The sequence below is a fragment of the Camellia sinensis genome, chromosome 8 (assembly GCF_055761805.1).
Source record: "Camellia sinensis isolate YWXY chromosome 8, ASM5576180v1, whole genome shotgun sequence".
In the NCBI taxonomy this organism is placed as follows: Eukaryota; Viridiplantae; Streptophyta; class Magnoliopsida; order Ericales; family Theaceae; genus Camellia; species Camellia sinensis.
The window spans coordinates 35,845,186-35,917,274 of record NC_138968.1 but is presented as its reverse complement, the minus strand read 5'-3'; the positions used below and the strand labels follow the sequence as shown (position 1 = coordinate 35,917,274).

At 34.1% G+C, this 72,089-nt stretch overlaps 1 protein-coding gene across 1 annotated transcript; it reads left to right on the top strand.

The window, feature by feature from the left end:
* Positions 1 to 19,528: 19,528 nt before the first annotated feature.
* On the top strand, positions 19,529 to 37,828 carry LOC114303410 (E3 ubiquitin protein ligase RIN2). Its single transcript, XM_028248556.2, has 13 exons — positions 19,529 to 19,702; positions 21,694 to 22,127; positions 24,897 to 24,974; positions 26,582 to 26,668; positions 26,761 to 26,882; positions 32,362 to 32,458; positions 32,591 to 32,696; positions 33,561 to 33,718; positions 33,832 to 33,969; positions 34,056 to 34,123; positions 34,217 to 34,447; positions 35,505 to 35,865; positions 37,387 to 37,828. Exons 2-13 carry the CDS (start codon positions 21,888 to 21,890, stop codon positions 37,441 to 37,443), a joined length of 1,743 nt encoding a protein of 580 aa, XP_028104357.2. The 5' UTR covers positions 19,529 to 19,702; positions 21,694 to 21,887; the 3' UTR covers positions 37,444 to 37,828.
* Positions 37,829 to 72,089: the final 34,261 nt, after the last annotated feature.

Genomic DNA, 72,089 nt, shown 5'->3' with positions numbered 1-72,089 from the left:
TTTGGTCATTGAATAGAGAGTTTTGGCTACTAAAATTTTTTAGTCGCCGAATGAAAAATAAAAATTTATTTTCAGACTTTTGGCGGCCAAAAATTTGGTCGCCAAAAATTTATTTTCAGTGACTAAAAAATGTTTAGTCGCTATATAGGTAGTTTTGGCTGCTAAAATTTTTTTGTTGCCGAATAAAAAATACAACCAAAAGTTTGGTTGTCAAAATTTTATTTTTAGTTACTAAAAAATATTTTAGTCACCAAAGAATTAAAATATTTGGAGGGAAAATTTTGAATTTTTGAGGGATTTATAAAATTAATTGGCGACCAAAATATTTAGTCGCCAAATTACTACTTTTAGCGACTAAAACAATTTTAGTCGGCAACAGTATATAATTTAGGCTAAAATAATATTTATTAGTCAAATTTTTCGCACCCTTTTTCGCGACCAAAATAATATTTAGTCGCCAAATGGCATGAAATTATTTACTCATTATACAAATTTCCTAACAAAGAAATCATTTAGTCGTGGAAGCTCAAAATTTTATAGAGGGAATAATTTTAGATTCACGCCTCTGTCTCACACTTTTACTCTCTCTGTGTATACACCACAGCCACAGAACCTTTCTCTCAGCAAACCTCATCACCAAAAATCAATAAACCTCACGACGATCAAACCTCACGATTGCGCATCATCAGCACCGTCGGTCCCCGTACACTACAAATCAGCACCGCCACTGCCGCTAATAGGTTCGCTCTCTCACTCCCTTTCACTCTGTTGCTCTCTCTCTCTCTCTCTCTCTCTCTCTCTCTCTCTCTCTCTCTCTCTCTCTCTACCCCTTCTTCTATTTTCCTAATTGTGAACTCTTGCTCTAGGGTTGTTTATTCTACCCATTCAGTTTAATTTTGTCTTCATTTCTGAAATGGGTTTGTTTGAAGTGGTTTCATTACTAAAGTTTTATGGGTTTAATGTTGTAAATAGGTTTGATTTTAGGGTTTGATACATTTCCCCCTATTTTTCCTTTCTCTCTCATTAGTTTCAAAGCCTTAATCCATTGTATGTAATCTCATGTATTCAAAAATAGAAATTATCAAATAAAAGTGTTATTAGTGGCAAGGTATGAGGCTGAGATCTGATCCCTTTTCGAAGGTTCTAGGGAAGTAATTTTCTTGAATTTAATTTTCTAAAGGTCGTTGTTTGCTGACATTTATAAATAAAAAGCATATTGTACATTTGTTGGAGGTTAAAAAATGTGCACACTTCTGTATATATATATATTTTTTTTTGTAATTTTCTTCACTAATGAAGATTCATCTGGTAATAATGGCAGAAGGTTATTTTTGTGGATTTGAATTTATAACATTTTTTGATGCTCAACAAGGTTTTTGTCATTTTTCTTGTTTTAACAGATTTTTCTTTCTGGATGATTTGACTAGATTTGAGATCACATATACTTTGGAAGTAAATTTTTATTTTTATAGCTTTTTCTCGTTCTCAAATGGAACTGTATGGAACACTGAGGTGGTAAGATGCAAATTGTTTGAAATACACAGTTGGCTGATAGTTTTGAGATGTACTTTGGCCTTTTCGAGTAACCACAATTTTGATACATGATGAAACCTGCGGGTCAATAGGATTATCCCAAGTCAAATCACAGCTGAACAAGTTTGCTCGACCAATTCTCTAGGCAACTAGTCATAATTTTCTACAGAATTTAATTTCATTGTAGATAGAAGTTTCTAGGCATCTCTAAATACTATAAAAACAAAGTTAGTTCTTCATAGGATCGTAATTGGCCTTGTTACAACCAAAGTTTATTAGAGATTAATTATACGTTATGAACGGGAAAAAAAAATGAATGGTTTTTAAGTTGAACACGTTGACATATTGTAACAGCTTTTGTGATTCTGTATTTGTAAAAGTTTTTGGTTCTCTTTTTGGAAGAAAGAGGAGTGAGTTGACTATTTTCCTTCAAGAATAGGGATAAGAGTGGGCTATTGATTTCCCACTAAAGCTACCATCTCAGTTTGCTGAGAACCTTATTTGGACAACAAGTTCTTCCACATTTACTTAATGAGAAAGTGAGGGTTCAGTTGATTAGGATGGGATTTTTTATGTAGTCGTCCAAAAGGAATGGTTTCTCCTATCAATTCTTGGCTAAAATGAGTTTTACTCTTTCAAATACATTAGTAGTTCAACTATTCATTATCATTACCATGCATGTGTCACCTGAATGTGTGCAATGCATGTATACAATTTTGAATCATTACTCTTGGTTAAATTGTGAATTTCTGGTCATTACAATGGCAAGTAATGACTAGATATTATCATCTACGATTTTTCTAGGGCTGGGGAACTCAATTGAAGTAAGTTATAACTTGAAAGCAAAGTTAATATGATGGTGTGAGACAAAGTTTGTTCAACATTATATGAAGTATTTTCTCCTTTTCTCACAAATAAATTTTTGGTTTTTGCTTCTTGGCTTTGATGTTATTTTTTTCTTAATTATTTCAATTATTATTTTGCAGCTTCCAGAGCCATTCAGTTTCATTTTCAAATGGTTTGTTGCATTGCCACTCATATTGTGGTTAGCTCTATCAATTACAAACTTCTTTATGAAAGACTTTTTGATCTTGAGGGTAGGAACCTTGATGTCATCATGTAGAAGGTTCTATATCTAACAACTGTGCCATGTTTGGTGTGCATTGCAAGCTAACAAATGCCATTAATTTTCAGGGCCCTTGTCCAAATTGTGGGACGGAAAATTTCTCCTTCTTTGGGACCATCCTATCAACATCTAATAGTGGTTCCGCCAACACTGTTAAATGCTCAAAGTAAGTTTGTGGTTATGTATATTATCTATGAACCTCATAATACTGCATTTGCATTCCTGTAATCATGTTCTTGGTGACATTTATAAAAAAAAAAAAATTAGTAATTTTAAATTTCATTTTTGGCGTTTTCCTCAACTGTGGAACTGAAATGGTTTATGATTCAAACACATGCTTGATTACACTGCCTAAAGAAAGTAAAGCTTGAGTGGAGGTAGATTCCCTATTTGACCTTTAATCTCTTTCCAACCATGATATCAAAATTCATAAGAAAGCAAAAATCTTCAACTATATTCATATAGTAGCGAAGTCAAATGGCCTAATTTATGGCCATACATAATAGAGCAATACATTATTATTCAAGTGTAGATATTAATTGATGGCCTAATTCTAAATGTTAGATTGAACATAATTATATTCAATACTTGACTTTGTCATAAAAAAGATTACATCTTTTGTATCTCCTACAACCTACAGGATACTAAAAACAGTGAATTGATACAAAATCCAATACCCAATTTGACAACTATAATTACAAATTAATTCAGTATTTGTTTTGATTCGTTTGGTTGTTTTAAACTCTGTGAAATGGGAAGACTATGAAGCTAAAAAAGTTAAGGATTTATACGCAAACTAAGGTAAGCTTAATTGCGGCAAGAATTTGAGACCTGGAAAACCTCAAGTCGCCATTTTTCTTGCATGATACATTAGTTTGTAAGAAAAAAAAATTAAAATGACAGACTAATTTATATTACATTTTCTGTTTTCTTAAATGTTAGGTTATGGCACTTGTCCATTAATATGTAATTCCCAATAGTATTGTCATTAACTTTGTGATGTTGATATTGCTTCTCTAAAATGTTAACTCTTTGTTAAAAATATTTACATTCACAGAGTAAATTGAATAAAAAACATGCTAAATGGTCTTTATGTTCTTCAAGAGTACACACTTCAAGGAACTAGGGTTTAATTTAAGTTTCTTAACCATGAATCCTTTCTCATTTCAGGGATGACTGATTGAAAGAGAAAACCTGACCGCCCACACACGTCTTTATGCCTTTTTTCTCAATATTTTCTTCTCCTCAATTTCTTCATCATCTTTTCACAACTGCTACTGTTGCTGCTTGTCTTCTTCTTTACTATGGTTGTAGACTTCTTCCTTCATTGGTTGATGCCACATAGGTTTGTGTTTGTGTACTTGCATATTGCATATAATGCACAAGGCAAAATTAACAAGTTTGTGGGTACTATAAGTCAAGCCCAATAGCAAACCTAGTCTGTAGTCCAAAACTAAGCTAACTATGTTCAAGAAAATAAAATAAACCGAACCCTTCTGACTAATAAAGATAAGAACTCTCTAAACGATGATAATGCAATGCATGCATTTTGCTTTTCACAGAAGATGAGTATGTTTGTATGATCAAGGCTTGAAGCTGAAGTTGTTTTGATAATGCTTTACTACAAAACACGCTCAAGACTCAAACAAGCCTAAAAAACAATTATAACAGACTCAATCTTAGAGTAAAATTGCCAACACAAAAGTGACTAAGGGGTAACTAACATTTTTTTCTTACACATTTAGTTAATAACTGTCTAAATTCAGGATATAACCTCTCCTTTTTAGTCTTATCAAGATCTTTCGTAGGTCTATTTCTATGTATGTATGGAAGACAAATAGAGGACTAGGACTGTGCATTATGCGGGTCATTCGGAGGAGATCTAACATGCCAAGTTTCATTGTGGCTTGAATCAATTTGGACTGTCTTGCTTAACACTATTATTCATTTGTCTATTTGGGAGTTAGAGCCGAAAATGCATTAAACTTAACCGAAAAAGGGCGTTAAGGGGGCGAAAATGCGAAACAACCCCCGAACCACTATAAAGATGTCACAGCCACCTTCCCCATGACAAATAGGACTTCTAACAACAGACAGGATGTAATTAGCATGTGTAGGTTGGGAGTTAGAGCCTTAAACGCCTTAAACTTAACCGAAAAGGGGAGATAAGGGAGCAAAAATGGGAAACAGCCCTTGAACCACCAAACGGATGTCACGGCCACCTTCCCCATGACAAATAGAACCTGTCACAATAGACAAAATGTTATTAGCACACATAGTTTGGGAGTTAATGCATTAAACTTTACCGAAAAATGACGTTAAGGGAGCGAAAATACGAATCAGCCCCCAAACCACTGTACGAATGTCACGGCCACCTTCCCTATAATGAATAGGATCTGTAACAACAGATGGAATGTAATTAGCATGTGTAGGTTGGGAGTTAGAGTCGAAAATGCCTTAAACTTAACCGAAAATGGCGTTAAGAGGGCGAAAATGCGAAACATCCCCCGAACCACCATACGGATGCCACAGGCACCTTCCCTGTCACAAATAGAACTTGTGACAATAGACAGAATGTAATTAGCACACGCAGTTTGGGAGTTAGAGCCAAAAACGCATTAAACTTAACTGAAAAATGGCGTTAAGAGAGCGAAAATGCGAATCAGCCCCTGAACCACCTTACGGATGTCATAGCCACCTTTCCCATCACAAATTGGAGTTGTGACAACAGATGAAATGTAATTAGCACACGTAGTTTGGGAGTTAGAGCTAAAAATGCATTAAACTTAACTAAAAATGGCGTTAAGGGGGTGATAATGCAAATCGGCCCCTGAACCACCGTATGGATGTCACGGCCACCTTCCCTATGATGAATAGGACCTGTGACAATAGACGAAATGTAATTAGCACGTGTAGGTTGGGAGTTAGAGCCAAATATGCCTTAAACTTAACCGAAAAATGGCGTTAAAGGGACGAAAATGCGAAATAGCTTCCGAACCAGCGTGTAGATGTCACGACCACCTTCCCCGTGGCAAATAGGACCTGTGACAATAGACGGAATGTAATTAGCACGTTTAGGTTGGGAGTTAGAGCCGAAAATGCCTTAAACGTAACTGAAAAAGGGCGTTAAGGGAGCGAAAATGTGAATCAGCTCCCAAACCACCGTACGAATGTCATGGCCACCTTTCCTGTGACAAATAGGACCTGTGATAACAGATGGAATGTAATTAGCACGTGTAGGTTGGGAGTTAGAGCCAAAAATGCCTTAAGCTTAATCGAAAAAGGGCGTTAAGGGAGCGAAAAAGCGAAACAGCCCCGGAACCACTGTAGGGATGTCACAACCAGCTTCCCCGAGACATATAGGACTTGTGACAACAGACAGAATGTCATTAGCACACGTAGTTTGGAAGTTAGAGCTGGAAACGACTTAATCTTATTCAAAAAAGGGAGAGTTTGACATCCAATAAATGTTCAACATTTTCATTGTAAATGATGCCATTATTTCATCATACACGGTGGTCATTTGGGTGGTAAACGTATTAAGAAAGCATGATATGGTTATGGAGATAACCCCATAGATTACTCAATCATTTTCCTTTGACTAGGAAAATGAGAATGAAGAATAGTTAAAATAAATTTACCACCAAAACATTCTACTCATAAAAATTTATTTTATGAAGAGGTTTGCTCCTAAAAATTGTATTATTTGTAAATTGAAATCAAGTTTGGAATAAATCTTTCATGATACATACATATGATTGTATTTCGAAAAAAGGTTTTTATAGATTGTTCTACCTTAAATGCATGTTATTACAACATTTTTCCTATATCTGAATGAATTGATATTTTGTAATGGGTGAAATTGTTTTTTTATTTTTTGTAGATGGCTTTTGGCGTGGACTTGTGGGTAGTCTACATTTTTGTTTATGGAGGACACTTGACACTTTTGTATAATCCTGCTAACTATGTCTTCCTCTGCTTTTGTGAATATTAGCATTACTAATACATATAAATTTTCTAATCCAACTGATAGTTGCTGGCGTGGCATATAGATCACATTTTGTCATGATACAGATTACAATGGTAAGTTGTACCACACCAAATGGCCATATCACATGGTAGTAAATATATTTTTTGTATATGGCGGGTTGGATTTTTGTATGGAAGTATAATTTTAGTTTGGACAATAGTTGGTTTGTATGAAATATATACATTTAAAGTTATTCATTTTTGGATGGTTGGAAGTAATATAGACTGTGGCATGATTGATAATTTTACGTTGTGAAATGGTGGATAATATATGGATTGTTTTGTTTATATACGTATTACAGGTTGCATGGAATATAGACAGGTTGTGAATAAATTATAATTTTGCGATAAAACATAAGAGCATGTTTTTGGCGACTAAATTGTTAGTAGCTAAAAAAAAAAAATCGGAAAATAGTTTTGGCTACTAAAAGTTTAGTAGCCAAAAAAAAAATCAAATATTTGGGGACTAAAATATATTGTAGCAAAAAACAATCAAACATATGGCGACTAAAATATGTCGTAGCTAAAAAAATAAGCTAAAGAAATAAAAAAACTTTTGGCGACTAAAACTTTAGTAGCAAAAAAATGTGAGACTTTAGGCGACTAAATGTTTAGTAGCCAAGACACAAAATGTTTGCCGACTAAAATCTTGGTAGCTAAAAACAAAAGACTTTAGGCGACTAAACCTTTAGTAGGCAAAAAAAAAATTTACTTTAGGAGACTAAAATCTTAGTAGCCAAAACATTGTTATTTACTTTAGGCCACTAATATATTTAGTAGCTAAAACTCTTTTCCTCGACTAAATGATTAGTTGTTAAAAATAACTGAACTTTTAGCGACAAAAAATTAGTCTCCAAAAATATAATATTTAATTTTATTTCAAACCTTTTGGCGACTAAAAACTTAGTCGTCAATGTAGTATATTTGGCAACTAAAATAATTTTAGTCGCCAATGATCTTTCCCGACAATTCTTCCCCGACTAATTCTGCGACCAAATATTTTTGTCGCTAAAAGCCTTCGGCGACTAAATAGTGACTTTTGGTGACTAAAAATTTAGTCGCCAAAAGTGAAAATTCTTGTAGTGATTGAACGTAATATGTGATTTTGAAAGCAACTGTTGTAAGCAAATGTGTTTTGATCTTTGCAGGGCTGTGATTTGGGATGGTAGAGATAACCGTGTGTGTGTCTACTTCACAGATATTCAATCATTGGTTACACAATCGTGTATCAGCAAGAAGGTATGTAAGAGTTGAACGTTGACTTGTGGGGTTTGCATAGTACCTGCCATTCACAGATTGTTAGGCTTAGTAAGTTTTGAAACTTGACTAACACTATGCAGTGTGCAACACAGGTAATTGACGCCTATGCAGCGATCCTCACCAATCTACAATGGAGATTAGCTGTGCAGGGCGAGTACGGGGACACCTGTTACTTTTACAGTAGCATCTGCACGGTACGTTTTGATAACTGTAGATGAAATCAAATGTTATGACTAGATTACGTTGTGTGAAGATTTATATCACGGTTTATGTTAATTACATGTTGTAATTGTGATGTAACGGTCACTACAAAACTCAAATGAATGATGATGTTTGATTTTTAAGTGTTTGTCACTATGTTTTGTTGATGACAATGAAAATGGTGTGATGATCTTAATTGGTTTTGAGATGTAAGGTACTTTGTAAGCATGTAATACTTTTTTTTGGCACAAGTGTATGTGGTTTTCTTTTTGGCTTATGGTTACAATATTAGCATGGTCATACTTATGGATTATATCAATGATAACAACATATTGTGAATTAATTTAGTCGACTATTGTTTGGTGCGACATTGTAACATTTTGGTGGCTGCATCGAGGGAAAAGTACCTTGCTGCAAACGTCAATTCATCGCGCACACACCGCTACGTTCATTACCCCATCTACCATAACAACCATTGGACCATCATGGTGAACGATAAAAAATATGGGACTTGGAAACACTACAACTCTATGAGACAATGTCGTGGAATCCGAGATGTTCATTTGATAGCAGCTTTGAAATTGGTAAGTGTATCCATGTCCTACACATACATTTCAACATGTCTGGTCTTAGTGTAGAAATACCACATACAGTGCATTTAAACATTGCAATGATGTGCGCGTCGAAAAACTACATTATCTACTGGTACAGTGGGCTGATTTTGTTTACGTACATCTTGTAAAGTGACTACATGTTTACATATTTGTAATCAGAAACACTGGGTGGTCCAACACCAACTCCAGATTGGGAAGAGCGGTGTTGCAGCGAACAATTTGGCAAGCCAAAGTATTGACGGGGCACTAGAATCAATGATGGATTGCCCACAGCACGACGCTGACACGTAAGTGTTTACAAATCATAAGGACATCCCCCCCATGTGGTACGATTCTAGATTTTATTGTTGCTGAAATTGAATGTTTTGTTTTGAATGACAGGGTGGAATGTGTAATGATGGTGTGTTTCATCATGAGGCAGCACGTGCACATGGTTGAAATTGACAACACAATGGACAGTCTGAACCCTGCTATGTACAGGGCAGCAATAGTAAACCTTTCTGAATGATCCAAAAAGAGGTCTGCGTGCTAGGCCAATGTGATGCACCTACAACACCCTTCTCAGTAATAAGAAGATATATGTTTATTTTGTTTAGTTTGGTTGTATTTTGATAAATATGGATTTTTTTGGCAAAGGGACAACAATACTGTGTTGGCTATTTTGTTTATGATATTACATTACATTAGTTGTTCGGGTTCGAAACAGTTTCGGTTGCATTTATATATTAAACCCATCACAAGGACAATTAGAAGATATGTTTTCATGGCATCACTAACTTTTTAGAACAGCCTAGGGAATGACGACATAATACGAAAACGAGGATGTCCATGATGTACTTTTATGCATCACAATTAACACAGTGAAGGGATTTTATGTATATGGTGTGTTATTTTCTGAAACATTATATTTTTCAATAGCTGGTAGGTGGTGTCGTTTGGCATGCTATTGTTATTGACAATTCCATCGCAACAGGCACACATGTTGCAAGGTGTGACAACACAAAGTAAACCAACAAGTACGACAACATCCGATGCCAAATGATAATGACGAGAAAAATAGCCACACATAATGTGAACACTATGTAACTTAGTAGTATGTTATACATTGAGTTACTTACAGTACGAGGTAACAATAGTCTCAGTTGATGTGGTTTGGTAGATTGCCATTTACTGTGGCTGTTGTTGCCATCGTTCCGACAACGCATTGATACCACAACTATAATGTGAACAATTAGTATGCTATACACTGATCCACTTACAATGCAATGTGACAATAGTGTAAGTTGATGTGGTTTGGTAGATTGCCATGTACTGTGGCTATTGTTGTCATCATTCCAACAACGTGTTGTAACCACAACCACAATGTAAAATGATCATGTAACACACCTTACATTAAAAATGATGACCATTACACGACACAGGGCAAATGTTATGAAGCCATCAACCCTACGTACATTCCCATACAGTTAACCACGATATTTGTCATGACACAAACCCGCCCCTAAGGGTTTAGCATCGTAACCGGCTAGTAATCCGTGATTACCAAAGGCCTGTTCAACAGTAGTAATAATTAAACAATAAAAGGGGGGCCGGCGAAAGCCTGAACAAATTAAGTCATGATATCCAAAGAGCTATGAAGACTTAATTGAACAAACATCCTCTTTATATATATATATACCAAGGCACATATAAGTTCGAGTCCATGTCCATCATATACATAAGAGGTCAAGTCCAAAACATCCAGGACATATTAGGGAGTAGAATTCCCAAGCCAAAAATAAAAATAAAGCACAAACATGCACTTAGACATTAAACAACTCTCCAAAAAGGGATGAAAAGAGATCAACCAAAAGCCTTGACATCAACGGATCGAAGTCTCGTAGTGAGACGCAACGGGTTGGCTTTGGGTCAATGTTGCTAACTCCGCTCAGGTGTCTGGTCACCTACATACATATATATAAACAGTGAACTAAAGCCCAGTGAATAACATATGCGTAAAGGGGTTAAGAATGAATGTCCCTTCAGTGTTTGAAACAGTCATTTGCATCAGTAAACCATTTAATTGATAATATTTCATAATTCCAAATCCTATCTATCACATAGGAATTATAGTAGTCATACGTGGTACATCCAATAGCTAAACAGTACAGTAGGTCTTAAAAGACCGAGCAGTCAATTGATGGCCATCATATCAGTAAACAGTAGTTCCAACATTGGAACTGACAGAGATCTCTGTAATAGTAACACCAGTAGCAGCAACAGTAATGGTAGCAGTAAGTTGCTATGGATGCCACGAGTACAGTTCATAAAATAGGACAAACATTCATTCAGTAAACAATATCGTTCAGAAAGCAGTACAATTAATCATTCAGAAAATAATTATAATTTAACATAGCTTTACAACATTGTTACTTATAGATAACAGGGCTGCAAGCGGGCTATTCAACTTCCTTGAGGCGCGTAACCTACATAGTTACAGAACGAACGTATACTAAATTACACACTCGGAATTGATAACTTAGTCATTTCTACTTGTTTTGGTGTGGTGTTACTTCATTATCCTCATTATGATGTCTTAATCATGGCCTACGAATGCCTAAGATGGAATGAGGATACAAAAATGTACTTGAAAATATTTTTCAAAACTTGCTGAAAACAGGGGTCTCGCCCGAGCGTAACTTTCTACACTCAAGCGGACATGCTAAATGTGAGTGGTCGCTCGAGCGCACACTCCTTTGCTCGAGCGGTTTGCAAAATGTGAAAAAGTTCTGGTTGCGTGCAATTTCCGCTCGACGGTCGCTCGGGCGTGAGACATAAGTCCTCGCTCGAGCGCAACTCTTGTCGCTCGAGCGTGTTACAAAACATGCAAACTTCTGAGAGCATGCAATTTATGCTCAAGCCAACCTTTTGTCACTCGAGTAGAAGTATGAAAATGCAAGCGGTCGCTTGAGCGTGGAATCCTTCGCTCGAGCGTAGAGGCAAAATTCTGAGTTTTCCAAATTTGCCTCCAAATTGCAAACCTTGAATTCAACACTTCAAAACACATCATTTTGGGCCAAAATTCTGGAAAACACTTAGAAACTCACAAAAAAAAAAATGTAAAGATCATTTCATGAAATCAAAGCCTAAAAAAAACATGTCAATTGTACACAAATTCAACTTAAACTTTATGAATGTTTCAAGAATATAACATACATGAATTCTCTTGAACTCCACCACTTCAAAACATGATCAAACTTGGGAAATTGATAGAAAACATGATGAATTCCCAAAACATAGGTGAGATGAACACATGTATGAAAGAATTCTTTGAAATCATGCCCAATTTGTGAAGAAATGAACATGCATGCATGGTATTGCTCAATTCTCCTCAATTCTAGTGCAATTCCCTCATGAATTCACCTAATTCACTTGAAGTTTTGTAGACTCTAACTCAATTACACAAGTAAGAGTTTGATTCCTTACCTAGAGACTTGAATTCACAAAAGTTGAAATTGAAACTCTTAAGTCTTCTTCAAATGTCAACAATTCCTAGCAATTCTCTCATATCCCAACTTTGATCTCAATTTTCCTCCCCTCTCCTTCTCTCTCACGTTTTGCTTGTTTGAGCCACAAAATGAGGGATTGAAAATGTATTTTCCTAGTCTTGACTCAATAATTTGCCTTATATAGGCTTGGGCAAAAATGTAATTATTTATTGATCAAGTTAATCAAGTAGATCTTAAATTATTTTAATTTAATCGTTCCGAACCGAATTTTAATTAAACCCGCCATAAAATTCTATAAATCCTAATTAACATATAAATCAAGTCAATTTCTGAATCAGATGTCGATAAGGCCTTAAATTCACAAGTCGAAACTAAAACATGAACAGATATTTTTACATCAAACAGATAAAAATGTATTTAAAGCAACGCACTCATGTAATTAATTTAGGATTTTGTCTTAATCATTTATTTAGCATGCTTAATCATGAATTAGCGTTAATCGTGGGTCGGGGTTGTTATAATATTCCTCGCAACTAATGTATGCTACGACACCGTAGTATTGACGGAATTCAACCATAAAAAAATGTGGCTTTATATGCAAACTTTATTTTGGGGAAGTACTAGCATGAACAAACATACGGTATTATTGTAGTGAACACATGAGTGGAATTAAATCCAACATCATCATAGGCCCAAAAATTATACTCAATTATTAATGTATGCTGTGAAGCGAACATCATGAGTGTAACGCCCTCAAAATAAGACTTAATCCAACCATTCAATAAATCCATAAAACATAATAGAAATATCATCTTTTCATTCATCAGAGTTTGTATTACGATAGATATTATATGCTAGTAACAAAATGAATACCCTACGGGCTTACAGCTTTTCAAGTCACCACTTGGTTACAACAAAAGGAGCCCTAACTCTATACATAGATATCCCTAGGCTTGAATATACATTTAACATCAAAACGAATAACAAAAGGAAGTCTTCAACTCCAAAACCTCCCAAGCTAAGATCTTGGAGGTGGCATATCACCTGTACTTGAAAAATGGTGTCCCAAGTAGGGTGATCCAATGCTCAGTAGAGATACGCTAAACAACATATGAGAATTAACTAAAACATTAACATCCGATAAATGTTTAACACTTGAAAACCAAATTACACTATTTCTATAACCAATCAACATTGACATCCATATTTCAATCTACTTCCATTTATTTATCCAAATCAATTCATTAACATGGTTCATTTTTATCCAAACAATTCAAAATGAGACTACAACTCATATCATTAACACTTCAATCATCAGCATCTTTCAGATGTATATAAGATTTTGGGACTTTCACCCTAGACACTCCGGCCAACTTAATTATCAATGGAGTCCATTCCCTATCTCCTCTCAAACAATGGAGCACATCCCCTATCTCCTCTCAAACAATGGAGTATATCCCTTTTCTCCTCCCAAACAAAGATACATATGCAATGTATTTAAGCACGTTGTCACATACAGTGACCAATTAAATCACATATTCAATGCGTTAATCCAACCGTCATATTCAATGACATAATCTAATTGATTAGTTTCAATTTACCTAATCATTATGCAGTTTCTACAACAATCATGGCTATCCTTCACCGATAGCCCAAAACAGTTATTTCTAAACAGATAAATAAATCTATAAAACAGATAATTTATTGACTTTTCCATAGGTGAGTGATTTATCAATCCAACTACGTGGTTTAATCACATATTTCCCAAATTTCATTATTCTCAAGCCAATTTTATATTTTCACATCGATTTCATTACTTAAACAAATAATTTATATAATGCAAATTACGGCACTCTCTCCATTTTCTCAAATGTTGCCCCCAAAGCCAAATTTCACCCATATTACACAAACAACCCCATTTTCAAGACCTCACACACACATATGGAACCCAACAATAGGAACCCCTCTTTTATAATTTCAACTCGAACCTTAACTTCACCCAAAATTCCAAAATCACACCATTTATACAAAATGACCGACATCTATGTTAAAACCCATATAGGAGAGTAGAATATCCCTACATCAAGAAGAGAAGACGAGCCAAGCAAGAGATTAGCTCCAAAGATGACGAAACCAACTTCTACTCGAATGAAAATGGAGATCTTGAAGAGTTCAAACTTTTTATCAAAGGAAGGAGGGTGAGGAGATTACTAGATCTAGGTCAAAATGTAGAGAGAGAGAGAGTATTTTAGAGAGAGAGGCTATCAACTTAGGGTTTTGGAAAGTTTTGGAGAGAGAAATGACAGAAAAAATGATTTAAAAAGTCATTTTCGTAATCTGATATACGCACAGTCTGCTCAAGCGGAGAACTTGACGCTCGAGCGTCAAACACATAAATTCGACCATTTCGAACGCCAAGACACAACAACAAGGCACTACCCGCTCGAGTACAATGAGATCCGCTCGAGTGTAGAATACACTCGTCCAATATTTTACAGACTTCAGACAGTCGCTCGAGCGTCAAAGGGGCCGCTCGAGCTTAGACCCGCTCGAGCGTAAGAAACTTCGCTCGAGCGTGAAAAACACTTCTGCAGCATTTTTGCAGACGTACAAAGTACTAAAAGATTACAAACCCCGCTCGAGCGTAAGAAGACCCGCTCGAGTGAACTACTAAAATTCTGGGCAATAAGGTTCTGGACCAATTAGCAACCAACCTGTTCTAAACACGCTCAAGACATTCTAAAATTCAAATTCAAAGAGTGGAAGAGAGAAAAGACATAAATAATAGCATTAACCATAAGACCCGAGTTCAAAACACCATAAAAACTGGGTTAAAATCCGGGATCGCTATAATGAGCAAATGTTAACATAGCGGGATGGTATTTTAATGGAAATTGATGTCTTATAATGCAATTCCAATAAGGTCTACATAATCTCAAAATTATAAAATTCCATGTACCTATATCGGACAATACGAAATATGGTTACAAAAAATACGACATAATTAAATAACGAATATGTTGAGCTTGCGCTATGGCTAAATCAGTTCCTTGCATGCCTTCTTGTTATGATTACCCATCTTCCCACTTCGGCTACACCAAATACGTTGGACTACCTCACTCCTAAATGGAATCCTCTTCCGTTTTGGCCTTCTCGGCGGTGGCTTGGCAGCAAGCGGTGCTATAATATATTCATTAGGCGTGACATTGGGTTTCTCAACCATCGGAATAGGGTGGATAGACTCGGAGTACGTTGCTCTGAACTCAGTAACATGGTAATACGACTCAATCGAATAATATATGTTTTGCCCCTATAGGTTTAGCACCGTAACCGGCTAGTAATCTGTGATTACCGAAGGCCTGCTTGACAGTAAAGACAGTAATACAGAGTACAGGGGCTAGCGGAAGCCAAAACAGTAATAAAAGATGTCCAATGAGCTACGATAGTCTGTATGCAAAAAGACTTTTCATACATATTCACATTCAGAAACAAAAACAGTATATACATACTTATACAATCATTCAAGGCAGGGACCTAATCCCTATTAGAACAGTACAGTACAGGTACAGTCAGTTTATACAGTATTACAAAATAGAGACAGGAGGGTGAATCTAAAACACCCCCAAAAAAAGGCCCTAGCTTAAAGGACTAGGAACCTCTCAGTGAGGCACAGTGGTTGGCTTGACAAAAAGGGAGTTAAACCCAACGCTCTTAGCTCCGATCCGGTGCCTGGACACCTACATATATATATATATATAGACAGTAAGCTAAAGCCCAGTGAATAACATATGCGTAAAGAGGTTAAGAATGAATATCCTTTCAGTATTTAAAATAGTCAGTTATAACAGTATATCAGTCATTTGATCATAGTAGTCATAAGTGGTACATCCAATAGCAAACAGTACAGTAGGTCTTGACAGACCGAACAGTCATTTGATGGCCATTATATCAGTAAACAGTAGTGGTTTCAAATATGGGAACCGACAGAGATCTCTGTGACAGTTGCAGTGCAGTACAGTAACAGTAAATTGCTATGAATGCCACGAATACAATTCGTAAATAGGACAAACATTCATTCAGTAAGAAATATCATTTCAGAAAGCAGTATAGTTGATCATTCAGAAAATATTCATGATTGAGTATATCTTTACAACATTGTTACTCACAGAGTTCTGGGTTACAGATAGGCTAGTGAGCGTCTTCGGATGCCTACCCTACACAGTTACAGGATGAACACACACTAAGTTGCACGTTTGGGAAACAATAACTTAGTCCATATCTTGACTCAGTATGGTTCTATAGCATTATTCTCATTAAGATGCCTTAAACAAGGTCTAGGAATGCCTATGATGGAATGAGGATACAAAGATGTATTTTAAAACACTTTTCAAAATTTTCACAAAACAAGGGTCTCGCTCGAGCGTGGCTTTCTACGCTCGAGCGGACATGCAGACAAAGGATCTCCGCTCGAGCGTGACTTTCCTCGCTCGAGCGGACTGCATATGTACTGGATGCATGAAATTCATGGTCGACGGGCGCTCGACCCCCGCTCGAGCGTGAGACACAAGTCCTCACTCGAACGTGCATTCCCTCGCTCGAGCGGACTGTAAACACATGCAAAGTACTGGATACACGCATTTCACGCTCGAGCGTTACTTTACTCGCTCGAGTGGACTGCATGAACTCAGAATATACGCTCAAGCATGAAGTTCCTCGCTCGAGCATGGATCCAAAATCTGAAATTTTTAGATTTGTCTCCAAGCATGAAACTCAACATTTAAAGCATCAAATTCGATCCTTTTGGGCTAATTTTCTGGAAAACACTTTAAAACTCATAATATGACATGTTTTAAAGATCAATTTGCAAAATCAAAGCCCAAAGATAGTTCAATTGAACCCATTTCCAAACAAAACTTCAAGAACATGATGAACATGCAACATGCATATGTTCAGATGAAATCAAAGCTTCCAATACATGATCAAATGAGCCAATCCTTCCAAAACATGATGAATTCATGAACTATAACCCAAATATGGACATGCATGTGAGGATTTCCATGAAATCAGCCTCAAAACTTAACAATGTATACATGCATGCATGATTTAAGCTTCAATTCAACATGTTAGAACCAATTCTAGACTTAGATCACTAAAGACTCATTAACCATGCAAGGTACAACTAGAATTCATAATCAAGAAGATGAATGTCCTACCTTATGTCCTCAATTTCAAGTCTAGAAGCTCAAATATGCAATCCTCTCTTCAAAACTTCTAATTCTCCAAGAGTTTCTCTAGATGAAACAACTCTCTCTCAAGTCTCTCTCTCTCACTCGGTTATGGGTCTCAAATGGCTGAGGAAATGTGTTTGAATAAGTCTCAAGGTGCCTTAGTAAGTGGCCCACTAAGCCTCTGTTTGGCAAGATGGTTTTCAGGCTTTTTTGGCTATTTTAGCCACAAAAAACAAAATAGGCTATTTTAGCCATAACAAACAAAACATCACATCCAACCCATAATCATTACATTCTTCTCTCACAAAAAAAGCCAAAAAAGCCAAAAAGCCAACCCACTTCCCAAACGGAGGCTAAGTGGCATAATGATGGCTTATTCAAACTAATGTAATTTAACATTATTTAATCCAATTTAATCATACCAAAACAAATTTCAACTAAATTTACCATGAAATCACATTAATTCTAATGAACACAAAATATTAATCAATTTCAGATTCGGCCGTCGATAAGGCTTTCAATCCACGGTTCGGCACTTAAACATGGACAAATAATTCAATGACAAACAGATAGAAATGCATTCAAACTAATACACTCAATCAATCAGTTAGAATTTCAGTCAATTAGTCACTTAACATGCTTAAGCATAGATTAGCACTAATCAGTGGTGAGGGTTATCACAGACGCGTCAATGGCTGGACACGAACACGATCTGCGACAACGTTGGTTACCAAATCAGTACCGGTGCGTAGATTCCTAGACGTTCGCACGGTCGCACCACACGTGTGCAAACTATTGAAGCTCTTCAAACAAAAGATACCGTTCGATGTTAGCACCCTCACATGTACCAACCACGTACAACCTGTTGACTCTGCAAACTTACACATGACTGTAACACGAATCGAATCATTTTTAACATGCCTAAATTGAAAACCACACTCGACAGCGTATTTGGAAAGCACTGTCTGAAATTTGTTCGCTCCACCCATTAAAAAATTGACCCACATTTGAAATACCACTTGCCCAATCAGCCGACATGTACGTCTTAGATCTATGCTGGCAATACGACAGTAACAGGTTTGCTAGGTCATCTACCTCGAAAAACTTGTGACTACCGGTGGTGCTCCAAACATCAAATCTACAATCACCGGCACTGCGATTTACGCTATCTCTAACATTCTGTTGTTCAATGAGAACATCGACATGATCGAGACCGAAAGACTTGGCTAGGGACGACATATTCTGAACATCCTCATTACATGCAACCTTAAACTTATGGTACCTAGGTATAGAAAACAATAATACCACCATCTTGGGGTCCAAACTATCAACCTTCCCGCAAATCCCACTTACCAACTCTGCAAATGTCAACGCTTGATGAAGTCGAACGACGACATTCGTTTGGTTGAACGTACACAGCAACAAAGTAACAACAACCTCCATGGCTGCAACCCAAAAAAAAAAAAAAAAATAACACAACCCCTCAACAACACATTCCCCAAACCCACACCCATCAACTAAATACAAAAAAATTAAAAAACATAAAACCCACACAATCCAAAACCAATAAACAAAAACCATTACACACTTACCTTGATAGAGAAGATACCAGATCATCGGCAGCACCAGAATAACTAACACATCACGACAAACTTTGAAGACAAAAACCCCACAACGAGTAAACACAAAACCCAACAACCTAACCAATGCAACACAAATCACTGAATCAAATATTATATAAGATAGAAATGTTACACTGCGTTACCATTAAAGTACAAAATCCACATTATTTGCCGGAATTTACTCATTCCCATTGCACAGGGGTAAAACTGTAAACATCACCAATAACAAATCAAATACACAGATTCTTTACACTAAAAAAGGACCAAACGAAATATAAGAAAACATATAGGACCAAATGGAATAATATTTCCAAAAGTGGAATTTATTGGTAGTTTTTCCATAAAAATATAATGAAGAGATTTTGATTAAATTTTTCATTATTTATTGGAATGATACTTAGGAAGGTTCCATTCCCGACATTATAGAATTTCTATTTATTGCTATTATTATTAATAATTAATGATAGTAATATACTTTCCCGCAAAAGCTAACCCGATGGTCCCAAAAGCGCTCTCTCTCTCGCCCTCTTTTTTTTCTCTCATGAAATGTAGGTGAAAGCTCAGAGAAACTCAAATCACATTCGACTTCAGATCGAACCAGGTTCTCAATTTGTTCCTATCATATCTCTCTTTTAATAATTTGATTTTTTTCATATTTGTGTATATATATATGCACTTCAATAGTTACCCAATCAAAGCTTACATGCTCTTGCAGATTCATGGGTAGATTATTGTTTTTCATTTAATTCAATCCATTTATTCTCTCTCTACTTCACGCCTCACCCCTGTTCTTCTCCGTTTTCGGCTCTTGGTTTTGTGCTTAATTTTAGGGTTTCTGGGTCTTCCTTTTGTTGTTTCAATTGTATCAAAATCTGTAGAATTATGTATGAACTTTGTCGATTGTTAGATCCATTAAGAAGCTCTATCCATCAGTTTTGTATGTTTATAAATTGTTCGAATTTAAAGATTTTTTTTTGGGGGTGGTCTAGACTAATCTGGCCTGAAAAGAATTTTTTTGCTGGGTAGGTAAATAATTGGGGGAATTTCAAATCAGTGTAAACTTTCAAAAAAAATAAAAAATAAAAATTTTACAGATAAGTGGTAAACTTTATATTCATTAATAATTAAAGTTATAAATATTTTCATGATTGTGTAATAATTTTATGATAATACCACTGATAGGTGATTTCCCCTAAATAATTTAATGAAGAAAAGACCATATGTACAGCAGCAATAGGGGTATACCCCTAACTAGGAGAGTCTGCAACCAGCTTCCTGACTCAAAGTTTGCAGGAAAACGAAAACCAATGCAGAAAAGGGATCTTAAATTTGTTAGGAAGAAAACCAATACTCTAGTCTGGAAAGATGTTCGTTAGCCAGTAATATGAGATTGGTTTTAATGGGTTGTAGTGATTTTAGTATGTTAGAGAACAGTGAGAGGAATATAGGGATGGGAGGACAAAAAAGCAAATGACTGGTTAGGTTGGAAGGAAAGAAAAGCTGTGGGCTTGTTTGGTTTGTTTTTGGGAGGGTAGTTTTTAAAAATTGTTTTGGGGAGAGAGTTTAGAAATTTTTTTGGTTTGTTTGGTTGTGTATTTTGAAAGTTGTTTTGGAGTTTGGAATGATTTGATATTTTGTTATAATTGAGTAGATGTGTGTGAGAGAAAAAGTGATTGAGAAGGAGAGAGGAGAGAGAAAAAGTGATTGATTGATAGGTAAGAGGGAGAAAGTGATTTTGAAAATTATTTTGGAAAATTTACAAGCCAAACAAATTTTCTAAATTTTTTTTCCCAAAATCACTCTAGAAATCCAAACCAAACATACCCTGTATTGTTTAACTGAATTATGATCCTGGATAGAGCTAAGAAGTATGGACACTTTTAAGAAGGCAACATGTCTGTGTCAGACACCAACGCTTCTCGAACGCTCTTGAACCTGTGTCTAATACTCTTTTTTCCATATCCATAATTAAAAATAAAAATTTTAATTTCAGACACGTGTTCGACACTCATTTTGTGATGTGTCCGTCACTTCTTGGCCATGTCTATCACTAAAAATTAAACATGAGGCTGACACTTCTTCAACAGTTGCTAATGTATGATTTTTTAAGTTGAGAATTTGACATAAATATCTTATACCCTTAGAAAATGTATAATTCTTAAGAATAATTCTATAGAAGATTCATACAAAATTAAATGAAAAAGATACGTAAATGACTGGTTAGGTTGGAAGGAAATAAAGCCTGGTGTATTGTCTAACTGAAAGTATGACCCTGGATAGAGTGAATCGGTGAAAAAAAAAAAAAAAAACCCTTTCCTGATAAGATGGTGCAAGTATCGTTGAGTTGAAACTTGAGATGATAACGTGGAGGATGCAAGGAAAGCATAATAGGCCGAGTAGTAATTGGACCAAAATGTCTACGGGGATGTGCATTTTTAGACTTTTTAACCCTCTTAGAGAAAGCTGCGACAATCCTTCGTTTGTGTGAGTGTGACAAATTGACAATGCTCAAGATTGTGGTGCCTGTCAAAAGTATACTAGGCCTCTTTGACTTAGATTATGATTATGGTTCACTTTTGATTTTCGATGCAGGTTTATTGACTTCATCTTGGGGCATTTCCATGATAATTTAAAAGGTTGATCTTGGAGGGTGTACAAGCCAAGTCATAGTTTTGGTCTCTCCAGCTTGCTTTTATGCTAAGTTTTGCCGCCAAAGTGTCATGGTAATTAGGGTCTCATGAAACTTTGGAACCTTGGTTTTGGTGAAGAAGCTATTGGTATTGCCCATGGGTGCGAGCTACTTATCAATCTCAGTAGTCTGCACATTGTTAAGCTTCATCGGCCTCCAATATTGGACGGAACTATCACTTGAGAAGCTAAAATCAGATGGGTTAGTTGGTGGGCATTCTGTTGAATCTGTGAATGCCAGGCATGCCTTACAATTGCTTTTTGGTTCTCAAGCCACAATTGCATTGTTGGCTAATTTTGCACTGAATGTGTTTGTCCTGCTCATTCTGGGTCTTAAGGTGACTTTTTGTCTGTTTTTAACTGCCTTTAATTTATAGTTTGTTGATTATTATTTCCTACATGAGAAGCATGCAAAGCTGTACACATCTAGTTGGCAACTCTTGTACATTCTCAACTAAGAGGTCAAGGGGTCAATTCGTGCCATAGGCAAAGATTGATTATTTCTTCTATTAAGATTCTTTCTTTAGTTGTTTATTTCTTTTCCATTATGGGTCTCTTTCTTATATTGATGTAGTTGTTGTCAAAGTTGGGCTTGTGGGTATGTATTGTTGGACATTCGTACATAGTTGATTGTCTAGTTTGATATAATTCGTTTAATATTTGTAAATAATCTTACCAATTAAACATATTTGCTCTAGTAGCGTTATATTTATATGCTAAAACCAAATAGGTGTCCCCCAATGTTACCGCAATGTGTGTTACCTTATGTTACTTGAATCCAGCTGTCTAAATTTTCAGTGTCGTTCTGTGTTAGATCTAGTTATTCCCTTATGAGGCAGGGTCATTATGAGTGTCTAATCCTACTAGTACAACTAAGTGCATGTAAACAAGAACAAGTTTTATATAACATTTTTCATCTGTTGAAATAGTGGAAATATTATTGCAGTAAAGAACTTTATGTTGACATCCTTTCAGTGCCCTTTTGTTTTCTGCCCTGAATGAGTATACATTCTAATCTCCATTATTAAACACTCGTTTTGAAATTGGGGATGCACATCAAAATTGGCATGGGCATGTTAAATGCATATCTTATATCGATGTGTGAAAGTGTATTGGGTGTTAACTGATTATGTAACCAAGCATTTTGAAGTGTTTATCTAACAAAGGCTTAGTGAATGTTTGTTGCATGTTGGTCATGCACAATTTTAAAAAGGTTAAGTTTAAATTCTATATTATTTGTTTCACTTTAGTATGTGTCTTAAGTTTCTTGAGCTACGCTACCTAGAACACGGATCATTATGGTATTAGAAACGGGAATGAAAATGTTGAATGCCACGTACTCCAAAACATGGTACGATAGGTGTAGACTTCTTATTTTGACATCTAATATATTATAGTTTATTTTCCTTCAAATTAATCATTCAACAACACAATTCTATGAGTGTTATGACCCATTGTTTTGCATATTGCCAATCCAAAACTATACTCCATCTAGATTTTAGTTCATCATATTTGATTTTTTCCCTATTAAGGAGAACTTTTAATGAAACACATAGAAAATTTTATTGGTTTGCTTGAGATCGCTAAATTTACCGTTTTCAAACGAAAATATACCATGTTTTGGAATGTGCATTCCAAAATGTAAATCACTAGGATGTTAGTGTTTTTGGCAACACTGTTCTTGAGTAGCTCCTCAGGCCCCTTGGGGAAAAAGTCTCCAGTACTATGTCTTATATAGGCATGGCTAGTTGGCAAAATTTTTTGTGCTACCTAAGACTTCAGAAAAAGTGTGGATTGCAGTGCATTGAAAAAAAAATGTCTAGACTAAGAAGCACTGGGACTTCTAAGAAGGCTTGTTTTGTTGATGTCTGACATGACATGACATGACACTCATCAAACACTGCCCAATACATATTGAATGCTCATCCAAACATGTCCTCCTATTTTAAAAAATTTGCTAGACTTTAACACGCTTAAGACACTTGGGGAACTTGTGCATAGCTTGGACCCTTAGACACACATGAAATACATACAAGTTTGAATAAAATAACTTGGATTTTAAAAATTATTATTTTTGAATTAAATATTCATATACATGACATATAATAATTACTTAAGTTACCTTAGCCTTATATATATATCCTAAAAGAAATATATAAAACTATATATTTTGCATGTGTGTCCTACGTGTTGTGTCTTATATTTTTTGAAAATTTTCATCTAGGTGTGTCTGTGTCATGTTTGTATCGTGTTGAGTGTTTGTGTCGTGTTGTGTTGAATCTCTTTCATCTTTTTTCCAAATGTTATTCGTATTTGTTTTACATCAATAGGGCCTATATACAGACTTTATAACCCACACAAAAACAAACTAAAATTCATCCTTCCTCATACGGAATGGAACAAATAAAGTATCAAATTTTAGTCCTAAAATAACTGAAACGAGAAAATTCAACATCATAAGAACCTTGTAATAAGACCACTAATTAAATTATATCAATTAAAAATTATTCTTGTGAGTCGTCCATCAATTCAATGCATCAAGCTCTTCTTGTTGGAAAATGATTGGCCTTGAGTTTTGGGTTTTTTGACATTGTGGGGATCTTCACATCATCTTGATCATCATCATGAATCTTTGCTTGAATACCAAACTGATGTAGTCTAGATCTCATAAGTTTTTAAATTTATTTATTTTTATGTCGGATATGTGACAGGCAGATCAATACTTTTGTTGGCCATATATGAGGAGAGATAGAGAAGAAAAAGAGAGAAAAGACATGATAGGGAAAGCACATCACATTTTCCAAGTCTCTCATTCGTAGGAGACATCATAAATACATGAAACACGTGAAATTCAGTAACATTATTTAAAAAACCTTGTAATACTACTACCAATTAAATTGTATCAATAGAAATCCTTGTAAATCCTCCAACAATTAGGTTCATCACATAATCATAAAAAAGCCCCTGGCCGGGCTTGCAATGCTGCCGTATACTCTATCGTGTGCCGTTCATTTTGGTTGATGGATTTGTTTTGGATTTATTGGTGAAGTAATCTTCTACATGAGTAACATTGTTTGATTGACATTATTATTGTTCTCTTCATGCAGACACTATTCTTTGTGGAGCTGTACCCTTCTGAAACTCGAAAATTGGTAGAACGACTTATTAACTATGTTATTTACAAGGTAAATGTTCTTAATCTGTCACAAATAGATGAATTGGATTTGTATATCTTTGTCGTTTTCTATTTCCTTATTTGTTTATCCTTTTGTTTTCTCCCTTGTTGAGAATTTAGGTAGAGTTTTGAGGCGCTTTCTCTTTTGGAAACTAAGATATTTTATTCCTTATAAAGTGAGAAGTGAAATGGTGTCACAGTGATAATAAGTAAGGATCAGAGCAACATTGAAAAGATTTAGACTCTGGTTGCAAATGAATCTTTTATTTTTTTTCTTAAACAATACGTGCACATACATTGATACGCTTCGGAGATAGGGAGAAAACTAGTGCAACAGAGTTGGAGGTGGTGTGGAACTTGATGCGGTGGTAAATTGTTTTCCTTGCGAGCAAACTCCAGCGAACAAGTTTAAAACAGGCTAGGAGCAGGTAGTGTTTGTTTTTATTTGACAGTAGATTTTAAGCATAATTACATTTTGGAAAAAAGTTGAAGAAGTTGATAGAATAGCCATTAATGAGAAGTGTTTTTAGAATGTTCTATTCAAATACACCGTAAGCAATTGGAAGATCCATTTGACAAGATTAGATGAAAGAATTTTTTATTGGGATGGGAGAACATAGAATTGGCTAACCTAGGAATGCACGTTTGACCTTATATCTAGGATTTGTTGATTGAACATTGTGTTCTTGATTTTGTTACAAATGGGGATACATCATTGATATACCTTCATGAGAAGGAAATTATTTTAATATTATATTTTTTTCTGCCCTGTCCTCTTCCCTTACAACTATGGTCTACTCCCTGTCCCATGAAGGAGGGAAAATGTTATCTTCATCTAGTTAGAGCTGAAGGACCTTAAATATTGAATAGAGAGAGAGAGAGAGAGAGAGAGAGAGAGAGAGAGAGAGAGTACAACTGGAATAGAAATTTAGTCTAGTAAAAAAAGCATTAAAAAAGAAGATTAAATAATAGGATGATAGTTGACATAGAAAATAAGGGATTTGTACATATTCATATAAACAGGATTGCTAGGAGAATGCTATTAAAACAGGCATCTAACTGGAAGACTATGGGGGCGAAGAAAAAAAAAGCAATGTTATATAGAGAGAAGTTGTGGCTAAAATATGCATGAGGCCTAAAATAAGTTTGCCATGACTTTCATGATAGCTTGATATCAAGGGAGGAAAACAGCTGCTTAATGTGGAAACTGGAATTTGTATCAAGGTTGTCACATGCTTGGAGGAATGTTTCTTGGGATTTCCTCTATTTTCATCAGCTTTTTGGCTAGATTGAACTTGTTTGAGTTTTTCCAGGTTAAGGAATCGTCGCACCAAAATTGCTTCTTGAATAAATCACTATAATCAATTAGGGTTGCTAATTAGGATTAGTATGAAACTTTGCCATGGTGGTTGAGTTCTTGATGGCAATGAGATATTTTAACTTAGTTGCATTTTGAAATGTTTAAGTGTTTTAGAAAACAAATTGATCTGCTATTCATATACCTTAATATGTTTGGGGTTTTAGAAATCCAGATAAGCTGCTTTGCTCACTATTATCAATAAGTCAAATCTTTGTTCTTCTCTAATTGCTGTCTGAATATTGATGACTGTTGAGCAGGGGACGTTTCTTCCCATGATTGTCCCACCAACAGTATTTCAAGTGGGCCTGTGGTCAACATGGTTGACTATCCTTTGTTCATTAAAGGTATTTTGAATTATATTTTAAGGCGAAGATTTGTATGTATGAAACTGACTGGCATATAATTCTTCCTAAATCATCTTTTGTGAAATGTACAGATGTTCCAAGCTTTGGCTAGAGATCGACTAGACCGCTTGAATGCATCTCCTTCTGCAACTCCATGGACATATTTTCGTGTATATTCTGTATTATTGTTGGTTATATCCGTTGACTTGCTCTGGTACAATTTACTGCGTCTAATCTTTTATCTACCTTTGAGATCATTTTTTTGGTCGTAAATACTTTTGGTTTTTGAGAACGTCTTTCCTGCATTTTAATATTGAAAACAGAAATGCATTGAAAAGAAAATTCTGATTCTCCATTTTTGCAATAAACATGTGGTATGTAAACCAGTCATAATTTTTTGGAAACAAAATTGTATCGGAAATGAAAAGTTGTACCTTCCAAGAAAAAGCTATTTTGTAATACTAAGAAGAAGAAACTCAGAAACTAGTTTTGTTAAGCACAGAAGTATTTCCTTTGTGTGTGTGCAATAAAGAATGTACACACTTTTTTAGCCGCCTTATTAAGATGTGTGTTGGCACATAAATTTGAAATTTTTGTTCAAATTTCAAATTCGGTCAATCAGTTAGTGACACACAGAGTGTATGATAGGATTGTTGTAGGTAATCACTTCCTAAAATGATCAACTTGATCCGTTGAAGTGCATAAATAAAATGATGTCGTATCTCAACAATATTATTCAAGATACTCAAGTGACACGTAGAGCTTACGAAAGATGACACCTGTAGAGCCTACAGTAACGACATCACACAGGATGAAGTCCAAAGGATCAATATGGTTAATCAGACATACGATTAATCAGATATGGTTACACCCAAATTCAGATGGTGCTATCATTCAAAATTCAAATGGCATTATCATTCAATTTGAAATTTGAAATTTGAAATTCAAATTGAGGATGAGATCCTCTTATTACTTGGATGACCCTCTACAAATATGTGGGATCATCACACAAAGGGGATAGAAAATCAGAAGTGAGAAGATCAGAGAGAGAGAGAGAGAGAGAGAGAGAGAGAGAAAGAAATCAAGAGCTAATGAAGTTATAAGAAAGAAGAAAAGAAGCCTAGAGAACTCCAGTGCCTACGCTACAAACGTAGAATGGCGATGAATAGTTAAAGGGTTCTAAGCCCAATAAATGTACTTTGTATTCAAGGGTTCAAAACCCATAACAATTTCAATAAAATATTTATTTTTCTTAAATTGTCTTCTATTATTTATTTTGTTCTTCATTAATCAAAGGTTTCATTTAAATAAAATGTGTAATTAACGATCTGAAATACGGATCAGAAATAAGAACCTGGTATTCAAATAATCAACACTGTTTAGTTCAAAAACTAAACAGTGTTGAAACATTATGTCTACAAATTCTGGCACGCCCAGTGGGACCTATTTCTCCTCCCATCTTTTGAAGAACAAAAAATATATATACATATATTTGAAACTAACGTATTCTTTTGTTATAGGAATGCTGAATTAACTGTCAAGAGGCCAACTTACACTCCAGTGGTTCTGAAATCATGAAGGATGGAGATGACGCCTGTCACTTGAGGGGCTTTGGAGCGAATGCTCTTGGCTGTCCCAAAGATAGAACTAGCGAAATTCTGGAAAGATGCACTTCTTTCCCCAGCACCTGTGGCCCAAGGGGCTCCGGAGCGAATGCTCTTGGTTGTCCCAAAGGTAACTTGTGTCACGAAGAAGGTCACACTTCTTCAGAAAGCTAAAAATTTGAAAAAGATTGCTGAAGATTATGAGAAGGCGTTGAAGCATTACACAACGGTGAGGGCCACAGCCCGAACGAAGAGCTTTCTAATCCAGCCAAGGGAGGCTAATCAAGTTGCAACTACGGCCTTTGTTGCAGCTTCAGCAGGCGCAACATAAAATGTTGTGGCCCAGTTACTCATAAGGGTAGAAGACTGCGTCAAAATGGCAGAGTCTGCCCAGAGGAGTGCCTCTGTTGAAAACATGGCCATCATTAGGGCTATTAGGAGTAGGGTAATGACCCAAACTCCTATTGATGGAAAAACAACCGCTCCTATTGATGAAAAAACAACTGCGGCCTACAAATCGACAGTTCTGTTCAAGGCATGAAGTTTGCCTTTAGAACCCAATCATTTTTGATGGTCCAAATCAAAAAAAGGAGCACTTGTTGGCCCAATGGGGTTCAAATCAACATCAACTAGAAAAATTTGCAAAAACCCGACTTGATATGTCATCAGATGGTCCAATTTCGAAATGACAAAGGCGAAGGAAGAATAAGGCCATAAGGAAACTGGAACGAAGAACAATGGCGACAAATGTTATAGGAGCTGTTGAAAAGGCTCTCTCGAAAGATGAATGCCAAAAACAAATTGAAAGTCTTATTTTCACACTAGAAAGAACTATGGAATTGGACTCGATTGGAAAGTCAAGCCTCTCAAAGGCGGAGGGCAAACGACCCTTGGAAAGTATTTCTGTCTTGATCCAACTATCTATGGAGGGAAAAAGAAAAGGGCCTGTAACAAGGTCTATGATCCATGAGGCTCAGAACAAAGCATCGCAGTTAGATGCTTCAAATGTAAGTAATGTTGTGGGGATTGATAATCCTTTATACAAACAAGATGATTCTGTCTCATCTAACTCATCTGAAAGTGATGATTTAAGAGATGTCAACAAAACCGTTGCAGTTATGATGACTGATGTTGAAAAAGAAGGCGAAAATTCGTAGGTCCAGCAAGACCAACAGGGTCTCAAGGAAAAAGTGGTGGCCCTACAAGAACAACTTGAGAGAAGAGAACGGGAAATGGCTGTTATGTTGAAGCAAATGCAACAGTTGCAGGCCTAAATGACAGGAACAGGAAGTGCACCCAAACAAATGACACAACTTGTAGTGGGAACATCCATAGGTGTACAAAGCACACTAGCCCCAAGGGGCAATGGTCCTTGTTACTCTGATCTAACCAGTGGTAGTATGAATCCAATGCTCATGGCCATGATTGATGATATGGTAACGAAACTAGTAAAGAAAGTCAAGGAGAAAGATGATGAGAACTTTCGAGTAATTACAAAGCCTTACCCAACATGGATATATGTTGTTCCATTTCCTTCTGGTTTTTCCCAACCAGATTTCAAAATGTTTGATGGGACAGGCGATCCAAGACAACATGTGGCTCACTTTCTTTCAAGATGTAGGCCAATAGCCCAGAATGAGGCCCTTACCTACAGTTATTTGTCCAATCACTTGAAAGTTCTGCATTTATATGGTACGTTAACATTCCTGAGGGGTCAACCCCAAAATTGGGATTCCATGGTGAAGTTTCAGAATTGTTTGAAACCAAGCAACGTGACAATGAGCCTGTTATAGATTTCATTGCGAGGTGGCGAGCTTTGACATTTGCCTGCCCTCAAAAGTTCACGCAATTAGAGTTAATTCGGATGTGCCTTAACTTCCGACATGAGCTCTCTACGGCTTTTATGGCTCAAACTTTTGAAGCATTCAACGATCTATGCACTAAAGTTCATGATATGGAGCTGCATCTGGCCAAACGAAGACACAGGAGGTCTAGGGCAATTGAAAGGGTTGAGTCCTCGACCGCAGCCATAGTTGTAACTAGAAATAAGGGTCCTGTTATAGTTGGGGCTAAAAAGCCCAAGGAATTCAAAAAGGCGACTGAAAGAAAGGTTAGAGAAGAAATATTCTTTCACGGATGATCTGGTCGAAGACTTATTTGAAGATCTGTTGGAGCAAAAGTTGATTGCTTTTCTTGTGGTGAAAAGACCACATGAGGTAGGAAAAACGAACGATCCAAAGTATTGTCCCTACCATCGTTTAATTAGCCATCCAATAAGGGAGAGCTTTGTTTTGGAAAATAAAATTTAGAAACTTCTGGACTCCTAAGATTATTGAGCTCTCTCCTCAAGAGAAAGCATTTGCTAACCCAATTATGATCGACAATGATAATGAAGGTGAATGGGTCATTTATCATGTGAAAAGAAAAAGTGAAATGCCATAGTGAAAGCGAGAAATATGGTTGCTTCTATAACATAACAAGGACTAAAAATTTTGAAGAAACAAAAATCAAAAGTTTCCAAGAAACAGAAAAAGGCTAAAGTAAGTAAGAGACAAGGAAATAAGGACCCAAAGAAGGAAAAATGAGAGAAATTGGTTCCTGATGAACAATTAGAACAATGTCCCCTTATCCCAGTCACATTGGAGGAATTCTTGCTTTCAAAATTTCAATCTTTGTAGTTGCAGACGTACTTTGATAAGAGGAGGGAGAAAAAATTTACTGTGGTCCCTTGCCTAACCATCATTGTTTTGAGTGATGATGATGAAAATGAAGATGAAGTTTGTTCAAAAGTTAGAGAAGGAGATTGTATCACATCTCCTATTTGTATACTTGACTCCCTAGAGTATATGCTAGCTTCTCCAGAGTGCATGCCAGCCTCACCAGTTAGGGAAGGAGATTGTATCACATCTCCTATTAGTATACCTGACTACCCAGAGTATACGTCAGCTTCTCTGGAGTACACACCAGCTTCTCTAGTATACACTTCGGAAGCCTTTTCTCCAGAATATTCTCCAGTACCATCAATGTACTGTCAAAACATTCCAGAATATGTAAGGGGAACAAAACAATGAGATACTGGGTGTAGGTCTGATTCTGAGCTTGTGAAAAAGGCAAGAAAACAATTGCATTTCAGGGATGATGAGGTGAATGGCAAGTGTATGTTAGATGACGAAGCATCGAAGCATTCGAATAAATAAGCAATTGGAGATCCTAATGAAGGTTGGGAACTCAACTTTTCTTCTGATAGTTCGCCATACACATCTCCCGGCCAGGACATACGTTGGAGAAAGTGTATCAAGTGACCACATTGACTTTCCCTGTAATGTCATCACCGTGGACGTAAATTTTGAAGAACGAGAAATACATATCATTTGTAATCCAGGTGATGGTGAGAAAGCAAGAATTGAAGCTAGAAGGGAAGCAGAACATCAGGCAAATATAACAGTTTCTTTAAAGGATGAGGGTTTTCAAGCCCATCAAAATCTGATTATTGAAAGAAATCAAATTTCTGGGTGTGCGCTGTAGAAGTTCAGTTGTGTAGGATTCCAAATTTCCAAACATATCAATCTCTCAGGTGGTTACATCCTTGGGTTTTTATTCTTTTATGCTTCTCCATCGTATAAATTATAGAACATTTGAAGGATAAAAGAATAGAGGGAGCACAAAATACTTACAGGAAGTGATTAAAAATTCTGGATTACAGCAAACCATCAAAGCTACCATTGCATTCTTTTGTTTGGTCCAATATTCTATTTGTGCTAAAACCTTCTGCAATCAGTTATTTTATTAACAGATTGAAAAATACTATGATCAGCATAAGTATTTGATAGATAAGTTGAGACACTAATTATTACATCTTTGGACCAAGGTTCCAGAAGAAATTCAAATGGAGATTATTGGAAGAGATGATCTGTTGATTCTTCCAGCTTCTACCAATTGATCTTAAACATTAGGAATGACGATTTTTAAACTTTTCCCTCTTGTGAATCGCAAGAGTTGATGTCCATGCTAGTTTCATCTCCCTTTTCAAATTTTCAGTTATTCATAAATTTCTCATTTACGTATTCTTGTTTTTTTGGCTGCTTACAGGATAAAGCTGTGTCTAGTGATATACAGAACATTAGAATCGTATATGTTTCTATTGTTATTTTTCGAGCCTCTTAGTATTGCTTTTGAGACATTACAGGTACTCTTAATGGGAAGTCTTTTCATTTTCATAATGGATAGATCTATCTGTAGATCATGTAACATTTTCCCCGTGGAACATATGATAAACACAGGCTGAAGGTTCTTTGGTCTGCAAATTGTTTTTTTGTAGGCTATTGTGATTCATGGTTTTCAGTTGCTCGATATATGGCTCCATGATTCGGCAGGGAACAACATAAATTGCCAAAGGTCCAAACTCTCTGATATATCAGCAGCAGGTTGTTTGCTAATTTTTTTTATGTAGCCATGTTATTTTGTTGTTCTGTTACCAAGTGGTTGGGGGTTCTTATGCTCTCTGGTCCCGTTATTCATTTTTTCCTTATTTGCTCATGGCTCCCAAATTTTTATTGTGATGCATTTATTTTGCTGTTTTCTTTCTTCATTCCTCTAACTCAGTATTCCCTGTTCTTTAAAGAAGATGTGTTTTGTGAAGCATGGGACTGTGTAGTTTTCTTTGTATTCTTTTCCTTTTTCCCCCCTATAAACATAAAGTTATTTGAATGAACAGGTAAAACATGTTAAGCCAACTATGGTATCATTTTTTTCTTGTCCGCTTATATCTCATAAAAAAAAATTTGGTGCTGCATTTATTTTGCTGTCTTCTTTCTTTTTTCTAAGCCAGTATTTTATGATCTTGAAAGAAGATGTGTTTTGTGAAGTGTGGCACCGTATAGTTTTCTTTATTTCTTTTCCTCTTTTTTTTTTTTCCTTCTTTTCTTTCTTTCCTATAAACATAAGGGGGGCTGTTGCTTGGTGCAATAGTAAAAGCTTTACAGGACCTTTTTACCTATGCCTAGGCTGCTCAGTTGGTGCCAATGTCAAGAAAATGCACCAATCCCTATCTTCTTCTCTTAAAGGTTTATATGTTTATGATTATTTTAATTTGACATGTTTTTAGTTGGTGGGTTGTCTTGGTATTGTTTATGTAGTAATTCTTTCTAAGATTAAGGCTTTCCGTGATTCTTGCCAATCATTCATTTTCTATTGTTATTGTTGATGCTGTTGCTAAAGACCAAGGGTACTTGTGATTGTTGTTGTGGATTGGATTTGTCATTATTGTAACTTAACGAATTTGACTGCAGGTTCATTCTGTGAATGGAAAGGCATTCTCATACGGAACTTGGGTTTTCTTCTGGACATCATGACGTTATTGATGGCACTCTGTCATTATGTGCATATCTGGTGGCTTCATGGCATGAAATTTCATCTTGTGGATGCAGTTCTTTTCCTAAATATACGTGTAAAGTTTCTCGCTATTTTTTTGTAGCAATATATTGACATTCATTTTGACTTGGACTTTTCAACATTATTATTTCATGTTTATTTTATTTAACACTTCATATTATTGACCAGGCCTTGTTAGGTGCAATTGTAAAACGTATCAAAGGATTTATTAGGTTGAAGATAGCTTTAGGTGCCCTTCATGGGGCACTTCCAGATGCAACATCAGAGGAGATAGAAGCATATGATGATGAATGTGCTATCTGTAGGGTGAGCTTGTTAGCTTAGTTCATTCTCAATTCTCTGTTTGATTTTCTGTTAATCTCCAAGCTTTTTGACGGGTGGGCAAATGACAGGAACCAATGGCAAAGGCGAAGAGACTATCTTGTAAACATCTTTTCCATCTAGCATGTTTGAGATCTTGGTATGATCTATGTTGCTTGTGACGATTGCTCTTTGCATGTGAACTGCAACTGTACAAAGTTCAATTGTGCTGACAATGACACATTAATATTAGGTTGGATCAAGGTTTAAGTGAGAATTACTCTTGCCCCACTTGTCGAAAACCACTTCACATGGGCAGACCTGAAGACGAGGCAATCCCTCGTGCTGCGGATATTTCAACTAATGAGCAACTAGCCCGTCAAATAAGTTCTGCTCTTGAACTGCATAATCATCCTGGTCATACCCTACCCACAGGAGTGTTTCCCAATCAGATACAGAACCCGTTAGAAAGTGGTGCTTTGAGGTTTGTCTCCTTATGCATTTGTGTACGGTTACTATTGGATGATGTCATTCCTCAAGGCGAGTGCTTTTTTTATTTTTTTATTTTTTTAATGGGCTTGTTTGGTGCAGATCATTGTGAGCTAAAAGCTGATAATAAAAAAGTAGAAACCAAAAGTACCCCTCCCTCAGCTTTCGGATAATTAGCTTTTTTTCATCTTATTTAAACTATTTCAGCCTAATAAGCTGTAAGCAGAAGTTATTCCAAATAGTCTGACACAAACTCTAAGAATAAAAAAGCTATAAGCGGCTCAAATAAGCTGCACCCAACAGTCCTATAGTTGTGGAAGAGCAACTCTTTTAGTAATAGTGTGCAGTTCATAGATACCAACTCTATTTTCTCATATTTTTTGGTAGGAAAAATACCAACCCCTTCTAGCTTTGCAGGAAGAATTTCCTTGCCCGCATAATTCTAGCTTTTTGGAACACAAATAAGCCTCGTAGTACAGATTGAACCTTTCAATAACAATTTGGTATTACCATACACCAAACCTTTTGTGCAGTTTACAAACTGTCTTAAGTTTTTTTAGCTGCTTTATTGTGCAAGGTAAATAGAAAACTCTGGTTACTTCATGGGAGCCTCTATTCCCACACATCATTTTTGCTCAGTTCACACTTTTTCTTAGTTCACACACTCCAAACCCTTGAGTTAGATATCAACTATTGAACAAAAACTCATTAGTCAGATATCAATTACTCAACCAAAGGTATGGTGTTTGTGCGGTAATGTCCTTATTATTCATTTTGCTTGACGGTATAATTGTAATAAAAAATTTATCGATGAAGTGTGAACTGAGTAAAAAGGGTGTGTGGAAATAGAGGCTCCTTTCACCTAAGAAAAGGTAAGTGGAAAATTACTGGTTAGACTCCAGATTGCGGTAAACAGCCTGCTATAGTGATATTAAGCAATTGTAAGCAGACCTTGTGTATCATCTCTCACTCTTCTTTCTACTACAGTAATCCTTTAAACCATTGCTATTACTTATCTACTATTTTCATCTCTTGTATTTGACCTTTGTTAGGGGGGCAGGACTGGATTCAAGTTGGTTGCAAACATGGTCTGGCCAGGGTCTAGATGGGGCTGGTCCATCTACTGGTACGAGGTCGGTTGGACTAGGGAGAGTTCAGATGATGATGAGGCATCTTGCAGCTGTAGGAGAAACCTATGCCCAGACCACCCTTGAAGACACTGCTTGGAGCCTTTGGCCTATGAATCCCTCTCAGGCTGGTACATCCAATTCAACCCTTCCTCCTGCTGGTTCTGTGGGGTTACATATGAGGTCTACCTCACGAGTTGCAAATGACAACATAGCAAACGTACTTGCCATGGCTGAAACCGTACGGGAGGTGCTTCCCCACATCCCAGATGAATTAATTTTCCAGGTATAATTTAAATTCAAGTTGCATCTTGTTTGGTTTTCAAACTCAAAAACTATTTTTGAGTTTTTTTGTCTTCAATGAACTTTTTCCAGGTATAATTTGAATTCAAGTTGCATCTTGTTTGGTTTTCAAACTCAAAACTATTTTTGAGTTTTTTTGTCTTCAATGAACTTTTTCCATATTTTAGTCATTTCTTTTTTAACTTTTTAGATGTACACCTACCTAATCTAGAGATGCACCTAAAAGTAGTCAAATATTTGTGAAGAAATCTGGAAAAAGTTCACTAAAGACTTCTACATACAAAAATAAAAGTTAAAAAACTAGCTTACATATTTTTTGTTTTTAGTGAACCTTTTTCAAATTTGTTCACAAATATGTTACTTTTTAGATGGTTAGGTGCATCAAAAAAGTAAGAAAATGTGATTAAATATGAAATAGTTTACTGAGTTTCCAAAAACTAAACCAAATCTTTTCAAAGGTTTTCTTACCTATTGGGATAAGTTCCAGCCTTTTCTTTTTAGAGAACTTAGGTTAACCAGGCCATTAATCCTGTGGAGTATGATTATGCCAGGCGCCAGTAAAGATTTTCTGTAGCTTCACACGCTTCTGGTTCTTTACCAGCAAACACTAGGAAGTTTGTTATCATTGGCTAGAGTTACAGGGACCTCTGATTTTTTTTTTTTATCTTTTTCTTTCTTTTCTCACTGCAAATCTGTAATCGTCATTGTTTGGTTTTTTTTACTTTGTTTAACATTTTGTTACCAATACATAACAATTTAATTATTTAATTTGGAAGAGAAGGAAAAGGGGACCACTGGTTCAGTCGTTAAAACTCAACTATTAACCTTGAGGTTGTGGGATCGGGCATGATGTCAGTCGCTTTTTGCAAATTATGCCAAAGCAGATATGTACTCAAATCTACCCCTACCCCATCAAATGGGACTGAATTGGGTTTACTTCTAATTTGAAAGAGGAGGGATAATGATGGTATAACAGAATGAGGCTTAAAAATTGCAAACAATGTTTTGCTAGCATTTTTCCTTTTCTGGTCTGATTTTCACCTGGCATTATATCCTGTTGAATTAGAACCAAACCTAGGTGCTTTTTCAATTATAACATGTATTGTGATTTTATCGTGATCGCTTTGGCAAGAGCTTTGTTGGCTAAAATAACCATTAAAGACAAAAAAAGGCTAAAATAGCCAATAAGACAAAATGTCACATCCTACAGATCAATCAATCACTTTTTCCCTCACAACCATCTATTTAACTACAAAAAAAATCCAAAAATCATCCCAAACACAACTTTTTTCATCTCCTAAAATAGCCGAAAAACTAAAATGCCAACTAAAATAGCCAAGTTCCCAAACGAGGCCAATATGACTGTATCTGCCATTTCCGTTTGTAGATGGAATAGTAATATTGATTGTGCATTGGTAGAACACAAGTCACAAATCTTGTGTCAAAATTTTTAGAATTGCGCAATTAGTTTACCTGGAGACTAAAATGCATTAATATTTTGCAGGATTTGCAGCGTACAAATTCTGTTACTGTTACCGTGAATAATCTGCTCCAAATGTGACTACTGATGACTTTTTCTTTTGTTGCTACGGTCCTTGCTTTACGTACCCCAAAGAAGGGGGGAATGAATATTTTGAAGGTTCCAGAGACATTACTGGAGGTTCTCGAACCAACCAGTGGTCTGGTATTTTTTGGCCATTTATGTTGAATATCCAAAAGCTTCAATCTCTGTATATAGAAGGGGCTATTGTATGGGGAAAAAAAATGTATAAATACATGAACGTGGGCAGGTATTTTCGGCCTGGTTTTGTTGCTTTTTTGTTATCTTCATCCTGCTAAATGTTATTGTAATATTTTGGCCAATAGGACACAAAGATGAAGTCTGTTGTCAGAGAAGTGAGTAATGAATGGTATATGTGAATGCAATCCGACAATAATTGGATCAATCATATTTGTATTTTATCTGGTTATCAATCAGATATTCATTTATAGATTCATATTTTTTGGATTGGATTTTATTGGATTATTGGATCGGATATTCATTAATAAATTAAGAATTTTCAGGTTGGATTCAGATTAATTGGGTCGGTTGACAAGCCTAGACAGAGACGACCATGGCCTACCTGTTAAAGAATGGAAAAGAATGTGATGTTTGGTGTAGTATACATTCAGATCATGCATATATTGAGACCCATATGGTGCATTTTTGGTTTGTGTGGGATTGAGGGAGCTCTTGATGGGGGTGAGATTAGCTTACTTCACATGGTGTTTTCTTCACTGTGCCCTCAGGTATTTATATTTTACAGCTTTGTTTCTGCTTAGAAAAATTGAATCTTCAGAACTTCTGGCTTTATTTTTATGCAGAATGATATGGTTGGTCGAGACATTTTTGAAATTTTATGTCACTCTGATAGGCATATATTGCCAAAATTATGAGACTTGAATTTGGCTAATCATCAGTTGATGGATTTTGTACAATTTCTCTGTTTGTGTGGCACTTATTTTTTTTATAAATTTATTTATTGTTGTCTGTAGGCAATTTGGTTAGGTTGTGTTATTTGTGATGAGAAATAACAGAAGAAATATAAATCCAGATTGTAGCCAAAAAAATTTTTTTTGGACGGGGAATCTCCTCATGGTAAGGCCACATGTGACCCATTTCACAGAGTAAATATTGAGTACATGTAGTTATTCAAAAATTACAAATTGAGCAAAGAAAAACATGAGAGGAGAGAAGTTGAGGAAGAAGAAGAGAGGCTAATAAGCTAATTTTATTTTTAGTGTTGGAAGAAAATAAACTACTTTTATTTTTTCCATTAACTTTGTTATGACAAGCTCACAAATTTTGATAGGATCGGAAGAATTTATATCTCTAGTGATGTTCTTGTTTAATTTGTTAAAAATTTGTTTAACAATTTTAGTTTAAATATATTTTGAAACTCTTATCAAGTTAGAGTCCGGACCTTCAGTCGCCTTTATCTGCAGCCCTTGCCTGTAGCGTCCCAAAAAGACGTCGTTTTGGGACAAATTTTTAGGAAAAAAAAAAAAAAAAAAAAAAACAAACAAACAAACAAACAAAACAAAATTCAGAAAGGGAGAAGAAGAAAGAAAGCAACGGTGGGTAACTCACACCACCGTGAAACCATAAACATAGAATCAAGAGGAAACAGAGAGATGAAGACTAGAAAAAAAAGAAAGAAAAAAATGGAGAGGGAGAGAAAGAAAGCTAAGAACAGAGTCAATTTGTCAAAGCATCAAACATCTTGATGAAATTGATCAAATTTCAAACCCATCCAAAATTTCATCATGTGTTCTCTTTTTGCTTTAAACATCCTGTGTTCTTGGGTTTCTTTTTTTTTCTGGTTCATCTTTTTTTTTATCTATCCAAAATTTCAAACCCAAGAACTAAAATCAAACCCAAGAACACAAAATAATTTCATCATCATCAACAACAATAACTAAAAAAAAAAAAAAAAAAGAAGAGCAGAGAAAGAGAGAGAGAGATGATCAATCAAATCATCAAACACCTTCAGTTGCTGAAGATTCTTGATTCCAATGGAAAACCCACTTGTAAAACTAAAGTAGTCATTGAACCCATCGAAGGAACGAACCCGTTGCTCTAAAGTTGAGGTTTGTGAACGATTGGTTTTGAACCCGAGAAGTGACCGGACTTCGTCGGAGGAACAAGAAGAAACAGGAATGGAGAAGAGGAAGGGAAGGTGGGTAGAGGCGGCGATGGCGAAGAGTAAGGGAAGGTGGGTAGTGGTGGCGATGGCGGGGAGTTGATGGTGCCGTCTCAAACCCACCCCACCTCCTTTCTGAGTTCTATTATTTTATTTTATTTTTTTTTATTTTCTTGAAAAGTTGTTCCAAAACGACATCGTTTTGAGGCTCTACAGGAAAGGACGGCAGATAAGGGCAACCAAGGATCCAGACCCATTAAGTTAATTTGAAACAATTTAGAACTCAGTTTATTTACAGTTCTAAATATCTCTAATGTGACATATAATAGGTAATTATGAGCAATTTGAAAAAAAGATATTTATAATTTATCTTTGTAGCACTTTAATTATTTTGTTTAAGAAGAAGCCAAGACTTCACAATTTTTAATGAATGTGTATAGTCATGCATCGGAAAGCTCACATGCTTATCCATCTACTAAAGATTCCCTTGTCCTCCCTAATTCAATGGAAAAAAGTTAGGAGAAATAAGTATAATTGAAAAAAAAAATTCAGAAGTTTATCAATTTTAATTAAAGTATAATTTTTTTTTATAAATTTATAATTTTTTTAGAAATTAGGAATGTTTATTGAATTGTAATTTTCTCAAAAAGTTATTTAGGTCTCGTTTGGGAATCCTTATTTTTAGTCAAAAAGTAAAAAAGTTATTAAATTAGTCAAAAAGTCAACAACTCATACCAAAAAGTCAAAGATTTTTTTTTCTCTCTACTTTTTACACATCTTTTCGTAAAAAGTCATTTCAAACATACTAATTTTTTTAATTCATATTTTAGGCAAATAGTCAAAAAAATTACTAAATTAGCTTGTTTCTAAACGAGGCCTTAGTCTTAAAATAAGGACTAATTTGGTTTTATTAATTTAAACATTATTATTATTGTTAATAAGAGGAATTACATCCTGGGAGAATTTTTGCTTTTATATACATAAATATGAAGGGTGTAAGTCACACTTACTTTATAGGGAGTTTTTTTGATAAATCCACTTTTTAAGAGTTTTATTCTACCCAACTCATTTTCTTTTTAACTATTCCATTAGGTTCTATTTGAGATAAGAAGACCAAAATACCATTTTCATCTACTTATGTTTCATTTAGTTCACATTATTTTCTTATGTTTTAATAAGTCCTATGGGTGACATAATTACCAAATTACCCATAATGTGAATATTCACACCGTCAATGTGAATGTTCATATCGTCAATATGTAGGGGCCCGGCCCATGTCGATCCTCGTGAGTGCCCAGAAAAATTTGAGTCGGGCCGGAGTGGGCCCGACCCGTTGATAATGTGAATATTCACATTAATAGGAGTGTAAAATTGGCCCGCGTCCCGTGGCGGAGCGAAACCCGCCTGTGGCCCATGAGCGGCCCGGGGCGGGCCTGGTTCGGTCCGTTGATAATGTGAATATTCACATTGACATGTTAACATTCACATTGATAAGAGTACAAAATTGGCCCGCGGCCCATGGGCGGCCAAAAGCCCGTCCGCGGCCTGGGGCGGGCTCGGCCCGTTGACAATGTGAATATTCACATTGACATGTTAACATTCACATTGATAGGAGTGTAAAATTAGCCCGCGCCTCGTGGTTGCTCGAAATCCGCCCACGGCCCATGGACGGCCCGAGGCGGGCTCGGCCCGGCCTGTTGACAATATAAATATTCACATTGACATGTTAACATTTACATTGATAAGAGTATAAAATTGGCCAGCGGCCCAGGGCGGGCTCGACCAGGCCCGTTGACAATGTGAATATTCACATTGATAAGAGTGTAAAATTGGCCCGCAGCCCGTGGGCGGCCCGAAACCCGACTACAGCCCGACCCGTGACATTGTGAATATTCACATTGACATGTTAACATTAACATTGATAGGAGTGTAAAATTTGCCCGCTGCCCGAAGCTTGCCCGCGGCCTAGGGTAGGCCCGGCCCGGCTCATTAACAATGTGAATATTCATATTGACATGTTAACATGCACATTGATAGGAATGTAGAATTGGCCCCGCGGCCCGTGGGCTGCCTGAAGCCTGCCCACGGCCCGGGGCAGGCTCGTTTGGGTCCGGACCCGAGCCGGTGGGTCGAGCCTCGGGTCGGGCTGATGGGCCTAGGCCTGGCCTCAGGCTTGGGTCGGACTTGGGCGGGCCTGGCTATTTTTTTAATTCTTTTTAAATTTTTCTACCAAAATTTTATTATTTTCCACAAAAAAAGACACTAGACGTCGGCGCAAGCCGGGCCTCGGACCGAGCCTTGAATGGGCCTTAACCGGGCCGATGGGCCTGATCGGGCTTCAAAGTGATGCCCCAGGCCCTAGCCTAGGGTCTCAAACTAGGCTCGAGCCCGGGCCCAAATGAGCCTTTCCCAAGCCGCGGGCGGGCTTCGGGCAGGCTATGTTCTTTTTAACTATTCCATTAAGTCATATTTGAGGTAAGAAGACCAAAATATATTTTTCATCTACTTACATTCTATTTAGTCCACATTATTTTCTTATGTTTCAATAAGTCCTATAGGAGACATAATTACCAAAATACCCATAATGTGAATGTTCACATCGTCAATGTGAATGTTCATATCATTAATGCGTAGAGGCCCGGGCCGGCCCATATCAAGCCTCGTGGGTGTCTGAAAAAATTCGGGCCTGCCCGGCCCGGCCCACGGGCCAAAAAATTAAGCCCAGGCCCTAGCCCTAGCACAAGGATATTCGGGCTTTGGACGGGCCGATGGATTGAGCCTCGGGTCGGGCCGGTGGGCCTGGGCCTAGCCTTGAGCTTAAGTCAGGCTTGGGCGGGCTTGGTCATTTTTTTTTAATTCTTTTTAATTTTTTCTATCAAAATTTTATTATTTTCCACAAAAAAAGACATTGCGCCTCGGGCGGGCTGGGCCTCGGTCCGAGCCTTGAATAGGCCTTAAGCGAGCTGATGGGCCGGGCTGGGCCTCGGTCCGAGCCTTGAATAGGCCTTAAGCGAGCTGATGGGCCGGGCCAGGCTTCAAAGTGATGGCCTAGGCCCTAGCCTAGGGTCTCGGACATGCTCAGGCCCGGACCCAAACGAGCCTGCCCCGGGCCGTGGGCGGGCTTCGGGCAGCCCACGGGCCGCGGGCCAATTCTACATTCTTATCAATGTGCATGTTAACATGTCAATGTGAATATTCACATTGTCAACGGGCCGGGCCGGGCCTACCCTGGGTCGCGAGCAAGCTTCAGGCAACGAACAAATTTTACACTCCTATCAATGTTAATGTTAACATGTCAATATGAATATTCACATTGTCACGGGTCGGGCCAAGCCTGTCTCAGGCTGCGGTCGGGCTTCGGGCCGCCCACGGGCTGCGGGCCAATTTTATAGTCTTATCAATGTGAATGTTAACATGTCAATGTGAATATTCACATTGTCAACGGGCCGGGTCGGGCCCGCCCTGGGCCATTGGCCAATTTTATACTCTTATCAATGTGAATGTTAACATGTCAATGTGAATATTCACATTGTCAACAGGCCGGGCCGGGCCCGCCCCGGGCCGCCCAAGGGCCGTGAGCGGGTTTCGGGCAGCCACGAGGTGCGGACTAATTTTACACTCCTATCAATGTGAATGTTAACATGCCAATGTAAATATTCACATTGTTAATGGGCCGGGTTGGGCTGGGCCCGCCCATGGGCCATGGGGCGGGTTTCGCGCCGCTACGGGACGCGGGCTAATTTTACACTCCTATTAATGTGAATGTTAACATGTCAATGCGAATATTCACATTGTCAACGGGCCGGGCCCGCCCTGGCCCGACTCAAATTTTTCCGGGCACCTACGAGGATTGACATGGGTCAGGCCCCTACACATTGACGATATGAACATTCACATTGACGGTGTGAACATTCATATTAGGGGTATTTTGGTAATTATGTCACCCATAGGACTTATTGAAACATAAAAAAATAATGTGAACTAAATGGAACATAAGTAGATGAAAAGGGTATTTTGGTCTTCTTATCTCAAATAGGACCTAATGGAATAGTCAAAAAGAATATGAGTTGGATGGAATAAAACTCTTAGAAAGTGAATTTATCAAAAAAGCTCCGAAAAAATATAAGGGCATAAGTGTCCAAGAAAATAGTGTAAATCAAGAAAAAGGACTTTATGGAATAAAACTATACATACATGAGACTAAATGGGTTAAAAAATTCTTTTATAGACTTCTTGAATTAAAACACTTTTAAATGAGATTTATCAATAACAATTCCTACTTATATGTTTTTGTAATTACTTTTTATTTGCCCCATTATGTTGAAACTTTTCCTTATCATTGTTATTAAACTAAAGAGATAATTTGACAAATGTCAAAAGTGAAGTGATATAAATGCCTCTTCTGAGAAGTATCAAAAAAAATTTAATATATTCACTTATTAATTTATTTGAATCACATCGTATTTTTACTTTTTTTATATCCTTTTATAATAAGTAAAAAAAGTCAATTTTTTTGATATTTCTCAAAACAACTCAAAATATTGCTCAAAATATTAGAAAGTTGGTAAAAAGTTGACATTTTACTTTTTTAATCTATTTTGTCTTTTTATAAATAAAAAATATAAAAACTGATATGATCCAAAAATGAACAAAAAATAAAAAATTAACTTTTTATTTGATTGCAAGATCACCCAATAATCTCTCCGCCATCTTCGTTCTCTCCCCTTACTACATTGACACCAAAACCTTCCTACCAAGAGCGTAGCTACGTACAAGTGTGGGTGAATTTTCAAATAAATATTAGGATTGTAGGGTGTGTTTGGTAACGTTTACGTTTTTAGTTTATATTTACAAAAATTTTATAAACTAGTTTTTGTTTATTTTTTGTTTATTTTTAGAAAAACATAAACTACAAACGCGTTTGGTAATTGACAAAATGTTTAAAAAAATTTAAAAATATAAAAAAAGAGTGAGAAATGGCAAGTGGTGGCAGAAGACGGTGGTGGAAAGTGGTGACGGTGGGTGGTGGCAGGTTATGGATACTTTGTCCGAAAACCCAAATCACCCATTCAGATTCATTTTGCTTCCAAGCTTGAACTGAAAATTCTGAATACTTCTGAAAATTCTAAATAAAATTGGAATATTTGTTAAGCAATACATGACCATAAGCAAAACATCCAACCAACACCTTGCCACAACAAAAACAAAATTTATCACAGCTTACCAATCCTCACTCCCAAAGAAAGAAAGAAAAAACAATAGAAAAACACAAAAAAAAACCCAATAAATATAAAAAAAACTTCATATCAGTATTTCAAAAGTATTTAGCAAACTCAAAAAGTATTTAGAATGCACCAGAAATAACAATAATGCCTTTGTGTGATTTTTTTTTTTTTTTTGGTTGATAAATAATGCCTTTCATTGTGAATGTGACATTTGATATTTGAGGTTTTTATATTGGTACAAAACTTGGACAATGCACTATTGTTATGAGATTCAATTTGTCCTGTTTTTGTTTTGAAACAAAACAGCATGGTGAGGGACCTTTGGTAAAACATCTTACATTTTTTCTCTACTCTTTTATTCTCTTCAACACCGCACCTCATTACCAAACTCTGGATACTAATCTTAAAATGCAAACTCCCATAGAGAGAGTGAGAATATTTTACAGAGCAACAATATGAAAGTAATTTAGAAACCCAAGTACTCCATTTCAGCCTTTATCTCATCCACTTAGCCAAAGAAAATGCACTTTAAACTCTGGATACTAATCCTATGCTTGCTTGCCCTTGTTTACTTGCAGGGTTATAATAACAGAACAAAAACCAAGCAAAGAAAAGATAACCCCGCTCTTGAAATCATAGAGAAAGCTCTTTGTGATATTCACGTCTTTCATAATGAGTGAGAATATTTTACAGAGCAACAACAACATGAAAGTAGTTAAAAAATCCATGTACTCCATTTCAGTTTAAAAAATTCTTAGAATCTGAAACCAACAGATTCTGTAAATATTTAACCATATTTATAACTTGAGAAATATGAAATCCATCTATAAATACCATATTTATAACTTGAGAAATATGAAATCCATCTACAAATACCAAATCTGAAATCCATCGATTAGCAGTAAACTTGAGACCACTTTACTGTGTCGATATCTTCTTCTTCATAAGCTGTGACTCTGTCCACGTACAGCAAATCTTTACCCTTCTAAGTATATATGAAAGACTGATCAAAAAATAAGTATATATGAAAGATAGCAGTCTTTTGAATAAAAAAAGAAAGTGTCTGTGAGACTCTCTGTTCCAAGCTCTGCATCTTCTGACTCGTCCAGCCAGTCAATCTTCAAACAATGTTCCGCGTGACCACTTTACTGTGTCGATAGCTTCTTCTTCATAAGCTGCCATCGATTTGTGAGCAGATCTTTTCCTTCTAGTAAGACAGAGAGCGGATCTTTTCCTTCTAGTATAATGAAGCAGAGCAGTGGCCTGTGACTAAAGATTATTTCTCAAAGTGTGAAAAAAACTTTTAGCCTCAAAAAGTAGCTGGTTAGCCCATTGATTTAAAAAAAAAATAAAAGCAGTGGCTGGGACAGCCTACACTGTATTTTCAGTGTAGGCTGAGCCTATGACTACCATCCCACAGCAGTTAAATGGCTATTTTGTCGCTGTAAATTAATTTTGAAAAAAATAAGATTAGGGATAAATTTACCATTTCAATCTTAAATATCATTTCAAATATATTTTTTAGGGTATGTTTGGAATGTTCTAAATAAGTATATTTTTTAACTTTTTATAAAAAGATATGTAAAAAAGTAAAAAGGAGATGTTGATTGATGTGACTCAAAAAAGATAAAAAGATAAAAAGTGTGGACTTATTTAGTCTTTCCAAACAAGGCCTTAATATAACAATCAATTCAAAAATTTAATCTAACTTTTAAAAAACAAAAATTAAAATAGTCAAAAATCCAATTCAATGTGTTTGATTTGAGTTTTTTAGATTTAATCTAAATTTAAGTTTTTTTTAAATTGAATTTTTTAGTTTTTTTTGTATTTAGTGAATATTTTTAAAATTTTAAACATTTTTTTTAACTTTTTTAGATGCACCTTACTTATATGTATTTAAAAAGTAAAAAATTTATGAAAAAATATTTTAAAAAATTAATAAATACATAAAAATACAAAAAATATACTGAATTCTTGTATTTTTTTTTTATATTTTTGATATTTAGTGAATTTTTAAGAAACAAATTTATATTTTTTTACTTTTTAGGTGTATTTATATTAGGTGGGTCTAAAAAGTAAAAAAATTTCTTAAAATATTAAAAAAAATCAGTAAAAACAAAAAAATATGAAAAATAAGAAAATAAAATTTTTTAAAAAATATTTTTAAAAAAACAAAACCAAGCAAGCTAATTTTTTTTTTAAAATAGCTACTTCTCAAACACCATATATATATATAGAATAAAGTTTAAGACCCCCACTGAGGGTGCCGGGGTCTCCTGTGATTGATTCAAAAATCAGTTTTTTTTTTTTTGTTTTTTTTGTTTTAGCCAACACCAGGACGACACGTGGCACTAAGAGGGGGGGTTTTGGTCCTAGGGTTCAACCCCATTGGGTCTCTAGCATTGTTGATATATATATATATATATATATTTGCAGCCCTCCCAACTCTGCATCTTCTGGCTCGTCTAGCCAGTCAATCTGCAAACAATGTTCCGCGTGACCACTCTTGGGAACAGCGATCAGTGTGTTTGGTTTGAATTTTTTGAATTAAATTGTGAAAAAAACTTATTTCTCAAAGTGTAGGCTGGTTTTAAATCAGCGACTAGTGGCCTGTGACTACAGATTATTTCTAAAAGTGTGAAAAAAACTTTTAGCCTCAAAAAGTAGCTGGTTAGCCCATCGATTTAAAAAATAAATAAAAGCAGTGGCTGGGACAGCCTACTTTGTATTTTCAGTGTAGGTTGAGCCTATGACTACCATCCCACAGCAGTTAAATGCTATTTTGTCGCTGTAAATTAATTTTGAAAAAAATAAGGTTAGGGATAAATTTACCATTTCAATCTTAAATATCATTTCAAATATATTTTTTAGAGTATGTTTGGAATGTTCTAAATAAGTATAGTTTTTTACTTTTTATAAAAGGATATGTAAAAAAGTAAAGAGGAGATGTTGATTGATGTGACTCAAAAAAGATAAAAAGATAAAAAGTGTGGACTTATTTAGTCTTTCCAAACAAGGCCTTAATATAACAATCAATTCAAAAATTTAATCTAACTTTTAAAAAACAAAAATAAAAATAGTCAAAAATCCAATTCAATGTGTTTGATTTGAGTTTTTTAGATTTAATCTAAATTTAAGTTTTTTTTAAATTGAATTTTTTAGTTATTTAGTTTTTGTATTTAGTGAATATTTTTAAAATTTTAAACATTTTTTTTTTTGCTTTTTTAGATGCACCTTACTTATATGTATTTAAAAAGTAAAAAATTTATGAAAAAATATTTTAAAAAATTAATAAATACATAAAAATACAAAAAATGTACTGAATTCTTGTATTTTTTTTTATATTTTTGATATTTAGTGAATTTTTAAAAAACAAATTTATATTTTTTTACTTTTTAGGTGTATTTATATTAGGTAGGTCTAAAAAGTAAAAAAATTACTTAAAATATTAAAAAAAATTCAGTAAAAACAAAAAAATATGAAAAATAAGAAAATAAAATTTTTTAAAAAATATTTTAAAAAAAATAAAACCAAGCAAGCTAATTTTTTTTTTTAAAATAGCTACTTCTCAAACACCATATATATATATATATATATATAGAATAAAGTTTGAGACCCCCACTGAGGGTGCCGGGGTCTCCTGTGACTGATTCAAAAATCAGTTTTTTTTGTTTTTTTGTTTTAGCCAACACCAGGACGACACGTGGCACTAAGAGGGGGGTTTTGGTCCTAGGGTTCACCCCCATTGGGTCTCTAGCATTGTTGATATATATATATATATATTTGCGGCCCTCCCAGCTCTGCATCTTCTGCCTCGTCTAGCCAGTCAATCTTCAAACAATGTTCCACGTGACCACTCTTGGGAACAACTTTGGTTTGAATTTTTCGAATTAAATTGTGAAAAAAACTTATTTCTCAAAGTGTAGGCTGGTTTTAAATCAGCGACCAGTGGCCTGTGACTACAGATTATTTCTAAAAGTGTGAAAAAAACTTTTAGCCTCAAAAAGTAGCTAGGTAGCCCATTGATTTAAAAAACAAAATAAAACCAGTGGCTGGGACAGCCTACTGTGTATTTTCAGTGTAGGCTGAGCCTATGACTACCATCCCACATCAGTTAAATACTATTTTGTCGCTGTAAATTAATTTTGAAAAAAATAAGGTTAGGGATAAATTTACCATTTCAATCTTAAATATCGTTTCAAATATATTTTTTAGAGTATGTTTGGAATGTTCTAAATAAGTATAGTTTTTTACTTTTTATAAAAGGATATGTAAAAAAGTAAAGAGGAGATGTTGATTGATGTGACTCAAAAAAGATAAAAAGATAAAAAGTGTGGACTTATTTAGTCTTTCCAAACAAGGCCTTAATATAACAATCAATTCAAAAATTTAATCTAACTTTTAAAAAACAAAAATTAAAATAGTCACAAATCCAATTAAATGTGTTTGATTTGAGTTTTTTAGATTTAATCTAAATTTAAGTTTTTTTTAAATTGAATTTTTTAGTTTTTTAGTTTTTTTTTGTATTTAGTGAATATTTTTAAAATTTTAAACATTTTTTTTACTTTTTTAGATGCACCTTACTTATATGTATTTAAAAAGTAAAAAATTTATGAAAAAATATTTTAAAAAATTAATAAATACATAAAAATACAAAAAAATGTATTGAATTCTTGTATTTTTTTTTATATTTTTGATATTTAGTGAATTTTTAAAAAACAAATTTATATTTTTTTTACTTTTTAGGTGTATTTATATTAGGTGGGTCTAAAAATTAAAAAAATTACTTAAAATATTAAAAAAAATTCAGTATAAATAAAAAAATATGAAAAATAAGAAAATAAAATTTTTTAAAAAATATTTTTAAAAAAACAAAACCAAGCAAGCTAATTTTTTTTTTAACATAGCTACTTCTCAAACACCATATATATAGAATAAAGTTTGAGACCCCCACTGAGGGTGCCGGGGTCTCCAGTGATTGATTCAAAAATCTGTTTTTTTTTTGTTTTTTTTTTATTTTAGCCAACACCAGGACGACACGTGGCACTAAGAGGGGGGGTTTTGGTCCTTGGGTTCACCCCCATTGGGTCTCTAGCATTGTTGATATATATATATATATATATATATTTGCTGCCCTGCCAGCTCTGCATCTTCTGGCTCGCCTGGCCAGTCAATCTTCAAACAATGTTCCGCGTGACCACTCTTGGGAACAACTTTGGTTTGAATTTTTTGAATTAAATTGTGAAAAAAACTTCTTTCTCAAAGTGTAGGCTGGTTTTAAATCAGCGACCAGTGGCCTGTGACTACAGATTATTTCTAAAAGTGTGAAAAAAACTTTTAGCCTCAAAAAGTAGCTGGTTAGCCCATTGATTTAAAAAAAAAATAAAAGCAGTGGCTGGGACAGCCTACTCTGTATTTTCAGTGTAGGCTGAGCCTATGACTACCATCCCACAGCAGTTAAATGCTATTTTGTCGCTGTAAATTAATTTTGAAAAAAATAAGGTTAGGGATAAATTTACCATTTCAATCTTAAATATCATTTCAAATATATTTTTTAGAGTATGTTTGGAATGTTCTAAATAAGTATAGTTTTTTACTTTTTATAAAAGGATATGTAAAAAAGTAAAGAGGAGATGTTGATTGATGTGACTCAAAAAAGATAAAAAGATAAAAAGTGTGGACTTATTTAGTCTTTCCAAACAAGGCCTTAATATAACAATCAATTCAAAAATTTAATCTAACTTTTAAAAAACAAAAATTAAAATAGTCAAAAATCCAATTCAATGTGTTTGATTTGAGTTTTTTAGATTTAATCTAAATTAAAGTTTTTTTTTAAATTGAATTTTTTAGTTTTTTAGTTTTTTTTTGTATTTAGTGAATATTTTTAAAATTTTAAACATTTTTTTTTACTTTTTTAGATGCACCTTACTTATGTGTATTTAAAAAGTAAAAAATTTATGAAAAAATATTTTAAAAAATTAATAAATACATAAAAATACAAAAAATTTACTGAATTCTTGTATTTTTTTATATTTTTGACATTTAGTGAATTTTTAAAAAACAAATTTATATTTTTTTACTTTTTAGGTGTATTTATATTAGGTGGGTCTAAAAAGTAAAAAAATTACTTAAAATATTAAAAAAAATAAAGTAAAAACAAAAAAAATGAAAAATAAGAAAATAAAATTTTTAAAAAAAAGAAAACCAAGCAAGCTAATTTTTTTTTTAAAATAGCTACTTCTCAAACACCACACACATATATATATATATATATATATATATAGAATAAAGTTTGAGACCCCCACTGAGGGTGCCGGGGTCTCCTGTGATTGATTCAAAAATTAGTTTTTTTTTTTTTTTTTGTTTTAGCCAACACCAGGACGACACGTGGCACTAAGAGGGGGGGTTTTGGTCCTAGGGTTCACCCCCATTGGGTCTCTAGCATTGTTGATATATATATATATATATATATTTGCTGCCCTCCTAGCTCTGCATCTTCTGGCTCGTCTGGCCAGTCAATCTTCAAACAATGTTCCGCGTGACCACTCTGTTGGAACAGCTTTGGTTTGAATTTTTTGAATTAAATTGTGAAAAAAACTTATTTCTCAAAGTGTAGGCTGGTTTTAAATCAGCGACTAGTGGCCTGTGACTACAGATTATTTCTAAAAGTGTGAAAAAAACTTTTAGCCTCAAAAAGTAGTTGGTTAGCCCATTGATTTAAAAAAAAATAAAAGCAGTGGCTGGGACAGCCTACTCTGTATTTTCAGTGTAGGCTGAGCCTATGACTACCATCCCACATCAGTTAAATACTATTTTGTCGCTGTAAATTAATTTTGAAAAAAATAAGGTTAGGGATAAATTTACCATTTCAATCTTAAATATCATTTCAAATATATTTTTTATAGTATGTTTGGAATGTTCTAAATAAGTATAGTTTTTTACTTTTTATAAAAGGATATGTAAAAAAGTAAAGAGGAGATATTGATTGATGTGACTCAAAAAAGATAAAAAGATAAAAAGTGTGGACTTACCAAACAAGGCCTTAATATAACAATCAATTCAAAAATTTAATCTAACTTTTAAAAACCAAAAATTAAAATAGTCAAAAATCCAATTCAATGTGTTTGATTTGAGTTTTTTAGATTTAATCTAAATTTAAGTTTTTTTTAAATTGAATTTTTTAGTTTTTTAGTTTTTTTTGTATTTAGTGAATATTTTTAAAATTTTAAACAAATTTTTTTTTTACTTTTTTAGATGCACCTTACTTATATGTATTTAAAAAGTAAAAAATTTATGAAAAAATATTTTAAAAAATTAATAAATACATAAAAATACAAAACATGTACTAAATTCTTGTATTTTTTTTTTATATTTTTGATATTTAGTGAATTTTTAAAAAACAAATTTATATTTTTTTACTTTTTAGGTGTATTTATATTAGGTGGGTCTAAAAAGTAAAAAAATTACTTAAAATATTAAAAAAATTCAATAAAAACAAAAAAATATGAAAAATAAGAAAATAAATTTTTTTAAAAAATATTTTAAAAAAAATAAAACCAAGCAAGCTAATTTTTTTTTAAAATAGCTACTTCTCAAACACCTTATATATATATATAGAATAAAGTTTGAGACCCCCACTGAGGGTGCCGGGGTCTCCTGTTATTGATTCAAAAATCAATTTTTTTTTGTTTTTTGGTTTTAGCTAACACCAGGACGACACGTGGCACTAAGAGGGGGGGTTTTGTCCTAGGGTTCACCCCCATTGGGTCTCTAACATTGTTGATATATATATATATATATATATTTGCTGCCCTCCCAGCTCTGCATCTTCTGGCTCGTCTGGCCAGTCAATCTTCAAACAATGTTCCGCGTGACCACTCTTGGGAACAACGATCAGTGTGTTTGGTTTGAATTTTTTGAATTAAATTGTCAAAAAAACTTTTTTCTCAAAGTGTAGGCTGGTTTTAAATCAGCGACCAGTGGCCTGTGACTACAGATTATTTCTCAAAGTGTGAAAAAAACTTTTAGCCTCAAAAAGTAGTTGGTTAGCCCATTGATTTTAAAAAAAATAAAAGCAGTGGCTGGGACAGCCTACTCTGTATTTTCAGTGTAGGCTGAGCCTATGACTACCATCCCACAGCAGTTAAATGCTATTTTGTCGCTGTAAATTAATTTTGAAAAAAATAAGGTTAGGGATAAATTTACCATTTCAATCTTAAATATCAATTCAAATATATTTTTTAGAGTATGTTTGGAATGTTTCAAATAAGTATAATTTTTTACTTTTTATAAATGTATATGTAAAAACGTAAAGAGGAGATGTTGATTGATGTGTCTCAAAAAAGATAAAAAGATAAAAAGTGTGGACTTATTTAGTCTTTCCAAACAAGGCCTTAATATAACAATCAATTCAAAAATCTAATCTAACTTTTAAAAAACAAAAATTAAAATAGTCAAAAATCCAATTCAATGTGTTTGATTTGAGTTTTTTAGATTTAATCTAAATTTAAGTTTTTTTTAAATTGAATTTTTTAGTTCTTTTTTGTATTTAGTGAATATTTTTAAAATTTTAAACATTTTTTTTTTACTTTTTTAGATGAACCTTACTTATATGTATTTAAAAAGTAAAAAATTTATGAAAAAATATTTTAAAAAATTAATAAATACATAAAAATACAAAAAATGTACTGAATTCTTGTATTTTTTTTTTTATATTTTTGATATTTAGTGAATTTTTAAAAAACAAATTTATATTTTTTTACTTTTTAGGTGTATTTATATTAGGTGGGTCTAAAAAGTAAAAAAAAAATTATATAAAATATTAAAAAAAATTCAGTAAAAACAAAAAAATTTGAAAAATAAGAAAATAAAATTTTTTAAAAAATATTTTTTAAAAAATGAAACCAAGCAAGTTAATTTTTTTCTTAAATAGCTACTTCTCAAACACCATATATATATATATAGAATAAAGTTTGAGACCCCCTCTGAGGGTGCCGGGGTCTCCTGTGATTGATTCAAAAATCAGTTTTTTTTGTTTTTTTGTTTTAGACAACACCAGGACGACACGTGGCACTAAGAGGGGGGGTTTTGGTCCTAGGGTTCACCCCCATTGGGTTTCCAGCATCGTTGATATATATATACATATATATATTTGTTGCCCTCCCAGCTCTGCATCTTCTGGCTCGTCTAGCCAGTCAATCTTCAAACAATGTTCCGCGTGACCACTCTTGGGAACAGCTTTGGTTTAAATTTTTTGAATTAAATTGTGAAAAAAACTTATTTCTCAAAGTGTAGGCTGGTTTTAAATCAGCGACCAGTGGCCTGTGACTACAGATTATTTCTAAAAGTGTGAAAAAAACTTTTAGTCTCAAAAAATAGATGGTTAGCCCATTGATTTAAAAAAAAAATAAAAGCAGTGGCTGGGATAGCCAACTCTGTATTTTCAGTGTAGGCTGAGCCTATGACTACCGTCCCACAGCAGTTAAATGCTATTTTGTCACTGTAAATTAATTTTGAAAAAAATAAAGTTAGGGATAAATTTACTATTTCAATCTTAAATATCATTTCAAATATATTTTTTAGAGTATGTTTGGAATGTTCTAAATAAGTATAGTTTTTTACTTTTTATAAAAAAATATGTAAAAAAGTAAAGAGGAGATGTTGATTGATATGACTCAAAAAAAATAAAAAGATAAAAAGTGTGGACTTATTTAGTCTTTCCAAACAAGGCCTTAATATAACAATCAATTCAAAAATTTAATCTAACTTTAAAAAAAAAAAAAAAATAGTCAAAAATCCAATTAAATGTGTTTGATTTGAGTTTTTTAGATTTAATCTAAATTTAAGTTTTTTTTAAATTGAATTTTTTAGTTTTTTTTTGTATTTAGTGAATATTTTTAAAATATTAAATATTTTTTTTTTTACTTTTTTAGATGCACCTTACTTATATGTATTTAAAAAGTAAAAAATTTATGAAAAAATATTTTAAAAAATTAATAAATACATAAAAATACAAAAAATGTACTGAATTCTTGTATTTTTTTTTATATTTTTGATATTTAATGAATTTTTAAAAAATAAATTTATATTTTTTTACTTTTTAGGTGTATTTATATTAGGTGGGTCTAAAAAGTAAAAAAATTACTTAAAATATTAAAAAAAATTCAGTAAAAACAAAAAAATATGAAATATAAGAAAATAAAATTTTTGAAAAAATATTTTTAAACAAATAATACCAAGCAAGCTAATTTTTTTTTTAAAATAGCTACTTCTCAAACACCATATATATATATATATATATAGAATAGAGTTTGAGACCCCCACTGAGGGTGCCGGGGTCTCTTGTGATTGATTCAAAAATCAGTTTTTTTTATGTTTTTGTTTTAGCCAAAACCAGGACGACACGTGGCACTATGGGGGGGGGGGGGTTTGGTCCTAGGGTTCACCCCCATTTGGTCTCTAGCATTGTTGATATTTATATATATATATTTGCTGCCCTCCCAGCTCTGCATCTTCTGGCTCGTCTAGCCTGTCAATCTTCAAACAATGTTCCGCGTGACCACTCTTGGGAACAGCTTTGGTTTGAATTTTTTGAATTAAATTGTGAAAAAAACTTATTTCTCAAAGTGTAGGCTGGTTTTAAATCAGCGACCAGTGGCCTGTGACTACAGATTATTTCTCAAAGTGTGAAAAAAACTTTTAGCCTAAAAAAGTAGCTGGCTAGCCCATAGATTTAAAAAAAAATAAAAGCAATGGCTGGGACAGCCTACTCTGTATTTTCAGTGTAGGCTGAGCCTATGACTACCATCCCACAGCAGTTAAATGCTATTTTGTCGGTGTAAATTAATTTTGAAAAAAATAAGGTTAGGGATAAATTTACCATTTCAATCTTAAATATCATTTCAAATATATTTTTTAGAGTATGTTTGGATTGTTCTAAATAAGTATATTTTTTTACTTCTTATAAAAGGATATGTAAAAAAATAAAGATGAGATGTTGATTGATGTGTCTCAAAAAAGATAAAAAGATAAAAAGTGTGGACTTACCAAACAAGGCCTTAATATAACAATCAATTCAAAAATTTAATCTAACTTTTTAAAAACAAAACTTAAAATAGTCAAAAATCCAATTCAATGTGTTTGATTTGAGTTTTTTAGATTTAATCTAAATTTAAGTTTTTTTTAAATTGAATTTTTTAGTTTTTTTTTTTGTATTTAGTGAATATTTTTAAAATTTTAAACATTTTTTTTTTTTACTTTTTTAGATGCACCTTACTTATATGTATTTAAAAAGTAAAAAATTTATGAAAAAATATTTTTAAAAATTAATAAATACATAGAAATACAAAAAATGTACTGAATTCTTGTATTTTTTTTTTTTTATATTTTTGATATTTAGTGAACTTTTAAAAAACAAATTTATATTTTTTTACTTTTTAGGTGTATTTATATTAGGTGGGTCTAAAAACTAAAAAAATTACTTAAAATATTAAAAAAAATTCAGTAAAAACAAAAAAATATGGAAAAATAAGAAAATAAAATTTTTAAAAAAATATTTTTAAAAAAATAAAACCAAGCAAGCTAATTTTTTTTTAAAATAGCTACTTCTCAAACACCATATATATATATATATAGAATAAAGTTTGAGACCCCCACTGAGAGTACCGGGGTCTCCTGTGATTGATTCGAAAATCAATTTTTTTTGTTTTTTTGTTTTAGCCAACACCAGGACGACACGTGGCACTAAAAAGGGGGGTTTTGGTCCTAGGGTTCACCCCCATTGGGTCTCTAGCATTGTTGATATATATATATATATATTTGCTGCCGTCCCAGCTCTGCATCTCCTGGCTCGTCTAGCCAGTCAATCTTCAAACAATGTTCCGCGTGACCACCCTTGGGAACAGCTTTGGTTTGAATTTTTTGAATTAAATTGTGAAAAAAACTTATTTCTCAAAGTGTAGGCTGGTTTTAAATCAGCGACCAGTGGCCTGTGACTATAGATTATTTCTCAAAATGTGAAAAAAACTTTTAGCCTCGAAAAGTAGCTGGTTAGCCCATTGATTTAAAAAAAAAAATAAAAGCAGTGATTGGGAGAGCCTACTCTGTATTTTCAGTGTAGGCTAAGCCTATGACTACCATCCCACAACAGTTAAATGCAATTTTGTCGCTGTAAATTAATTTTGAAAAAAATAAGGTTAGGGATATATTTACCATTTCAATCTTAAATATCATTTCAAATATATTTTTTAGAGTATGTTTGGAATGTCCTAAATAAATATATTTTTTTACTTTTTATAAAAGGATATGTAAAAAAATAAAGAGGAGATGTTGATTGATGTGACTGAAAAAATTTAAAAAGTGTGGACTTATTTAGTCTTTCCAAACAAGGCCTTAATATAACAATCAATTCAAAAATTTTATCTAACTTTAAAAAATCAAAACTTAAAATAGTCAAAAATCCAATTCAATGTGTTTGATTTGAGTTTTTTAGATTTAATCTAAATTTAAGTTTTTTTTAAATTGAATTTTTTAGTTTTTTTTTGTATTTAGTGAATATTTTTAAAATTTTAAACATTTTTTTTTTTACTTTTTTAGATGCACCTTACTTATATGTATTTAAAAAGTAAAAAATTTATGAAAAAATATTTTAAAAAATTAATAAATACATAAAAATACAAAAAATGTACTGAATTCTTGTATTTTTTTTTTATATTTTTGATATTTAGTGATTTTTTAAAAAAAAATTTATATTTTTTTACTTTTTAGGTGTATTTATATTAGGTGGGTCTAAAAAGTAAAAAAATTACTTAAAATGTTAAAAAAATTCAGTAAAAACAAAAAAATATGAAAAATAAGAAAATAAAATTTTTTAAAAAATATTTTTAAAAAAATAAAACCAAGAAAGCTAATTTTTTTTTAAAATAGTTACTTCTCAAACACCATATATATATATATATATATATATAATAAGGTTTGAGACCTCCACTGAGAGTGCCGGGGTCTCCTGTGATTGATTCAAAAATCAGTTTTTTTTGTTTTTTTGTTTTAGCCAACACCAGGACGACATGTGGCACTAAGAGGGGGGGTTTTGGTCCTAGGGTTCACCCCCATTGGGTCTCTAGCATTGTTGATATATATATATATATATATATATTTGCTACCCTCCCAGCTCTACATCTTCTGGCTCGTCCAGCCAGTCAATCTTCAAACAATGTTCCGCGTGACCACTCTTGGGAACAGCTTTGGTTTGAATTTTTTGAATTAAATTGTGAAAAAAACTTATTTCTCAAAGTGTAAGCTGGTTTTAAATCAGCGACCAGTGGCCTGTGACTACAGATTATTTCTCAAAGTGTGAAAAAAACTTTTAGCCTCAAAAGGTAGCTGGTTATCCCATTGATTTAAAAAAAAAATAAAAGCAGTGGCTAGGACAGCCTACTCTGTATTTTCAGTGTAGGCTGAGCCTATGACTACCATCCCACAGTAGTTAAATGCTATTTTGTCGCTGTAAATTAATTTTGAAAAAAATAAGGTTAGGGATAAATTTACCATTTCAATCTTAAATATCATTTCAAATATATTTTTTAGAGTATGTTTGGAATGTTCTAAATAAGTATATTTTTTTACTTTTTATAAAAGGAGATGTAAAAAAGTAAAGAGGAGATGATGATTGATGTGACTCAAAAAAGATAAAAAGATAAAAAGTGTGGACTTATTTAGTCTTTCCAAACAAGGCCTTAATATAACAATCAATTCAAAAATTTAATCTAACTTTTAAAAACCAAAAATTAAAATAGTCAAAATCCAATTCAATGTGTTTGATTTGAGTTTTTTTGATTTATTCTAAATTTAAGTTTTTTTTAAATTGAATTTTTTAGTTTTTTAGTTTTTTTTGTATTTAGTGAATATTTTTAAAATTTTAAACATTTTTTTTTACTTTTTTAGATGTACCTTACTTATATGTATTTAAAAAGTAAAAAATTTATGAAAAAATATTTAAAAAATTAATAAATACATAAAAATACAAAAAATGTACTGAATTCTTGTATTTTGTTTTTATATTTTTGATATTTAGTGAATTTTTAAAAAACAAATTTATATTTTTTTTACTTTTTATGTGTATTTATATTAGGTGGGTCTAAAAAGTAAAAAAATTACTTAAAATATTAAAAAAATTCCGTAAAAACAAAAAAATATGAAAAATAAGAAAATAAAATTTTTTTAAAAATATTTTTAAAAAAATAAAACCAAGCAAGCTAATTTTTTTTTTTTTAAAATAGCTACTTCTCAAATACCATATATATATATATATATAGAATAAAGTTTGAGACCCCCACTGAGGGTGCCGGGCTCTCCTGTGATTGATTCAAAAATCAGTTTGTTTTTGTTTTTTTGTTTTAGCCAACACCAGGATGACACGTGGCACTAAGAGGGCGGGTTTTGGTCCTAGGGTTCACCCTCATTGGGTCTCTAGCATTGTTGATAAATATATATATATATATATATATTTGCTGCGCTCCCAGCTCTGCATCTTCTGGCTCGTCTAGCCAGTCAATCTTGAAACAATGTTCCGTGTGACCACTCTTGGGAATAGCGATCAGTGTGTTTGGTTTGAATTTTTTGAATTAAATTGTGAAAAAAACTTATTTCTCAAAGTGTAGGCTGGTTTTAAATCAGCGACCAGTGGCCTGTGACTACAGATTATTTCTCAAAGTGTGAAAAAAACTTTTAGCCTCAAAAAGTAGCTGGTTAGCCCATTGATTTAAAAAAAAATAAAAGCAGTGGCTGGGACAGCCTACTCTGTATTTTCAGTGGAAAAATGCTTCGGACCCCCACTGGGGGTCGACCCCCAGTGAGGTGGCGCAATATGATTGGATAAAAAAAAACTATTTTATTTATTTATTTATTTTTTTAAGTTTCAGCCAGTGGGGGCTCGCCACCTCACTGGGGGTGCGACCCCCACTGGGGGTCTGCAGCAGCTCTCATTTTCAGTGTAGGCTGAGCCTATGACTACCATCCCACAGCAGTGAAATGCTATTTTGTCGCTGTAAATTAATTTTTTAAAAAATAAGGTTAGGGATAAATTTACCATTTCAATCTTAAATATCATTTCAAATATATTTTTTAGAGTATGTTTGGAATGTTCTAAATAAGTATATTTTTTTACTTTTTATAAAAGGATATGTAAAAGAGTAAAGAGGAGATGTTGATTGATGTGACTCAAAAAAGGTAAAAAGATAAAAAGTGTGGACTTATTTAGACTTTCCAAACAAGGCCTTAATATAACAATCAATTCAAAAATTTAATCTAACTTTTAAAAAACAAAAATTAAAATAGTCAAAAATCCAATTCAATGTGTTTGATTTGAGTTTTTTAGATTTAATCTAAATTTTAGTTTTTTTTAAATTAAATTTTTTAGTTTTTAGTTTTTTTTTATTTAGTGAATATTTTTAAAATTTTAAATATTTTTTTTTTTACTTTTTTAGATGCACCTTACTTATATGTATTTAAAAAGTAAAAAATTTATGAAAAAATATTTCAAAAAATTAATAAATACATAAAAATACAAAAAATGTACTGAATTCTTGTATTTTTTTTATATTTTTGATATTTAGTGAATTTTTAAAAAACAAATTTATATTTTTTTACTTTTTAGGTGTATTTATATTAGGTGGGTCTAAAAAGTAAAAAAATTACTTAAAATATTAAAAAAAATTCAGTAAAAAAAATATGAAAAATAAGAAAATAAAATTTTTTTAAAAATATTTTTAAAAAAATAAAACCAAGCAAGCTATTTTTTTTAAAAAAAATAGCTACTTCTCAAACACCATATATATATATATATAGAATAAAGTTTGAGACCCCCAATGAGGGTGCTGGGGTCGCCTGTGATTGATTCAAAAATCAGTTTTTTTTTTTTTTTTTTTTTTTTTTTTTTTTTTTTAATTTTAGCCAACACCAGGCTGACTCGTGGCACTCGACGGGGGGTGTTTGGTCCTGGGGTTCACCCCCGTTGGGTCTCTAGCATTGTTGATATATATATATATATATATATTTGCTGCTCTCCCAGCTCTGTATCTTCTGACTCGTCTAGCCAGTCAATCTTCAAACAATGTTCCGCATGACCACTCTTGGAAACAGCGATCAGTGTGTTTGGTTTAAATTTTTTGAATTTAATTTTTTAAAAATTGAATTTTTTTATTTTTGTATTTTTTTGTTTTTAGTGAATTTTTTTAAAATTTTTAACATTTTCTTTTACTGTTTTAGATGAACCTTACTTAGATGTATCTAAAAAATAAAAAATTTGTAAAAAAATATTTTTAAAAATTAATAAATACATAAAAATACAAAAAAAAATGTACTGAATTTTCTTATTTTTTTGTATTTTTGATATTTAGTGAATTTTTAAAAGGTTTTTTTCAATTTTTTTTACTTTTTAGGTATATGTATGTTAGGTATGTTTAAAAATTAAAAAAGTTGCTCAAAATATTTAAAAAATTTAATAAAAACAAAAAAACACGGAAAATAAAAAAGTAAAATTTTAAAAAAAAGATAACCAAGCATGTCCTATAGTACGCAAATATGATTTTGAGGTACCACACATGAAATTAATTACTAGCCATTCGATGTACTCTTTAATGTGGGCCATCCATTCAAAATCTTTATAACCGGTTTATTGTGCGTAAGAAATCAAACGGAATTAATTAAAAACAACGGTGAGTAATTATAATCAGTTTGGTAATGTTTACGTTTTCAGTTTATATTTATAAAAAAATTATAAATTGATTTTTGTGTATTTTTTGTTTATTTTTAGAAAAACATAAACTACAACGCGTTTGGTAATTGACAAAATGTTTAAAAAAAATTAAAAATATAAAAAGAGCGAGAAATGACAAGTGGCGACGGAAGACAGTGGTGGAAAGTGGTGACGGTGGGTGGTGGGTAGCGGGTGACGGGTGGGTGGGTGGGTGACGGTGGCGGGTGGTAGCGAGTGGGTGGTGGTGGCGGCGGCGGTAGTGGTGGTGGTGGCGGGTGGTGGATGATGGTGATGGTGGTGGTGGCGGGTGAAAGGTGGTGGTGGCAGGTGGGTGACGGATGGGGGGCGATGGTGGGTGGTGGTGGTAGGTGGGTGGCGGATGGCGGGTGGTGGGTGGCGGATGGCTTGTGGTGGCGGGTGGCGGGTGGTGGGTGGCGGATGGCTTGTGGTGGCGGGTGGTGATGGTGGGTGGGTGGGTGGGTGGGTGACGGTGGCGGGTGGTGGGTGGTAGCGAGTGGGTGGTGGTGGTGGTGGTGGTTGCGGCCGGTGATGGGTGGTGGGTGGTGGTGGCATGTGGGTGGCGGATGGCGGATGGCGGGTGGTGGTGGATGGTGGTGGGTGGTGGATGGTAGCGAGTTGGTGGTGGTGATGGGTGTGTGGTGGTGGCAGGTGGGTGGCGAGTGGGTGGTAGGTGGTGGTAGTGGTGGGGGTGGTGGGTGGTGGTGGCGTGTGGGTGGCAGGTGGCTGGTGGCTGATAGTGGCGGGGTGGTGGCGGGTAAGTGGCGGGTGGTGGTGATGGTGGTGGCGAGAGGTGGGTGGTGGTGGCGAGTGGGTGGTGGGTGGTAGATGGGTGGTGGTAGCGAGTGGGTGGTGGGTGGTGGGTGGTGGGTGGTAGGTGGGTGGTGGTGGCGGGTGGTGGGTGGTGGTGGCAGGTGGGTGGTGAGTGGTGGTGGCAGGTGGTGGTGGTGGTGGCAGAAGACGGTGGTGGAAAATGATGGCGGGTGGTGGTTAGTGTTGGGTGGTAAAAAAAAAAAAAACTGAAAACTCGAAAGGGAAACACATTTTTTGAATTTATATTTTTTGGCTAAATTTATAAACTGAGACTACTAATTTATAAATCAAAAATTTACCAAACAAGTTTTTATTTGAGTTTTTAAAATTTTTATAAATATAAACAGAAAACTGAAAACGTAAGTGTTATCAAACGGCACCTAAGTGTTACCAAACGGCACCATAATGTTATATAAAATTTTTGAAAAGTTTTCATTAATTGACATCACGGAAATTATTCAAAATATAGGATAATGTTATATTTATCATATTTTGCTTATGAGACATAACTATTAATTGTTTAATACTAATAAGACTCATGTGGATTTATTTATTAGTAAATACAATACATTAGATGTCAAACAAAATATCGCATAAAAATATAATAAATGTAATCATTATTGACATAATAAACATGATGCTGTCCTATTTCTATTTTTGTATGTAGAATTTTGTTGAATCACATTTTTTTCTAAGTATGGAATTTTTAGATGTTTATAATGTGTGTGTGTGTTTATTGTTTAACCACAAGCAGAATTATTTTGTCTATTTCACTTTTATTTTATTTTATTTATTTGAACAACTGCACAATCTTGCTTTAATTTAATTTTGTTGAAATAAGATTAATGTTTCTAAATTTAGTTGTACATATAATTTGACAAGTTTAAATTATTTTATGATATTAACATAACTAATAAATGATATTAAAATATAGTATAGTATAGTATATTATGCATAAAAAAAAAATTTGTTTTTATAGGTTTCTTAAAACTAAAAATATTAGTGATTAAGTGAGTGTTTGAGAAATGAGTTTTTTTTGTAGGTTTTTTTTTTTTGTTGTAGGATATTATTGAATTTTTTTTTTGTGTTTGGGAAGATAGTTGGTTTTTTTTTGTGGTTGGATGTGATATTTGTGAAAGAAAAAACTAAATGATTATGAGGTTTGATGTGATATTTTGTTTGAATTTGTTTTTTTGATTTTGTAAAATATTTGTCTTGTAGTGAAAAAACATAAAAAAAACCCAAAAACTAAGTTCCCAAACACCCCTTTAAATGATACCAGGAGCAAAATTTCTAGCTACACCTCTACATCCTATAGCCAGGGACGGATCAGGATTATGATTTTGAAAAGCTACTCTATAATTTAAAAAATTAAGAACTATTTTATATAATTTAAAAAAATTTAAGACTACGAACTCTATCATTGCCTGCAACCTCACTATCTCACGTTTTCTCTATCCACCATTGCAAAAGTGAGTGGTGGCGATGGCAAAGCCCCTTTCACTTCACATTTGCAAATTGCAATAGTGATATAAGAGAAATTTTTTTATGCGGATAGGATATATATTATGTGGTATTTTTTATTATTGTGATTGACTTTAACAATAGAGTCTATTACATTTATATTGAATGTTTGGAAAATAATAATAGACATATATTTATAATTAATGAAAGATAATAACATGTGATATCCTATTAATATGTAAAAATATCTCGTGATATAGGGTTTAGAGGGTGGGAGTACGATTTTCAAATGTAAATTTTTAATTGGAAGTGGAGAGGGTGTTTGGGGGGAGGAGGGGTTGTGTTGAGGTAAAAAAGTTTATGGCTTTTTTTTTTTGGATTAAGTTCTTAGGAAAATTATGATGGCCAGATAGACTAGGTTAGTTAATTTTAATGGTCCTATTTGGTAGGGTTTATTTTTAGCTTATTTTAATTTTTAGTTTAATTTAAGCTATTTTAATGTGTTTGGTTCAGCTTAACAATACAACTTATAGCTTTTTATAAGTCAAAAATCAACTTATTCTTTGAGTGGAGGAGGAGAAACTTAATTTATAAGTCAAAAATCAACTTATGTTCACAGTTATAAACTATAAGCTGTTAGGGTATAAGTTATAATCACTTTCCCACAGATATGTAAGACTAAAATTACGGGAAATAACGGCACAGTGGTGCCAGGAAAAAATAACAAATTAATGTCAAACTATATACATTTTAATATAATAAAATGCACTTATCATTTATATATAATTTTCATTTTTGTAAAGTCAAAAATAATTTTTAAAAATTAAAAAATATCTTTTGATATTTATTTTTATCAAACTTGTTTTCATTTCTTCAAAAAAAAAAAAAAAATTCTGAATTTTTTCCCCAAAAAATCAAGCCAAATATGGCCAATATTTCTTTCAATTATGCCCTTATAAATGTCATCATAAAAATAAAATAAAATGATACATAGAAATCAATCACACAATTGGATACCCTCTCAAAGATTTAGGTTAATTACGAAAGACTTCATCAATTACTAATGAATATCATTTTATATTTTTGGCCTATTTTGAAAAGTAATTTTTTTTTGAATTATTAAATTTTTTGAAAAAATATACAAAAAAAAGAAAAAAGAAAGTAATATGACCCAAAAAAGCTAATAAATTAATAAATTAAATAGGTCTTTATTTATGAATTTGTATATATTGACTTTTTAATTATAAAAATCTTATAAATAAATCTATTTTTGAAAGTGATCTAGAGAGATAAAAATCAAAATAGAAGGAATAAAGTGATATTTATTTGGCTATTAAGAGCTTGTTTATCTAAACCTTCAAAATTAGTGTCAAACTTTTTTGAAGGCTTAGATGATAAATTGACGTATGTTAATTTGACATAAAAATTCTCCATCTCATATGTCATTTTATTGAGTGAATTTAACATTTGATATTAATATAAAATATATTAAATTTGACAAATTGAATTTATGTCAAATATCAACTTAACATTTGACATGTAATTAAAGTTTATTTTTTTGGGAAATTACAAAAAAAAACCTCAGGATTTAGCCCCTTTTTCAATTTAAACCCCGGGTTTCCAATTTTGACGATTTGTACCCCACCATTTCACTCGTGTTGCAATCCGATCCCCCTGTCCATCTCCGTCTCTATTAGTTAACGAAAGGTTGATTTGGGCGCCAAAATTGCCCTAATCCTCACGATTTAGGGCAAAAGACACATTTTTTTAACCTTTTCAATTCAAATTTCGCTTATCTATTTAAATATTTGTCCAAATCAAATTCTATCTGTCTAATTTTTTTGTCTATCTACCCAAATTTTTGTCTATCTGTTCAATTTTCCATCATATTTGAACAGATTTATTCTTGCAATCTGTTGCTTCTTCATCACCCACTTTCTGTTAAAATCAGTCCACAAACAAAGATTCATCATCATCACAGCATATATTCGTCATCGTCATCATTATTATCAACAAAACAACAAAACAACAAAACAACAAAAAAAAAAAACCCTAATCAACAACAACAAACTATAAATGTAAGGCGCATTTTAGTAGAAAACACCATAAGCATAAACTATGTGGTGCTTACCATCCATGAACCCCGGTCAAAAAGGTTCAAGTTGGTATACATATACATATACATATACATATACATGTATAAATACACATACATACACATATACGTATACATATATTTGAAGCTAAATACTTGTATAACAGAGAGAGTATGAGGAGGAAGAAGAGAAGGCGAAGAGAGAGAGAGTTCTACGTCGCTAATCGAACAGCTCTAGATCCACCTTGTTGTTGGGGTATGTCGATGAAACCTTGTTAAGGATCAACTCTGATTCTTGATCCAGATCTGCGCAGTAGAGGATGTGTAGGTAGCGAGACAAGGTGGGGACGACGGTTGGATTACGCATGCGGCACCGGAGCAAAAGCGAGAACGGTGGTGAACCATAAAAGAGACATCGATCAAAGTGAGGATTTGCAGAAGGGAAGATGAGAGTAGAGGTTAGAGTTATGGATTTATCTTAAGAAGATGAGAATTAAGATTTGCAGAAGAGAGAAGAAGATGGCGGTAAAGGCGGTGATGAGACTGGTGGCGGCAACGACAAGGCGTGGCGGTGGGCAACGATGACGACGAGGCGAGGGAAGAGAGAGAGAGAGAGAGAGAGAGAGAGAGAGAGAGAGAGAATGTGCCAGGATATGAGGGGCCAAAATTGATAACATTGCCTATTAAAGTCTTTTGCCCTAAATCATGAAGATTAGGATAATTTTGGCATCCAAATTAGTTTTTCGTTAACTAATATAGCCGGAAATGAATGGAAGAATCAGATTGTAATACAGATAAAATAATGGAGTACAAATTATCAAAATTAAAAATCTAAATTTAAATTGAAAAAAACGATAAACCCTAAAATTTTTTTAATTTTCTTTTTATTTTTTATATCAAAATAAAATGATTGAACTGTCACATGAAATTGGACATATCCAAAGGAGCTGCTATAATAGTTGAGGGTCTTTCTATAATTACTCCTAAGGATTTTTGCGTTTAAAAAAGCATAAAAAATTATCATCATCATCGTCCTATATTGACTCCAATAATGATATGTGTTTCTAAATTAACGAGTTTTAATGAACTCTAATGACATGAATATAATAAGACCTACAACCCATTAAAACTATTAAAACCCCTTTATTAGAGTTATAAAACATTTTTTATTTTGACTCATCCTCGTGTTCTTTTCACTTCACCCACAGACTCTCTCTCTCTCTGCTAAAACCCTATACACTACTGAGGGGTCTTTGGGAACAATGATAAAAAGTCAATTTTTTAGTTTTTAAATTTTTTTAATAAAAAAAGTCAACTTTTTTTATCCAAAATAATCTAATTTTTTGTCAAAAAAGTAAAAAAGTCAAAAAAATTAAGTGCCGTTTTGGGAACCCATACAAAAAGCAGCGTTTTTAGGTTGGGAAAAAAACGCTGAAGTTTGCAAAAAAGCTGAAGACGCCATTTGGGAAGCTCCAAAAACGCAGCTTGGCTATTTACCAAGCTACCCTCAGCTTAGGTAAATTTCTTCAATTGGCTGACGATATTTTGGTCATTTTGTAGTGATGTGACACTTTTAAAAAATATTAAACTAAAAAGTAAAAAAGTTAGATTTTTACCAACTTTCCAAATCAAGATCAAAAAAGCTAAAAAGCTTGGTAAAAAGTTAAAAGTCAACTTTTTACTAACTTTCTAAAACGCTCCTAACTTTTTATCAACTTCCTAAAACACCACTGAACCTCAAGAAGTTATGGTTGGAATAGGAACAATGCCACATAAATATTTATATGGATTGTAATTAATAAAAAAGATAAAATTTATAATTTTATATTACTATATGATTGAGAAATATGAGACAACATGTAATTTTCTTATTGGCGTGAGACATAATCACGTTGTGCCCATGACCAACCAATAATTTTTTCTCTATCTCTCTTCTGATATGGAAAATAATGCATCAAACACCCGCCAACCCCCCCTCAAGGGTGACCCCAGGACCCAGTGGGGTCTTCTTTTTTTTTTTTTTTTTTTTTTTTTTAAAAGTCTTGCACAGCTTCCAACCCCACCCCCCCTAAGGGTGACCCCAGGACTAGGAATGACAACGGGGTGGGCCGGGACCGGCGATCACACTCCCCGTCCCCGATCCCCGAAGGTAAGAAAACCCTTGTCCCCGGCCCCGATCCCCGGCGGGGATCCCATTAACCTCCCCACCCCCGCTCCTAATGGGGATCGGATTTCCCTGAAATCGAAAAATCCCTGCCTCTATCAACAACAACAACAACAACAAGAATAGACAGATTTAGAGAGATAGACAACATATAGATAGATGAAAGAGAGTGAGATTTTTGTGATTTGTTCAAACACAGAAAATAGATAAGCAAAAACAAAATTAAAAAAAAAAATCTGTCCACACAAGAACAACAAAAAAAATTAATCTCTTTTTTAGTCTGTTTCATCGTCATCATCGTTAACAAAAACGTTTGCAGATCTGAAGAGGTTTTGTTTCTTCTAGTGCTTGGGAATGGGTGTTTCTGAAGCTATACCCAGAAAATTTTGGAAAACATAGAAATAGATATATATTATAATATTACCTTGTGAATTGGAATGAGGATTTCAGTTTGGGGTGCAGTACCATTGCCATGGTCTTGGAGCTTAGTTGAAAAGGAGTTTGTGTCTTGAGTTTTCATTGAGAGAAAAAGAGAGGAGCATAGAGAGAGGGAGAGAGGGACATCAGTGATAATGGTCAGGTTTAGACTATAGATCATCATCATCAACAAATCTCAACAACAACAGATCACAAAAAAAAAAAAAAAATACACAGAACAAAAAAAAAAATACACAAAACAGATCAAAAGAAAAAAACAGATCAACAATTGATCATCATCATCATCATCATCGATCGCACAAATCTGAGCTACAATCATCGGCGAAGGAGATCGGTGAGGATCGACTTTCTTCTCTCTCTTTCTTTCTCTCTCCCTCTTCTCATTTTTCTCACGCGAACGAAGTTGTGTGTGAGTGTGACTGTGTGAGGGAGTAGAGCAGCAGACACAAATATATATATATAGGCGGGTAGAATTGTAATTTTACACCAAGAAAAAAATGGGGCGGGGGTGGGGACGAGAGTGAGGAAGGATCGGGGACGGGACTGGAAAATGTATCACCGTTCCCGGCCCGAACATTATCGGGGATTTATTTTTGAATACCATCCTCGGCCCGTCGGGGATATTTTTGAAAAAAAATCGCTCTAATCGGGGTTGGGGGTTCGGGTCCCCGTCGGGTTGGTTTTAAATTGCCATCCCTAGCTAGGACCCAATGGGGTCTGTTTTTTTTTTTTTTTTTTTTTTTAAAGTCTTGCACAGCTTTTACGTGGGGCTGGAGGTGCCCCCTGGGGTTCCCCAGCACGGCTGCTTCCCATAAATATGAGAGCTTCTATCTACACACACCAAATCCCCTCTATACACACACTTAATGATATTTATTTTAATTACAATTTTATCCCTAAGTGTAATTACTATTTTAGACATCTACACAATTCAAAACCTCTCAATGCACACATCCATCCAGACTTCACACATCCATCCAGACTTCACGTTGAAGCTCCAAGTTCAGCTTCTTCCATTGAGCTAGAAGTGAAAGCACTCAACCTTAAGCTCCAAGTTCAACTTCTTTCATTAAGCTCCAAGTTCGTAACTTCTTAATGCACTCATTCATCATACATTAAGCTAGAAGGGAAAGTATCAACCTTTCTCATTCATAGCTTCTTCCTCATTCATCATTGTTATGGAGGATTTTTCTTCTGAAAATCAGCAAATAAATGTTTATGAGAAACATAGCGAAGGAAATATGAGTTTCTCTTTTCTTTCTTTTTTTTCCAACGTCGTTCAGATAACCAGAGTCGAATAATTATATTTTGTTCAGAAATCTACTACCGAAATAAGTATTTATTTTCGGAAGTTGTTGCCCGAAAAAAGTATTTAATTTCGGAAGTTGTTGTCCGAAAAAGGTATTTAATTTCAGAAGTTGTTGTCCGAAATAAGTGAACTTTTACAACATTCAACTTCCGAAATTTTAAAATGAATTCGGACAACTACTTCCGAATGAAGTAAATTTTTTTTTCCCATTTTATATTCCAAATTTGCAAATTGCATACCAAATTTACAGTTTGGAATTGCAAATTTGTAATGTTTATAATACAAAAATTTGTAATGTTTATAATACAAAAATTTGTAATGTTTATACAGTTTGGAATTACAGTTTGGACAAATTAATCTTTATAATGCCATTAAAAATTTGTAATGTTATACAAAACATGTAGGAATATGTGTCAACTCAAGGAAGTCAGGTTTGCGCAGATTTTGGGTTGGATTACACTATTCAATTCACAACTGAACAGGTTCACTCTACGAAGTTGAAGAAGTTGGAGCTTTTGAAAGAGATTGTATATCTGGGAAGCACTTTCTTGTTGAGCTGGAGGTGAAGCCCAAAACACGTCCTCGGGATCATTTCGTCCAGGTATAACAGAAACTTATCAATTTGTGCATGTACAAGAAGTTATGAGATATGACCACTAACTCAATTGATATTTGGTGTAGGTTTTGTTGCAGCCAGGTCATCCAGTTCCTCCTATAGCCACTAATTGGCGAAAATACCGTCACCATTGCGCTGTCGACTGGAATGATGCATATGTGCGTCGCATTCAACATTTCAAGGACATTATTCATGATAATGTAGCTACTCGAGAGACATTTGATGTTATTGATGTCACATGACACACGTATGCATTTGACAATGTTAGAATTATGGAAAAAATTAATGGATGTGTTTTTGATGTTGATGTTGATGTTACTATTCCATTGTAATAAGAAAATATCATTTACAAAATCAACAACCATTGTTACCATTCCATTGTAATAATAAAATGTCATTACAACAATATCATCTAATAAGAAAATATTAACCACTGTTACCATTACAACAATATCATCTTACAAAAAACACCACAAAAAATTCATTAACTAACAAATAACATGTCACGAATCAGCTGTATGGTTTGAATCAGCTGTACCATCTTACGGAGCTAGCGGTGCATCTCGGATGGTTTGAACCCTGCCAAACTGCCTCAAAACTCTATCTGAATGATAGGGTTCGACCACGTCTAAGCACTTTAAGCATCCATGGTAGAACATAACCGGGTTACATGGATGTTGGTCTCTGCAGCTGTGGTATGGATCCCAAATAACCTGTAAACGTAAAGTGTTTTTGAATTAAAGTATATAAAGGATAAAATAAATGGAAAGTGTTAAAATTATCTCAGGACGAGTAAACTTACATCAGTCGCTACCAAATTGTCAAGCTCGGCTCGAAAAGATTTCAAATGATCAATGGAGGAACCCGTCTCTCTCCTAGATGCCTAATGGTACACGTGTGGCATGTCTTCATTGTAGCCCATGTTCTGGTGAGGTCAGAATGCTCGGAAGTGCTCATAAATTCACGCCTCCAAAAGAGTCATATAACCACCCATCTGCTTAACCCCGGACCGGCTAGCATACCTCAACTGTCTGTATAAAAATGCTAATGCAACAGCACCCTAGGTGTAAGTATAAATGGATCCTAAATCCATTAATAAGCCAAGGTAAACAACGGGAACCCTGCCGCCACTCTTGTCACTGAAGAGTGTACATCCCAACAGAAAACAACAAATAAGCTCTAGCAGCGCACTGTATAGCTTCATTGGGGTCTGAATCTGTGACACCAGCAAACTGACTTCGCAACCACTCAAGCCTGACTGAATTGCCACCAGCAGTAGAAATCTCTTCATGTGCTACATGTTCAGTTATCCCCAAGCCAGAAACTAGTAGTGTAACTACATGATGATCCATCACATCTGGTACGCTGACTGATCTGCCTACAATAGGAAGGCTAAGAATATTGCCAACATCATCCAAAGTCAACGTCATCTCACCAACTGTCATGTGAAATGTGTTCGTCTTAGGTTGCCATCTCTCATCAAAACTGGAGATTAGAAGCTTGTTGACGAACCGATAAGTGCAACGAGCTAACTGTGACAGCCCAGACTGCTCAATAATGGCTTTGAATTTGGTGTTGTTGTCTACTGACCACCATGGTCATGCAAGGATCTTCGAAGAGTGATTATGA

What these genes read in the sequence shown, in the direction of transcription:
- LOC114303410 (XM_028248556.2), top strand. Translation starts at nt 21,888, where the DNA reads ATGGGTGCGAGCTACTTATCAATCTCAGTAGTCTGCACATTGTTAAGC. An exon ending in TTAACTATGTTATTTACAAG is followed by an intron (nt 24,975 to 26,581) that starts GTAAATGTTCTT and finishes ACTGTTGAGCAG; the next exon opens with GGGACGTTTCTTCCCATGAT. An exon ending in TTAGAAAGTGGTGCTTTGAG is followed by an intron (nt 34,448 to 35,504) that starts GTTTGTCTCCTT and finishes GACCTTTGTTAG; the next exon opens with GGGGGCAGGACTGGATTCAA.